The sequence below is a fragment of the Anopheles cruzii genome, chromosome 3, assembly GCF_943734635.1.
Source record: "Anopheles cruzii chromosome 3, idAnoCruzAS_RS32_06, whole genome shotgun sequence".
Lineage (NCBI taxonomy): Eukaryota > Metazoa > Arthropoda > Insecta > Diptera > Culicidae > Anopheles > Anopheles cruzii.
This window is the reverse complement of record NC_069145.1, coordinates 57,972,702-58,044,269: the sequence shown is the minus strand read 5'-3', so window position 1 is coordinate 58,044,269 and position 71,568 is coordinate 57,972,702. Positions and strand designations below refer to the sequence as shown.

At 49.3% G+C, this 71,568-nt stretch overlaps 2 protein-coding genes across 2 annotated transcripts; one reads left to right on the top strand and one right to left on the bottom strand.

Moving 5' to 3' along the window:
• Positions 1-23,917: 23,917 nt before the first annotated feature.
• LOC128274615 (uncharacterized) lies at positions 23,918-56,644 on the top strand. The gene is made up of 27 exons (XM_053012858.1): positions 23,918-24,068; positions 25,859-26,077; positions 30,269-30,657; positions 33,347-33,965; positions 34,032-34,179; positions 37,644-37,750; positions 37,814-38,113; positions 38,182-38,538; positions 38,905-39,456; positions 40,196-40,344; positions 40,422-40,706; positions 40,783-41,070; positions 41,149-41,235; positions 41,308-41,373; positions 41,628-41,672; positions 42,261-42,302; positions 42,369-42,458; positions 42,544-42,623; positions 42,695-47,737; positions 47,908-48,035; positions 48,111-48,223; positions 49,811-49,932; positions 51,404-51,554; positions 51,626-51,819; positions 52,187-53,231; positions 53,306-53,427; positions 53,501-56,644. Exons 1-27 carry the CDS (start codon positions 23,918-23,920, stop codon positions 53,655-53,657), a joined length of 11,049 nt encoding a protein of 3,682 aa, XP_052868818.1. The 3' UTR covers positions 53,658-56,644.
• A 494-nt stretch (positions 56,645-57,138) lies between these two features.
• On the bottom strand, positions 57,139-65,146 carry LOC128270671 (uncharacterized). Its single transcript, XM_053008083.1, has 3 exons — positions 64,966-65,146; positions 59,129-59,647; positions 57,139-58,094 (listed from the first exon to the last, which is right to left on the bottom strand). The coding sequence occupies exons 1-3, from the start codon at positions 65,144-65,146 to the stop codon at positions 57,139-57,141; spliced, it is 1,656 nt and encodes a 551-aa protein (XP_052864043.1).
• Positions 65,147-71,568: the final 6,422 nt, after the last annotated feature.

Genomic DNA, 71,568 nt, shown 5'->3' with positions numbered 1-71,568 from the left:
TCACTTTTCTCGCGCGTGGAAATTACTTCGTCGCCGGTGGAAAAGGGCCGGAAAAAGGGATGGATTCTTGCACACACGGGACGGACGGAAGGACGGAAGGACGAACGGACCGACAATCTCTCGGTGGCTCGGCGTTCGGTTATTGATTGCCATTTGTGTCAGCATTTGCAAAGCATTGCGCGCCCGGACCGGAAGGACCGGCGGTTTGGGCCCGGCCGGATTGGTGCTGCTTGATGAAGGTGAATATAAAAATTACACTCACCATCAAGCAGGCGCCGAGAAGAGAATGGAAGAGAGCGAGAGAGTGAGTGAAAGAGACAGAGATGGAGAGCGAAACTGTTTTGGATCCGAGCGGGGAACAAGAAGAAAACACGTGAACAAGGAAGGAAGGATCCTCAGCAGGATGGAATTAGGTAATGCTGCGCACCCTCCCCGGCAAGCGGGCCGGGAGCGGTTGTGGTGTCAGCGAGGAACGACGGATGAGGTTTTTTTTAATGGTGGAACAGCCGAGGACGACCGAGGGTGCGGTGCAGCGAGGTGTTTTTTTCTCGCTCTCTCTCACTCACACGCACACAAACACACAGACCCAGGGGAAAGGTACAATGGGTCGGCATCCGTATCCGGAAGGAACCAACCGAACGGTTGTTGGGCTGTTGATTGGGAAAAGCGCGTTTGCGGTGCACTGGTGGCGTGGTGGGTCTGGCGGGGGGAGCCTGGATGTAGAGGATCATAAATCCTGACCGTGGTACGTAACGAAGGATATACCATGCCCAACACACACACACACACCCGTACTGTGCCGAGGTGCGAGTGAGAAGGAAAATTGGCAAAGAAATAAAATTAAACGCGACGACGAAGTGTGACGGTGGCGGCGCAGGGTCGGGAGGGGTTCGAGGGTGTCTGGCACACCACTGTGTGTCGTCCTGTGGCCTTACAGAATAATAAAAAAAAGGACGAACGCTAGCAAGTGGCACCGATTAGAGGCCCCGAGCAGGAGCGCACAGCGAGCCACCAGAGAGGCTACCGCTCCGGCGAAGTTAAGGAGCAACAACGTTTTCGCATTGGGCTCTCTCCCTGGTTGGCCGCGAGGTGGAACTGGGCACATTTATGTTTCGATTTTCTTGCAGACAGAGAGAGAGAGAGCGAACGGAAAAGAAAGGAACGGGAGAAATGATAAAACAATTGGATGTCTCATGAAATTATTGGAAAACGAAAATTGGCCCCGGGCTCGGCTCTGCCTCCGCCACCGCCGCCACCGTCATTTCGTCGGTGGTGGTGGTGGTATTTTCTTTGGCGATAGGAAAATGGGAAATTATGCTGAGAATTCTCCAGCGTGGTGTGGAGAGTTAATTGTGTTTTCCGGTGTTATCAAGGACTCGCTCTTGAATTGAACGCAAGCAAAACAGCAACACATAGCAAATGAAATTATTTTTACTTTATGTGTCTGTTTTGTTTGACGGTGTTGTTGTTGTTACTCTACACACGGTTAAGTTACAATAAATAATGAATTGCATTTGACAATAAATGCTTCTTTGGGGATCTCTTTTGTGTGTCAATTTTATAAAAATGTAATTTCAAGCAACATTGTCTGGTTTGCTTGGGAAATATAAGGCTGGCTAAAAAGTAATCCATTATTTTTGGGTTAGATTCAAAACATTATTTAAGATACTTCCAATGGTCCGATTTACGTCAAATATGTACCGTTTTGTTGGAAAATTTGTTGTTTTTTCAAAGATAGGCTTATCATGCCTCTTTTGTAAAAGACTTAGTCGTTATTGGCGAAAAACTGGAGCAATCCATTTTCACAATCCTTTTTCGATCTCAGTTTTTCATCACTCAGGAAATTTTGTAATGCGCAAAAAAGGTGTCAATCGCTTAGTGCAAGGTCCGGACTATACGGTGGATGCATTAAAACATCCCTAACAAACTCCCGGACTTTCTAGTGAGTCACTAAAGACGTGCGTGACATTTAGTTTTCCTGATGGAACACAACACCTCTTCTGTTGGCCGATTCTGGTCGTTTCTGGTCAATTGTTAGCTTCAAACCGTGCAGTTGTTGGTAATAGAGATCTGAATTTATTGTTTAGCCACACGGAAGCGACTCATAATAAATGATTCCTTTCAAGCCCCACCATATACCCAGTAGAACCTTCCTAGCCGTTATTTCTGGTTTGGCCACAGGTTAAGTTGCTTCACCACGCTTAGACCACGACCGATTTCACACAATATTGTCGTAAGTGACCCATTTCTCATCCCCAGTACTCATCCGTTTAAGAAATGGTTCGATTTCATTCCGTGGGGCCAAAACTGTGCAGATGGCCATCATGTTTTTGGTGTAAATTGGGTGGCGCCCAAACATCGAGCTTCTTTGTGTATCCAGCTTTGCGCAAATGGCTTAAAACTGTTTGATGATTGATCTTTAGCTCCTGGACGATGCTCTGACTACTAACATGCCGACCAACTTTGATTAGCTCTGTGATTTTATCGACATTGTTGATGACATGTCTGCCTAGGCTTTAACATCAAAAATAACTGAAACGTGTCAACGAAACCAAAATTTCACTCAGCTAGCTGTTAGAGTATCGGTACCATGAACACCATGCAACATTTTAGTGGCCTAGCTAGAGTTTTCGCCTTTATCGGACAAAAAATGTAAAATGTACCAAATTTTCTCTGCGTTGACCTCCATTGTCATTTGTTGTTAAAGGCATCTACCGAAAAAATAATGGATTACTTTTTAGCCAGCCTGATAATTTCGTATCAGAATAATGTCTTTAATCGCTTCTGGTAATTATATTTCAATTGTGGTTTGTAGCCCTCAAAATTTATCATAATTAGACCAAGTGATATCGGCCATCGCTCTCGATCTTTGCATAATTGCATAAAATTCCTTTTGTGCTATTATCTCCTGGCAGATTTCGTACCAACCAACCAACGCCACTGGTCGCTTATTCATTCGATTGCGTACATAATTGTAACAGGTTCTTGATTGTAATCCGGGTCGCTCAACACACGGTTATTGTTTTGCTCCTTTTCAATAAACCGCGTGTTAGCCCTTTTATTATTTTATATTTGAGCTGATGAGAATGTAATGAAGTGAGGGAGTTCATTTTACCGAGCACAGCCGGCGACTATATGAGGGTGGGGTGCACAGGGATATGTAAATTTTAGGGTGGATTCCGTTGTAAAGGCTTGGTATTCGGGAGAGCAGATTCCATGCCAAAGCCAGGGAAAAACTCCTGCATCACACAGTGCTGTGCAAAATGTCTCAAAACATGTGTTACGTATCCCATTAAATTTTTGGTGATTTATCATTGTGCTTTGACTGTACTAGGTCTATACGTTGAGAATCGGAATTTTAAAAAGATTGCTGTACCTGCCGATTGGGACTTCCCAGTTTTGCGGTTCATTCATCATTACGTTGTTTTGATATCAGGTAAATGAGTTCAGGTTGAAAAATAAACTATTTCGGTGTGCAACCCATCATTTAAAGGGTTAAAGTATGTCAATTTTTGTGCCTGAAAATGACGTTTTGCGGGGATTCTTATTTTTCTGCTCCTCTTGAAGAAAGCTGCTTCGGAATCGCACCAAATGCTTGTCGGGACTTGTGTTTAGAAGATCGCAATGCTTTAAGTGGCTTAAAAAATTCCAAAATGGCGATTTTGACTTAACAAAAAAAAGCGTCCAAAAACTCCAAAAAAAGGACATTCTGATGGGGCAGAAAGGTGTGGTGTTTCACAAGTTCCTAAAACCTGATGAAAACGTTAATTCCGATCGCTACTGACAAATGATCAAATGACAAATGATCAATTTGAACCATGCATTGATCGAAAACGACCAAAAAGCCGTTCCTGTTTTCTGAAATGGAGGCGCCTGGTCACCCGTGGCCTGAGGCTTCCATGTCCCCAAAAAACAAAACTGTTTGAGGATACTATCAAATCACTTGGATGAAGGCTGCTATCCCTCCCCGCGTTATTCACTAGACTTGCCTCTTTCCGAATATCATTCTTTTTCATCGATGGAACACGTATTGGTTGAGCAGCTTTTCGTTTTTTTACGAGGAAGTCGAAATTGGATGACTAATTAGTTTACTTAAAAAGTCGAAGAATTCTTTCGTCTGGGAATCCATGATTTAGCAGAGAGATAGGAGAAATGTATAGCTAGCGATTGCACATACTTCGAATTAAATAGAAAGTTGCATAAAAATTTTATAAACAAATTGTTGTGTGTTAAAAAACTCCGATTCTCAACGTATAGACCTAGTACATGAAACACTTTTTGATCAACTCTTAATTCCTCCTTTTACAGCGAATTGTTGAACTAAGAATCACAATTTTGCCTCTAAGCAGCGGCACTGCCACTATGACAGCTCTTTGCTGAAGACATGTTTACTCATCAGATTCAAATTTTCAAATTATTTACTCATCAGATTTAAAGCCCTTAAAAAAACATGGTTGATGTAGTCTCAAAGACCACCTAAACGGGTCGCTTTCGCACAATGGAGCACTAATTTCTTCGTTCCCACAATGAATCAATGAACAAACTTGCGATCAAAATATTACCAAAAGATTCGGTAGAATTTGGCCGAAGCCGCACAACAAGGAAGAGGAAGGCGATGTTGCGTCTTACCCGAGAGCGCCCCACGATCCTTGCTAATCCCCTGGCAATGGGGAATCCACGGAGTGTAAAGATAAGAGTCCGTCGTCAGCACAAAAAATAAAGCCCCAAAGCCGGGCGACGAAAGTTGAAGTTTTAAAGAGGAAACACATTCAGGAGCCAGGAGTTTTCGAGAGAGGTAGTTTCGGTAACCGGTACGCGATGACCGGGCAGCATCAGCGCAGCAGCGGTGGTGCTGGCGGTGCCGGCGGCGGTTAGGTTCCTCCTCGCGGCGCAAGGCAACCCAATTGACGCGATTTTTTACCGTCGCCCAGTTCCCTCTTTTTTCGTTCCTTTGCCTTTGCGGTGTCGGAGGGGCTATAAATCGGGAATGGACAAGGAAATTAAAAAAGAACATGGCTCTCGGTGGCCCCTGCGTGTCGCGGGTCGGTCACCGGGGGGTGTAGGTGACCGGGAGACGATTGAATCCGCTCGCGGTCAGGCAGCCAGGCAGCTAGGCAGGTGTGCAGGCTGCGGCGGGGAAGCACAGCATTGGGCAGCGTGAAGAAAACCGCATCGTTTGCGCGCACCCACCACACCGCACCTCTCTGGTTTGCTTGTAGGAGGTGATGGGAGAATCAGCGAGGCAGCCCGATTCGGTTCTGTGTTCCTTCGCACTCGCGCACCATTCTGCCCATCTCTTTGCCGCTCGCGCCACATAGAATTGGTTGCTAGGGGCAAACAGCATCAGATCGGAAGGTGGCGGGTGTGCGAGCGGGAGCGAGAGCAAACGAGAGAGAGAAAGAGTGGAACTTTTGTTAGGTGGAATGTATAATAAGGAAAAGGTTGGAAACGGTATTAAAATACAAAAAAGAAAAACAAGTTAGGCACACAACATCTGCACACCGCGCTGACAACTGAGAAGAGCGCGTGAGAAGTGAGCAAGAACAGTGAGACGCCAAAGTGAGGCGACTCTTCTGTGACTCGCTGCTCGATGGTGTTGTGTTGTTGTTGTTGATGCCATTGTTGGATGCCAAACGGGGTTTCGACACCTTTGGTGCCGTTACGGGAAACGACAAAGCAGGATGATGAACCTCTAACCCCTGCCTGGCGCTTATGACGCGAAGAAGTTATGCGTCCGAAACTCGCGTCACGGCGAGTGCGTGTGTGTGCACCGCGACTGTCCCGCTGTCATCCATCGCAAAGCCAAACACCTCAAAACAAAGCGGCTGGCGGCCACGGGATGATTTCATCCTCTGTGGAAAAAGGATAAAATTACGTTCGATTAACGGGAGGACACTGGGTGTGTGCGTGCGTATGTACGTGTGGTAATTGAAATCACTCGCAAATCCATTGCCACACGGAAAGATTATGGCACCAGCAACACGCGCACACACACACACGCCCTCGGGCGAGCCGTGAATAAAAAAGCTCACTGCTGCTCACTGGTGAGCCACAGATGCGCGTTATTGTTTTTCTCCTTCAGCGCGATGGTTTGTTTCACGATCGCTCGCAGTGATCAGTGATGGGCCGCCGGGTCCATTGGATGGCCCTTCCCTACCCCCTACCAGGCGCCACAATCCATTGTTTCGCACGCAAATCGGCCACAGATCGCGGCTCCGTGCAATAGACTCGCAGTTGACAGCTAGCGGCGGTGAGCACATTCCTTCCCACTCGTGAGAGCGAGAGAGTATCCCTTTTCCAATAAGGAGCACGCTCGCTCTCGTTCTGCGCCGCCGGTGATTGCGAGCCAGAGCGAGATGCGAGATCGCTTGAGACGAGATGAGACAGCGGCAGGACCGCTCTCTCAGAGCCGCGGTCGTTGGCTCTTTCGGGACTGCGACCGCTGCTCGGTGAGCAGTGAGCAGTCAGTGAGTAATGAGTGTTGAACGCGTGAAGACGCAAACAGCTCGTCGTCGTCCGTGTTTCGATTATCTCCCTGTGTACGTTTGTTGCTTTGTTGGTTGTAGTGGTGGGGGTGTGTGTGTTGTGGCATATTGTTTCGTACAGCCGGCTCCCCTAGTGTGCCATGATTTGTTTGTTTATATTTGTCCACTGTGACACACGGCGGCGAATGTCACCTCGCTGCTGTCAGATCAACCGTCTCATCGTTATGCTCTTCCGTGCGAGCAAAGAAGGAATCATGAACCCTGCGGGGCCCGGCGATGAAGAGTGAAAGAGGTTGGCGAAATTGTTTCGTTGCTGGTGACGATTGTGCGTGCGTGCGTGCGTGCGTGCGTGCGTGTGTGTGGTGAAACAACGGCTACTGTGTGGCTACGGGGTGAGACGGCGGGGTGCTTAGTGAGCCGCGCGCACAGTAAAGAAGCCCTCGCCGAAGCCCCGAAGCGGGCGCGCGCGCACACAACTCACACACAACACGACGCGTCAGAGAGGGGGGCAGAGTGTGTAAACCCAGGCGGCGGCGGCGGCGGCGATTGCTGGTGAGCGTTTTGTTGTTTTTTTCTTTCCGTTCCCCGTGTGTTCCGTCGTTGCTTTTCGTTAATTATCTCAACCCGCGAACCGCCGCGCCGTCACGCGTCACGCTGCCCGCGCGTCCCCGTCCCATCGTCGATAGTCCCTGCGCGCGCCTGTCCTGCTTTCGCACTCGGTCCGTCCCACTCGCTCTCTCGCTCTCGCGAGCATCGCCTGCTCCGTTGGTTGACGACGGTTTTTTTCTTTCTTTCTTTCTTCGCATCAAATTGTTCTGTTTCGACCGACTCCCCGCACTCGCGGGGTCGGTCTTTGCCGCAGCCGCCATTACTGTTTGTCGTCCGTTGGGTGTTGTTGTTGCTGCTGTTGATGTTGTTGGTGGTGGTGGTGCCTCTCTTCCGTTATTTTCGCTTCGATTCGACGGCGGCGGCTGCTGGAGGTCGGCTCCTTCGACCGCTCCGTGCGCGTGTGTGTGTGTTTGATGGCGATGATTGTCCGGCAAAGCACACGGAAGGCGCACGCACCACCGGAGGGGCTGCTACTCCCTCCCATCTGCGGTGACTCACGTGCGGTGAAAGAAAACGGGGCGACGGTGAACGTGAGAAGTCCACTTCACCATCCTAGTTGGCGACGATCATCGCCGGGGAAAAACCATGCAAAACGTTTGTGATGACGGTGGGAAGGTGGTGGCCGCTGGAAAAGCGGAACACCATCTCCGTTGCCCCGTTCCCATACGGGTGCCGTAGGGATGCATCCGTGCACGCGCGTGTGTGTGCGATCGCTTATGTTGGCAGCATAGAACATCGCACCGCGCGAGGGGCCAAATCAAAATTGGTTTTCATTTCACAACCAACGGAGAAGGAAGCGCCCCTGACCTGCCCGTCGCTGTACCCTGTGCAAAAACGGCAACTGCATTTCTCTTCAATCGAACGCACACACACGCAGCTTTTGATGTATTTTTCGTTTCCTTCAGGAGAAAGGACCCTAAAAGGACCATTTACTTACCAATGAGATCGTCCGCGTCTACCGCGAGGGACAAATGACACCCCGGTGCGTGTGTGTGTGTGTGTGTGTGTTCGACCACCATTCGGGCGTTTGACATTTGTCATCCATCAGCCACTGGCGCGGAACAGCACGGATCCATGTTTTTGGTGCCTTCATCTTTTCCAGCCCCGAGCGGCTAAACCAACGCCTCCTCCGCCCGGGGATATGGCAAATTAATCGGTCGCCGCCGCGGAGTTGAAATGCTCGCGCTTGCGGTGGATTTTGGAAGTCCGCCCCTTTTGGGCTGCAGCTCATTTGCAACACGGCGGCGACGTACTCGGAAGAGACGCGAGCGAGAGGGTCTTCTCATTACAGCTTCACCATCGTCGCCGCCTGAGATCGGGGTGGTTAAGAGCCGCGTGAGATACGGAGCGGCCGTGTGTGGAATGTGCTGACGAACGGAGCAACCGCTGCTGCTGCTGCGGCTGCTGCTGTGCGGATGGAAGGAAGAAGAGTGGGTCGCGGGACCGCGGAACCGCGGGAGGCGAATGTGAGAGCCAGATCTGACATTTTGGATTCGTTTCGTTTTCTTTTCCATCCTTTTTTCTTTTCTCTTCCATCGCCGCCCGCGGAGCGCGCTCTCGCTCACTCGCCCGGCTCGGTCCTTCGCTCTCTGTTCCGCGCGGTAACTATCACCACCACTCCTTTCCCCACGTCGCCTGCTTCGGTGTCGCCCACTCACCATGCGCGCGCGCCTCGCGACCGACCGACCGACCGCCGTTTCCGATCCCGCTCTGACGCGTTCGCCGCCCGATCTCGCCTGCTCTCGTTCTTCGCCTTACCCGCGGCCAGCACCCGCGTCGGTCACTCTCACCTGTGTACCGCCGCGCCACACCTACGGCTCGGTGGCGGCGGCGGCGTCCGGTGTCAGCATCTTTCAACCTTCCGACGAGAGCCGCACCGAGATCGAATCGCTGAATATATCGAATCGAGTGAATCGATCGGTGCGCCTGTTTTTTAGGGGACGCCGACGCGGTACGGCCATTACGGTCAGCACCAAGACCCATTGTAGGAACCGGAGGATAAATATTTGCTGGAGCACTGCACTAGATGCAACGACGAAGATGGCTCTGTGGATGGCTCTAGGAGCTAGGAATATGGAACAGCATCATCAGAAGCGAACGATGCCGATGTTCTAATTTCCTGAAGGATGTAAACCCAATAACGGCCACGACACACAACGATAACTTTGTTGGATTGGATTGGATATGGAGGCTTCATTTCACTTCAAAGTATTACTGCAATTCTAGTTCAAGGGCTTGTCAAGGCAAATGCGTTGTCAATGGATACCGGGAAGTTATGTTCTCATCTGCAGTAGCTCAAAACAAGCGTTTTACTTGCTCTTGAAACCATAACAGGGAGGATGCAACTATTGACAACATTTTCGGGAGTCGGTTTATAGTTCTGAGGCGTCGTAAAATGGACAAGAATAACAAGACCACAACAGCTTGGGTTCAGTTTGCCATACTTGACAAAAGCTTTGACTTTGACTGCACGCGTAGTGCCTGCATGATGAAGAACTTAGATCTACATGATGTGAACTTAGATCTACTACTCGCAAGGACTACTGAGAGTTTCATCGACACTTTCCAGATCGAGATCTGTACGATGTTCGATCAATCAAACCCTTTTTTACATAATCAAATTTTTCAGATCGAGTTCAAGAATTGGTGATAATATACAACGAGGATAATAATTATCTTTTGTGTTTTTTAGGATTGTATTGTATGCAATGTACTCCAAACCTTCTGATGGCTCTTGAAACGCGATGAGATGCGTATCGAAAAAAACGACAATCTATTGACATCTTATTGGATTGGATATTGGTCTAGTTATTTTAACTAAACATGGAATAGAGCGCAGAACAGGACCGCTCGGCGGATGTAGCTGAAGGACATACGATTACCTGCGAACAAGAAGCACCAGAATATCTGCTGTGTTTGATGAGAAAAATGAAAACTTTGTGTGATGAAGTACCAGAAATTCTGCGACCATCCCCATTTATAGAGTCGTTCCCTTCGAGACATCGATTTTCGGTCGATCAACCTTCGATCTACCTACGCGCGTGTGTTGCCCTGCTGCACCGTGATGTCCGTGGCGCTCCGGTTTCCCCTATGAAGCTCGTCACTGCCCTCTTTATCCCGGTGGTGCGCTGCTGCTGCTGCTCCTGCCGATGGTGGTGGTTGGCCGGTCGATATGCTTTTTTATCGTAACGGGATGAACTCTTCTCGTTGCTCCCCAAAATGCCCTGCTCTTTGTCACCAAACTCGTCTCCTCCGCGTGCGCTCTCGCTCGCGCTTTTGCTGGTAACCATTTTCCATACAGTTTTCCCGTCCCGGTTTCTCACCATGCGCCATTACCGGGTGGCTGGTGGTGTTTGCTGTGCGTGGCCGCGCTCTGATGGGGGGCTGCTGCTGCTGCTGGCAATGAGTGCAACCTTTTTTCACCTTTTTCCTTTTTCCCCCTTTCGAGAGAAAATATAATCGACCGAAAGGCCTGCAGGCCGGCGCTCGCGACCCGCGACCCGCGCCACACGAAACTTCGCTTTGCGCCTCTCGCTGCTGTGCGACACAGTGGAAATGGTGTGTGTGTGTGGTGATTATTTTTCTTGGTGAAAATGGAACGCCGCGCGTTCGTTTGGGGGAGAAGAGTTCGCGAGTTGGCGAGCAGATCCGCAAAACCCCGGGAATATCGCATCGTGCCCCTGTGTAGCTTGCACTTTTTTTTAATTACCAGAACAATCGAGAGCACACCCGTCGCAGCAGCACCGCGTCGTTTTATGACATGTCACGGTAGGATGCAGCCGGGGGTTTTTATGCATCCTTCCTGGCGCGCGCGGCATGGACACACCAGGAAGATATTAAAAATTATTAACGACTACGCGAGGCGCGGCACTCCACCGCGCGGCGCGCTGATGATCGGAGAGAATCGAACGAAAATAGGTTTTACTTTCCTTTTCCGTCTCTCTCGGGCGGCCCACTCGCTGTCTCGTTAGCTTGTTTTCCGTTCCCACTTGCGCACCATCACTCCCCAGGCAGATAGACAGCGGAACCTAAATTTGATCGATGATGCGTTTGCTCTCGAAACTTTTTCGTGTGTGTGCGTGCGTTTTTTAAATGTGTTGTCAACAATCTGCGGGAGTTGCATATCGCGAAAAGAAACAAACCGTGAAGATGTCGAATAATCTGCAACATCAGCACCGCGTGCTTGTTGGCGTTCAAAGGACCACGAAGAAAAGAGGAATGCAATGACAGTAGTTGGTTTATTTTGGACCAGAATTAATCCAAGGATGGGTATAAACAGAATAAAGTGTAGTCGATACGTCCCATTCATCCATCCACGGTATACTCGTACAGTATGTTGGCGGATATCGGGTGTTCGGTTAATGTTTACAAGCAGTATGACTGCTTTTGACGTTTGCCAACTCACCTACTGATGCACTGTCAGAGGGTTTTAAACTGACGTCTTTCGCAAAGGCGGCTCAAAGTAGGCCACAAATGATCTGCGGACGTGCTAACGGGCCGCATACGGGTCGTGTGAAAGGTTTCCGACTTCTACATGAAGATAATCACACGAGTAAATGAATCGTTTGAATAAATCTCGTAATCGTTTTAGTGTTTTTGATCAAAGGTTTTGTGAAAATGAACTCAATTGTGTCATTAAATATTTGTTTTTCAAAGACAATACGGTTAAGCAATAAAAGATGAGATGAGTCGTGAGTATGGGGACTCTGTACTATCATTTACCTCTGCAAAATATTGGGCAGCTGAACTTAAACGTGGTCGTTGCGAAATTATTAACGTTCTGGAAGTCCAAAAACTGCAACAGATAGCAGAGGTTGGGTGTCCCGTTTGCTCAGCGGTTGTTGTGGCAAAAATCCGTGAATTACGCTCAAATCAATGGAACTGATTAATCCATTACTCACAAGATTCACAAGAAGATTAAGCTACTTCTTTTTGTACCCTGATCTGAAAATTTCGCTCCGAGGACAGAGATTTTCGTCAAATGAAGAAGCATTCGCCTTCGTGAACAATTATTCGTGTTTGGAATGGTTATGGGAGTATTGGCAGCATCGCTAAGAAAAGTCTGTAGAGCCACACGGTGACTATGAAAAGTAAAACATAAAATTCACAGTGTCTTGCATCTTGGTTGTTAGGTCGGAAACATTTCCCACGATTTTCGTATGGAGACAGTTTGGACAGCTAGCGGTACTTTTGGCAGACTACAAACGCTTTAAGGGGATTACAACGTCCTGGTTAACCGTTTGTTGTGGTTGCTTTAACCTACTCTATTGCTTCCTGTGGAGCGTGTTACTTATTTGTGTAAAGTTTTTGTACTTTTGAGGTCTCGAAAAACGGAGGGATGCGGCGCAGACTATTGCCTCCTGGCCTCGGGCATTCCGAAATTGTTCGCTCTCGCTCGGATCGGCGCAAAGTGTGTAACAACCATGTGACAGTCCCGGTTTCCGGTTTGTCGACCGTATTCACCGCCACCGACGTCGCCGCAACCATAGCGAAGAAGTCACGCATTTCCATTTCTAATCTAATCCACACTCCGCCATCACCACCACACCTTCCCCACTTATCGGTCCACGGCGACGACCGGTAGTTTGTGGGTGGCCGCCTGGTCCGCTGGAACCCTCCCCGCCGGTTTATCAACTCCCTCGCGTCGTTCCTTGCCGATGCTGTCCCGCAATGAGAACTTTGCGTTTCGATTTTGATTTGTGTACCCTGCGCCGTGTTCTCCGACCCTCTCCTACCAGCCAGCCATCCAGCGCCGAGGAGGGATAATTGCAAACTCACTCCGATCCGACTCCGGGTCGACCCCAGGGACCACCCTAAGCCTCGCGAGGGCGGGCGAGTGTGGAGAATGGAAGAGGAGGCAGTCACCTGAGTCCGCGGCTCTTCTACCCGATGGGTCGGTCGGCGCGGTGGTGGGCGCTCTGCTCCGCTTTGTTCCCGTTTTGACACTACTGGGCGCAGGAGAAGGGCCCGCGGGAGGGTCAAATCCGCCGCTATGTGTGCTCTGTTGATTATACGGTGCGCTTGAGGCCGAGAGAGAGAGAGAGAGAGCGAGAGAACCCGGGGAGGGTGGCAGCGGACGTGAGACCATCAGCAAATCGATCCGTACGCCAGATACACACCGAAAACGACGACGACGACGACGACGACGGTGGCGACGATTCCCCAACGCGCGTCCGTTGGGTGGCCGCCGCTGGGAGATGTGCTCCCGGTCCTCCCCCGGTTCCGCTCCATTCCCGCATAACCCTCCCCGCGAAGCCCTTCTCGAGGCTGTCTCTCGCTCGCACTCCGGTCTCTTCGCTTCGTTTCGAAAGGAGGTTCCGGGCCGTGCCTTCACGAGCGTCGCCCGGTGCCAGTGGTTGTGTGTATAGCGTTGCGTGCCTGCATGTGTGTGTGTGTGTGTGGCCAGTCGGTCGGTCGTTCGCGCTGCTCCGGACCTGGACCACCACCGTGCTCTCCTCCCAGCAACTCCTCATCGAATTTTAACCTCACCCAAGAACGGCACACGACTGGCGCACGATGGTGCGCGAACTACATGAGCTAATAAGCCGTGGGTCTCAGCGATTACTGTACCGTCTCAACAAGTGCCAGTGTGCCATGGCCACTGGCTTAAAAGAAAAATAATAAATAAACTTAAGAAACGAACTTCTTTCAATGCTTACAAGTACAGGGTGCGCCATAGTGACAGGACCAATTTCAATGTCGTATACCTCCGCCATTTTGCAGTCGATTCTTGAAAATCCGCCAGATTCTGGAACGTTAGTCTATGCCGTTTTAGTCATAGATCGATTTACGCAAAAAGCGGACTGAAATTGTAGCGCCGTACATTGAAAATAATTGATCAACTGTGAAAACGATGCATGCCTATCGTTGCCGAATTTCTTCTGACTTCTTTCGAGCCAGCCAACCGAAGACCTTTGAAGAACTGAAAGCTAAAAGGTATAACACTTGAAAATGGAAATTGTGAACTGAGTGGTCTATTGGTCAATTTCGGTTTCCTCATTCAGCTGTTTTTGGCAACATTTCATTGTTTTGACATCAGGCAAAGGATTTCAGGTCGAAAAAACAATTAATTTAGTTTGCAACCGATCTTTGAAAGGATTAGACCATGTCGACTTTTGTGCCTGAAAAAAGCGTTTTGCGGGGATCCTTGGCTTTCTGCTACCTGTTGAAGAAAACTGCTACAGAATCGCATGAAATGATTGTCGAAACTTGTTTTTGGAACATCGCAGTGCTTTGAGTGGTTAAAAAAATTTAAAACGGCGAATTTGACTTAAGAAGCAAAACGCGTCGGAGGACTCCAAAAAAGGACTTTCTGAGGGGACAGAAAGGTGTGATGCATCACAAGCTTCTGAAACCTGGTGAAACCGTTAATTCATTGCATCGCTACTGACAACAAAGGATCAATTTGAACCATGCATTGATCGAAAATCAACCAGAATGCGTGTCTTCTGATCCGCCATGGCACATACTTTGAATACTTTGAATAAAATAGAATTTTTCGTTTTAATGTAATAAACATGTGATTCATTTGAAAAAAGTTGCATTTTCATGTTTTAGACCTGGTGAATTGCTGCTATTACGTTGTCTATTACCGAAATGTTGTGCAATACATTGCAAACTGCTCAGAAAAGGACCGCTTTTTGTGTGTCTAATGGAAGCGGTCATCAATAAACGGCATTTTATACCCTAAAAAGAACTTGTTCGTTTGTCAAAGTCGACTAAAAAATAGCGACGTTATTTAACATTTCAATAGATCCTGTCATGATTACGCACCCTGTAAGTCCAACTCGTATAAAGCAAGAACCTAGCTAGTCCGACACTTCTCGCACCACGTAGTATGCAGAAAAGGAAGCAAATGATGGGGAGACCACGCTGTTCTGTGTCGCTCGTGCTGCGCTCGCTCCGCCAATCGATGGCATAATCATTTTTTGTCCCGCCCCGACCCAACCACAACACCCACGCTGCTGCTGGGCCTGGGCTGGGCTGGCCTGGCCGTTAGCGGAACATGGCTCCACGACGGTTGCATGGCCTACTGTGCGAAGGCCGCGCTCCTCCACACACACTGCTGCTCCCCCCGATTCGCGTGGAGCAATTTAGTGATCGTCGTCGAACGCGCGCACTGGACTCTGTTGGGGATGGCAGGGACCACCCGGCGGCGGCGGGGGGTCAGATGGTCGGGACTGATGGCGGCGGCGGGTGGCTCACACCCAACAAGGATCCGGGGCTTCCAGCAAGAGAGAGAGTGCCAATGCGTGTGCGCCTTCCTTCGAGTGGTCCGGGGCTCGGGTTAGGTTCCTTTTTTATTCATTTCTTCGTGTGGCGGCATCGAAGAGTTTGCTGAAGTGCAGCAGCTTTTTTGGACATCCGGCGCGCGGATCTCTCCGCTGTGGCTCCCTCATTCTCGCCCTCGCCCTCGCCGTCACACTCGTCACTTGCATCTGTCAAATCCGAGCAACGCCCGCGGAGGAGCCAATCAAAGCGAAAGGTGCCAGCCCGTGGATGAAGGAGGAGATCGGGTGGTGGCACAGAGGGGGGATGAATTGTGCCCCCTGAGTAGCTTACTTTCCGCGTCCCCTGCCAAGATCCATGCCGCGGCCATGGTGGGTGGTGCTGCACTTTTTCTGTTGCGGTCTGCGGTGTTTCTCCTCCTTTTGCGAACGTTTCTTTTCCTTCTTCTCGTCGCTGCTGCGTCCGATTCGCGCTCACACACAGACAGACACGACGCGCTGACCAGCACATAATTTCCCCGGGGGAAAATCGTGAACTGGGAGCGCAATGGCGGCGCGATGGCGCTCTTTAGCTCTGCCGCGTACCGCACCGCACCGCGCCGCCTTCGGTGGCCATAATTACTCCACTTTTTTCGCTGTGGTGCAACGCCAATCAGCCGCCACCGCCACCCGCCACGGTAAGCGCGCTTTATCGCGCGGCGGACCCTTACCCTTAGTGTGTGACCCTTATCTCCGGGTTTGGTCGCCATCGGTTATTACGGTGGAATTGCTTGCCGCGCGTTTGGTGACCAATTGAACACTTTTGTAGAGACAGAGGCGCGCATTTAAATGCAGTGTGTGCTTCAATTTCTTAAATTAAGTTTCTTCATCGTTGAGCCTTTGTACTTTACGATTTTTACGTTTATTTCGCTACAGTAACTATCCGCAGCACAAAGTTGCCTTCACTCTAACGTACTGTGTTAGGTAACCGGAAGCCCGAAGTCGTCCCGGGCTTCACCTTTCTGGGGTTAAAGGTTGGCAGTAATATCGGCATCATTGAAGAAACTATTTCGCTGACATCTCGTTCCAGAGACGGTTGAAGCCTTAGAGAACCGGTATAATCCTAATGCGCATATGAGACTGAGTGTGACACTGGACGATGCCGTGTCGAAGATGGATTGCGGATGTGAAGCCCAAAGTTTAAGCTTGTGACCAAAGACCAAGACCAGACCAACGAGAAACTACAGAGTGGGCCACGTAAAATTCATCTTTTCATTTGGTTATAAAGAAAAAACGGCTGATTATTTTTTGATGGTTGAACTTATATTTGAAAGGTTCATTTATTCCATTTATGTATAAACTACAATTTCAGGTTGCAGAAAATTGGGAAATATGAAAAACTTATTTCCAAAGACGTAGGGCTTCAACTCGATGTTATGATATTTGAAAAGCACATTTCACTTAAGCTCTTTTTTACTTCGGTGGTTATGGTAATAAGCAGAATTGTCGTTTTTGTTGTTTGGAAAACCCACACGTCGTGCAAGAGAAGCCAATGCACCCCAAACGAGTGACTGTTTGGTGCGGATTTTGGTCTGGGGACCCATCATTGGCCCATTTTCTTCGAAAATGAAGAAGGAGCCGCCGTAACCGTTGACAGCGTACGCTACCGAGACGAAATTGAAGCCTGGACAACATTTGGTTTCAACAGGACGGTGCTACGTGCCATACAGTGACAGCCACAATCGATGTTCTGCGTCCCATCTTCGGACAGCGAATAATCTGCAGAAATGGTGTTGTGAATTGGCCTCCAAGAAGTTGGGTTTTGACACCATTGGACTCTTACTTTGACACCATAATCTTTGGGCTGTGTTGCAAGATAAATGTTGCGCAAACAAACCAGCAACTATTGACGACCTCAAGACCGAAATTGCCACTGTCGAGATAGGACCAGAGACAGTCGAAGGTGTGGTGGACATTTGATACCATGAATCAACCATTCTAATAAAGCTTCAAGCATCGAAAAATATTTAGTCGTTTTTTCTATAACCACATGAAAACATGTATTTTACGTGGCTCATCCTGTATGTTGTCCAACGCCCCAACACAGCGACCCGGAAGCCTCATTTGGATGCTCTTGTGCATCCCGCTAATAGTCCAGACTTGACGCCAAATGTTCATGACGTTCCTTGTCCCCTAGCTCAACGTCTTTTGGGAGGCAAATCCAGCAGACGCGTTATGGCCAGAATCGAATGTTAATTCGGCCCTAGGCATTTGAAACATTTTCATATTTGACCTACATCAGGTCATGCTAAGTCTGTCGGTGGAATATCCAAGTGAATAAAACTGAATGTAGCCCAGACCGTCGACTCAAATACACTTGATCCTGTACCCGGTCTGCTGTTACATAAGACACACCGGACGGCCATCCAGAGGGATGACTCTTCTACCTTTTGCGATGAGCTGTGTGTGTCGCGCCAACATCCAGAGGCCCGGCAATAATCCCCGGACCTCAAATTCCAACTAATGACGCGGGGGGGTGCCGTCGCCTGGTTTTGGCCAGGTTTTTGCACACTACTCACCCGGGGTGGATGAAGTTATTTTCGCACGTTTTTACTACTACTGTGGCCTCTGCCGGTGGCCTCCCCTCCGCTCTTCTGATGGGCGCGCGCGGTCCGCGGTTCCAGATGCGCGGTCCGAAAGTACGTGCCGCGAATGGCCGATGTTTCGATACGGTTTCTCTCGCTCGCTCGCTCGCTCTTTTTCATGTTGCCGCAGCGGGGACGACGACACACATCTGCGCCTGCTGCTGCACGGCTCTCTTATGTGTGTGAACGTCTCGCGTCCCAAAACGCGAAACAACACACGGCCACGGACACGGACGGACGGGGTGCACGCAAACGCACACGGCGGCGGCGGCACTGGGTTTTCTTTTCCTTCTTTTCACCCCGGACCCCGAAGAGTGTTTTCCCTGCTGATTCCTGGTCTTCTTCCAGCTCACGGCTGGCGCGCGCGCGCGCGCTCGCGCTCGTGGCCCATCGCAAGAGCATTAATAATAGTCTTTTTATTCGAAACCCCGAGAAGGGAGGCGGCGTACGGCCGGCCATCGTGTTGCTCGCGCGAATTTGCATTCGCGCGCAGAGGCCGAGCTCTCAAGCCCAGCAGAAGGTGATGGTGCGCACCAGACGGCGGCGGCGGGAAAGATTTCCCTCAATCCCGTCCCGGGTCGGGCGGGCGCCATCTTTTGCCGTGCTCTCCGGCGCTACACGCGTCCCATCAGCCACAGCTGCCTCTGGCTGCTGCCTGCCTGCTGCAGCGCACCATCTTCTTCCGCTGCATTCGGGGAATGCATTTTGACAGATCGGCTGGTGGTGGGTTCTGGTTTTGCATCGTTTATTTTTTTCCGTAAGCTCGTTTTGCTTTTTGTGACATCCCGTCCGAGGTGGTGGTATCCCGTGGGTTCGTTACGAGGGCTAAATAATTTTTTTGATCACATTTTGCATTTTTGCTGCACTTCAAACAAGGCTCTCAAAGCTTCACTAATTATGTCTATCTCCGTTCGTGTGAAGTAGACCCACAGTGCGGCTGTTATGTTCCGAGACTTTAGCTCAACTCACTTCGTGTGATGCAACGTGGAATCATTATTTTGGTGTCGCAATGTTGCCCTAATGTCGTCAAAAATGGACCTAATCTTCTTCATTAATCGACTTCAACCTCGATCGTACCTTCATTAGAGTCACCATGGTTACAGATAATGACGTGCAATGAACATCGAACGAGAAGGAACGAGCTTCGTCGATATCCACGAAACTGAAAATCGACGAAGATCTGCGCCGATAATTAAATATTCTGAAGGCAAATGAAGTAAATGGGCAACTCGTGCCTCTTCATGGGATTCATACCGCATCCTTATTAAAATGTACTTGATCGATTTAACGTACAGTGTTTATTCGGGGCCAATTATCCTTTTAAGCATTTAAGATTTTAATAAGAGGAGAAGATTTAGTAACAAATTGACAGAATGAGGTTACTGACGAAAATGTGTAAAAATGGAAAGAAGTCAGGCGAGGTGTGTATGAGTATGTTCGCATCACATCCCAAGCTGCAAAAGCTAATTTGTTAGGTGCGATACACGAGGTGTGTTCAAAAAGGAATTACAATTTTGTATTTACGCCGACTAAGTATATTCGATTTTGGATTTTTGACTCACTTTTGGTGACAAGTTGGGGCATTTTGAGTAATCAGTCCGATTTTGACAGCTGTTTTGCTTGGACAAGATTTGGCTCATCGCCGATTTTGTCTCTTCCAAAAACAGGATGGCAAAGAATCTTTATCCAATTTTGTGTGAAAACGAAATAAGGAGCGCGCGCGGACGCATTCGAAATGTTGACTGTGGCTTAAGGTGAATCTATTAGGATCCAAAGTAGCACTTATCGGTGGTTCAAATTTTTTTCAGAGGACCGAGAAGATTTGAACGTCGTAAAGCCATGTTTGGTATGAACAATTTTGCACACAGTTTTCTTCGATTGCAGGGTCGTGGTGTATCATGAGTTGTTGCCAAGGGATAGAAAAGTCAATTACGAATATTTCCTGCAAGTTATGCGCGATTCGCCCGAAGCATTCCGTCACAAACCCCCGGTTTTGTGGGAAACCAAAAATTGGCTGTAATGCTCCTGCTAACACATCATGGTTTCTGCGCGAATTTTTGGCGAAAACAACAAACTAATGGTGCCAAAGATACCGTATTCTCCAGATCTGGCCCCCTGTGACTTCGAAGACGTATCGAAGAAGGATATAAAGAAGTCCACAAATATACTTTTTTAAGTGCTTTGAAAGTTAGAAAAACGCTGGCACAAGCGTATAATATCTGTTGGGAACTACTTTAAAAGGAACAAAATAAATGAAACTGTAAATTCTTTTTGAAAGAACACAAAATTATCATTATTTTTCGAACACACCTCGTAGCTTCGATGACGGAATATTCTTGTCGCACTGTCAGAGATAGTTCGGTCGTAGTGTTGGACAGTATTTATGGACGTTGATTAAGATGATTAAGAATGTTTTTCTAGAATTAGGTTTTGGATTTCCCTGGTTCGGAAAATGAAATCTGATGACTCTGCCCTCCAGTGGCGTAGTATGATGATGATGATGATGATGATGGGGTAGACAGTATAGTTCTTGTCGGTATGGATTGCTGGTTGTCACCACACATTAATGAGTCCGTGCGCGCGAGCACACGGCGGCGGCGGCGGGACCAATGCGCAGTGTGTTTGCCGTTTTTTTTCCTTCCTGATAATCTAGCGCGCGCCGCGGTGACGGGGACGGCGGGCCCTTCGCTGGTGCGATGTTTATGAGCATGAGCTGCTGCTGCTGCTGCTGTTGTTGATGATGGTGAACGACAACTCGCGCGCGCACCACCCATCACACACCATCAGCAGCAGCAGCAGCGGAGCGCGCCTACGATGGCACCTTTAATTTGCGTAATCTCTCGCACTCTTTCACTCGCACACCATCACCCTGGCCCTGTTTCGATTATCGTTTTCGTGCGCCGCATGGTGCGCGGCGGGGGCCGTGGGCAGGATGAGAGCGCCACCCCGCGTCACCCTGCACGGCGTTGCTGCTGCTCCGTTTACAAACTCGGTGACCAGAAGTTTGTGCGGCGCCGTGTGGGGGGTGCGTCATGATGGCTGCCATCCACCGCCCATCGCACCGCCCATCGCACCGCGCGTTGCTTCCGGGTTGTGGTGGTGGGTGGTGGGTGGCAGAGGAGCACACACCGCGCGTCACCCGCGCTGTATGTGCTTCTCGGCGGTCGCCTCCGTCATGGACCACCGCGCCCCGGTGACCATCACCGAGCTTCAGTTCGATTGGAAATGAATTTCATATACGACCGACCGCCTCTGACCGCTTTTGCGTGGAAGAGGTGGTCCGTTTGGGGGTGGTTGAAGAGCGCCATCGCTCGTGTGGCGCAGTGAATTACCTTCCTCATGGTGGTGGGCCCTCCCTGGGAACCCCCTTGTCTTTCGGGATGGCGGCGGCGGCCGCGAAGAAGCAGCGCGTGCGTTTTTATGTGCACCAAACACAGCGCAGAGAGTGCCCCTTGGCGGCGGCAGTGGTCAGGATTAAAACTCGGGGCCTCCTGTGAAGTGTACGGCTCCTTTGAGCGTTCCCCGTTCGCCATTTAGGGGGCCCCAGCGCTTCTGCGAAAACGTTTACAATCTCGTTAGAAAAACGTCCGCTTCATATCAGCCCTTTCTCTCCTCGTCTCTCTTCTGTTCGTTGCTGTTGGGTTTTGTTTTTTTGTTGCTGCCCTTTTTATGCCTCGTTGATTTTCTCACGATCAAAACATCCTTATCCATCCGTTTCCATTTTCCAGTTCATTTCTCGCTATCGCGATTGTTGATTGCCTGCCGCGCGGCGTCGTCCGTCTTTTACCGACCGCGCCACACGCATACGAGTTTATTAATCGCTTACCATAACTCTCTGTTCCCTTCTCTCCACAGCTCCACAGCACCCGGGAGATGACCGAGATGATGATGATGATGGTGTGGCAATGCTGAAGACGACGATGATGAAGATCATTGGAACGTGTGCGAATCGCGCGCCGCGCACTCAAACGTGTTCGCCCCGCGCGGATGTTGGCGGCAATTACATACAAACACACACACGCACAGAGCCAGAGGGAGGCACACGTAAAAACTCGAGGCAACCGATCGAATCCGAATTTGGTGCGAAAAGTAGACGGCGACGACGACGACTACGTAGTTCGTCGCGGTCGCCGGCCATTGGCCAGAGCCAGCAGCGGGGTGATCCGAGAGACGGACGGAGAACGGCGGCTTCCTGTGGCACACAGTGCAGTGATCACAGCGGGACACCGCCCGTCGGTCGTACGAAATGGCGCCTCCTAGAGTGCACCATGGTCGACATGTTCCCGTCTCTCTTTTGCGCTCTCGAATGCCTTAGAAGTGCAGCAGATGCGACCGTGCACTGGGACACGATTTTCGTGAGACGTTCGATCGATCACCCCCGGGGCGCGGGGAAGTACGAGGGGAGAACACTCGTTATCTCGCCCGAGTGCTTACGGAAGGTTATGTGGTGACAAGTTGTGGTGCTTCCACGAATTGTTCCCACTATCTGTTTGATACCTCCGACGGCGGGGTTCATCCGACGCATCGATCCGATATCGAATGGGATATTTTTGCATGTTAATAGTTCGTGGAAATTTACCACTCGATGAGGGTCCGATTAAGAATTGTAATCGTGCACGATTAATGGACGGTTCTTTCGATTTCGGATTGAAAAGATTTAACCGTGCGTGTCGGGCGGTTTAGCTCGAATTTTTGCGTTCGCTCGATCTGCTCGAAAAATTTTGAGGCTCTCCAGCGTGAGATCTAATCAAAGCAATCACTGGAACACCATTTTGAAATCGCTTTTCGATATTCTTAAACGCCGCTTTTGGTGTGCTTTCCACACGGATCCCTCTAATAATCTTCGTTTTTCTTCGATGCAGCACGCGCGGGGTGCGCGCGCACAGTATTTATTGTAGGAAAATGCACGGAAAACAGCGGCAGCAGTAGCAGAACGAGCGAGCGCGTGTTGTGACTTAAACAATAACAGAAAAAATAGAAAATCATCTCAATCAAAGCAGGCGCGAGAGGAGGCCGATGAGTGAAAAGTGATCTGCGCCGACGACGACTCATCTCAAGTGGTGAATGTGAGCAGCTTATCTCGTCGCGCCCATGAGTTGCGAGCAGCGAGCAGAATGAGGATGAAAATGGAGCAGCAACGGTTGTGGTTGTTGTTGTCCTGCAACTGCGGCACCGCCACCACCGTGTGCCGTGTAGCAAAAGCAGCAGTGTGTGTGTAATGTATGTGTGCGATTGTGTAGTGTGGCCCCGAAAATGCGCCTGTGAGAAGAGTAGTTTAAGAATTTCACTTCACTTGCGAGATGGTGTCACCGCCGCCCACGGGTTGATTCTGTGTGACCCCCCCCCGCCCCCCCCTGCGTGCGTGTTGGGAACTCTGTGAAGTGCGCCGCGGATAAGAGAGAAAAGATAATAATTGTATGAATCATCACCCCCCCCCCCCCCCCGGCATTGTTCGGCCATATTTCGGTGTGTCGGTCATCGTCACGTGAAGTGTCAAGTGAATCGCCAATTGTGAGCAACCCGCAACCCGAGAAGCAATCAACCGCAGTGCGCTACGAACACGTCTCACGCGGGCGCTTCTTCATCTCAGCGCACACTTCGGTCGGATACAAAAAGCTCTGTAACAAGCAATCGGAGGAGGTGGTGGTGAGCAGAATTAGTGTGTTTCTATTGTGCAAAATCGTGCCACAAGCAGAAAGGGTGCGAAGCGCAGTGTGCGGGGCGGAGTGAGAAAGATAAGAAGTAGTGAGTGAGTGAGTGAAGTGAGAACGGCCTGTCACGGTCGTGACGCCAACAACAACAACAACAACAACAACAACAACAACAACAACAACAACTGTGCACGATCGGCAATCGGAATCGCTCGGCCTCGTCCCGCCGCCGCACCACCACCACCACCACCGCTACCGTCCCTCCCGGCGGATCCCTTTCGGCGCCAACCGTCACCGAGCCAGCCGTCAAAATTGGCAGAATGGATAAAGATGGTGACAAGAAGGGCGGCGGGGAGAAGAAGGGCGGCGGAGGTGGCGGCGGGGGCGGTGGGCAGTCGGGGGGAACCGGTTTGGGTGGCGCAGCCGGTGTCAACGATCCGGCCGCCCTCCTAGACGCCGCCTCGCTCTTCGGTAAGTGCCCATGTGTTGTGAACGTCGGGAGTGTGTGTGTGTGTGTCTGAGCGCCTCACGATCGGGTTTGTGTGCCCAAATTGTGTTATGGATCGGCATCTCTCCCGGAAGGGGGCGTAATTTAGTTTGAGTTTAGTTTGTTTTACATTTACAACAAATAGTTAAATAGATTTAGTCGCATTAGTTTGAGGAATCTTCGGGACCGTCATGGACAGTCCGCCATTGTTGATGTGATAAATGGCATTCCTTGGGGTGGTGCAGTGTTTGATCTTCAACCGCCGGAGTTGACGTCCGACTCACGTAGACTTGTTGGACTGCATGAATTCCAACCGTTTTTTTGTGAACAAATATTTGCCGCTGTTTATCACTTACACACGATGAGAGTGTACTGCAATAGGAGACCACTGAGCAGCAAACGGTCACATTTTGGAGCAGAATCCATTGCATGGTGATAAAGAAGTTAAGAGCGCCATAGTGACAGGACCTATTTAAATGTCAAATAACTCCGCCATTTTTGAGTCGTTTTTGAAAAATGAATATGATTTATTTAGGGTATATGTTGCGTAAAAAATAGATATCATGGTACGTCCTATCAGCACCAGCGCACCTGGCGGATTTATTAGAAACTATAGCTAGAACGACGCACGCACATCTAGTATCCTTAGAGAAGATGAAAAAGCGAGAAACGAGCAGTTCGCGACAGACAGTGGAGAAAGAAAGATTTATAATTTTTGAGCTCCTCCTCCTGATTATCAGATTTCAGTGAATAAAGAGGTTCTACAAAAAAGGTTTTTCAGTTTGTCGCGTTGAGTGTTACTCGAGAGTGAATGAATTTAACAGTATAGAATGTCGTTTATTGACAATTTAGTCTCCTGACTTAAACCATATTGGAAACTTGTGGAATACCTTGAAGCAAAAGTTAGCTGGACAATATTTTTCAAACAAAGATGAATTGTGGCAAAAAGTGTAGCAGGACTGGTATTACTGGTCCAGTAAAAATGTGTCAGGATTTGGTCGATTCGCTGCCCAGTAGAGTGCATGAAGTGCTCCAAAACAACGGCGGATTCACGGGATACTGACTAATTTTGAAACAAAATATTGACTTTTGAGATTAGCAAAAGTGTAAACCGTGTAAATTAATTAAAATTTGCCCTATACACAGATTTACTTATTTTATTGGCCAGGTACTTTTCCTTGTATAAGCGTATAAGCTTTCTATTGTAATAAGCGAATTCCTAGAATTTTTCACCTCGTTTAGATCATCTTTATCTTATTTTTAGTACTACTATCTTGTGCTATCATTGTAATACCTGTGAATTCAATAGGTTTTGAAAAATAATAAAAGAATGCAGCTTACATACATTTACCAGCTATACATTGACTAGTTGTGTGTATGAGATTGAAATTGGTCCTGTCACTATGGAGCACCCTTGGATTTTAGATAGCGATTTTCTGACAAACTGTGGAAATACCTTTGACACTGCGAAGAACACAGGGCTAAGGCTACCAATGGATTATTGCTTTGGAAATTAGTTTCTGAGTGTCTAACTAAAAGACTAGAGGAGCCTAACTATCAGTGAGAATTAGGAGACCATCTTGAGACTCTTTTCGAAAGTTGTGAACCGAACCGAACGGTGAATCCAAATTTTTCCTACGATCGTTGACCCGCGTTGAGCCAGCGTTGTGTGTGTGTGCATATATTTGATATTTATCGTGTGTGTATCATTCCACTTGCTTTTCACGCCCAGTTAATTTTCTTCAATTCTTCTCCCGTTCCTCCCTTCGTCCAGCATACTGGGGACGTGATCCGTCAGCCATGGCAGCGGCGGCCGCCTCGAACCCGCTGTTCGGTTCCCAGTTCGCGATGCCCGGCGGGCTCGGTGGTCTGATGCCGAATGCCGGGTCCGGTTCCGGCAGCGGTAACGACCGCTTCTCGATGTCCCACCAGCACCAGAACACGATGGCCGTGGCCGCCTCGCAGGCAGCCTCGCTGGCCGGTTTGCACAACAGTAAGTACTGTACCGCGATTTTCCTACCATTTGTGATGCTATTGATGTGATTGTGTTACTGTCCTTTTCTGCACTTAAATTCTTGTTAAAACTTTATTAAATCAATCCAATTGGTGTTGTTTGAGCATTCAAATCAACGCTTATTTCGCTTCCTTTGTATTTGAATTATTTTTGTTTACTTTCGATTACGATGTTACGATGTCATGCTTTGATGTTTCTGAAACGAACGTCGCCCAATATTTGGTGAATTTCATCTGGAGCTGACGAGAATAATGGGTGTACAGAACTAAAAAGATTTGCAATTACAATTACATGCTTAGTCAAAATTCCATTAGTAAAAAATATTTACACATTATGCAGATGCCGCCGCTGCTGTTCATGCTTTTGTGGCTGCAACAGGTACACATTAGTGTTTGCTAAAAATGGATATCAAATCGAAGGGGGTAATGCATGAAATGACCATGATGCTTACCCCACCGGCCGTCAAATTAATCACACTTTATTAGCCAATAGCAATGCTGGGCAGTGTGGTGTCACGTCAAACAATTGTGGGCGCACATCGAACTCAATTGGGTGGAAAATTGCAACGGAATTCAAACCCAGCCAGCCTCAAACGGGCAAACATTTCACTGTCGTTATCAATTGCGTTTCGTCGATGTATTTTGATCGCTCTCTGATATTGAAAGTAAAACCCTACGGCACTGAGCGAGGAGGGACAGAGAGGCCACTGGTACGCGCGCATTGGTGCGATAGAGACAGAGTCCGCACGGCGAAGGGCATCAGCTTAAAGAGTCACTCACCGATTTTGTGCTACTTTAAAGCCCTTTTAGGTCAGGCGCGTTTATGTTTAATGTGCAGCAGCAGTGCCGCCAACGGACAAATAGTGGAGTCAAATTTGATCCTGCTTTAAAGTTGCCCTTCATTTTTGGGTCAACATTTGGGGACTGTGGAATGAGCTGTGAGCGTGGTGCTGCGGGAGTTGTTTAAACCCCGGTGCAAATCCCGGTGCTGTGGAATCATTTCCATTCAAACTAATAGTTGTAGAGGGAGCAGCAAACTGTTTAAAGGCGCCGAAACCGAAATATTGATTGGTCTACATTCGGTGGTGAACATGCTCCAGTCGGAACTTAAAGCTGCGTCGGTTTTGGTGCCCACTTGTTGTTGGAACATTAAAGTGGTATCGCCTATTGCCAGATTATGCACTGATGTTTAGCGAAAAAACGAGCCAACCAATCTCCGAGAGCGAGATTCGTTCACGACCCCGAACCGCGAATCATCAGTTTCGATTTAATGTCTGCCATATATGGCTATAAAAATATTAATCGTGTAGCAGAGCGCCATAATCGTAAACGGGGCTCGCCTGAAACCATCCGAGGAGCCGAGTGGGCGAATTTTATTGGCAAGCTCAGAGCCTCTGCTTTGGTGACTTATTTGGTGAAATCGCACCGGAAAATGATATGGGTTAAATCCTCGAAAACGAGCAAAATGTTAACACCCCACGGGGAATTACGGGAAAAGGATGTTTTTTATCCTACGCCGGCGCTAGCTGGTTCACTTAATCCCTTAATTCAACAATTATATTATGACGCGCCCTAATCAGTTCATCTTTTGATTGATAATGGATTTTGCGATTAGCATAATCGTATGACTGCAGCGCATAAATGCCGTGTGTTTATGCTCCCTTCTCTCTCTCTCGCTCTCGATGCTGCAGTGGGTTGTATTATGCTTCACCACCCAGCATATCATCGACGACCGAAAGCGAAAGTGAGCATATAATGGCGAGTGTGTGAATGATTAACGCCAGGACTCCAGGAATGTCCGATACACACGCGGAACATTCTTGCGTCACATGACGTCACAATCCATTCACCGTCTCCGTTCCGTTCCTTTGTGTGCTGCAGAAATCGGCAAACTGAACTGACTTTAAGTTTACATACCCGCTGCTCCTCCAGTCCGCCCGCCCGCAAGTCAGCTGACTTCGAGTGGTGCCGAGATCAAGTTCAAGGTCACGACGCCGTACAAGAAGTGCAAACGTGGCCAACTGGTTCTGTATGTGTGTGTACGGTGTGCATGGTGCGTTGCGGCGATATGCGATGTGTTTAGCCAAAGGTTAAACACTCAGCCAGCCGACCGACATACAAACGAAGCTTCGAAGGCCAAAAGGCAGGCTTTTCACGAGCGCACGAGGGCGAGTTTTTCTTTTTCGCACTTCTTTCCGTTGCTCCCGGTTCCAGAGTTTCTTCTTGCATTGATGTTTGGTCCCTCTGACTGCTTAACTCTACAATAAGAATTTGACTTCCTTTTGATCCGTTTTTTAGGGGAATTTCTAGATTTTTCTCAAGTTTTCCCGCGTTTAAAACATACAATGATTCATTGTATGTTTAAATGTGTGAATGAATTCACACACAATGAGGTCCCAATCTAATGGGATGTGGAAATCCGCTCTCAGAGGGCATTCATTTTCTCCTACGTGTTTCCATCATCCTGTCCATCGATCGCGGGGAGTCGGCCGAATCGCACTCGTAGCCAATGGTTGCTGTGGCCAACTCCCCGAGTCCGCGTTGTCCCATTCTCCGTGTTTTCCATTCTTTGCTGGCCAACAATCAAAAGTGGGTCATTCCTGAGTTGCTGTGAAATTACGGATGATTCTTTATTCCGCCTGGAAATTGTGCTGCTCCGCAACGCCAATCCGAGTCGGAAAAGAGAAAATGTCGGACGCGGTGGGCCGCTGCTCCGATAAAGGTCCTGCTGCTGCTGCTTACCCGATACACACACACAAATTGTTGCCGTTCTTTGCTGCTGCTGTCCTTATTTCATCCCCTAGACATGGAAGCGCGATGGCGCTGGCTGGCGGCCGGCTACCGTTGGGTACCTCCCAACGGCAACCGGGGCGAAACCCGTTTATAGCGACCAGCGAGGGGAGAACCGCGCCCGACGTCGTTGGAGGTGTGTAGCCGAAAAAACGCGCAGGGGAACTCGAATGAACAAAGAACGCGCCCCGTTCCGCGGGATCTGTTCTGCGTTTTTTGCCCAGATTATGACACGCGGCGCGACGCGACGCGAGGGGTTGGATTATATGGTGGACCACCACCGTCCGTCCCGGTGGCTTCTGGTGGCTTTTAGTTTGCCTCTTATTTGCGCCCATGTCCCATCGGCATCACCAGCAGCAGCAGCTGGTGAATGTTCGGGACGAGCACACGAACACAGTGACAAACTGCGGTCCCCGATGCTGCCGCCGCCGCCTGCCGTCGCGTCGATGCTTGTGTCTGGTCAGGTTTTATGCTGCGGCCGTCCGCGGGAGTGTGCGTGCGACCATCCCATATCCGGGCGACCAAGAGCGGTCCGATTGTCGCACAACCACCAACAGCCAAGCTGTCGCGCCTGTTACCTGTGGACCGAGCGCGGACCGGCGCGTAAGGATGGGCATTTTTTTCGACCCCTACGGACCTCTACGGTCCTTCTGGGAAGTGAGAACGTGAGTGCGAGAGAGAGAGAGAAAGAGTTTAGGAGCGATCTGGGGGCGACCGAAAATTAATGATAAGAGATTTCTTTTTTCGGATGATACTTCCGAGAACGGTCATACTGAGAAGCCGAGCCGCCGTTCTCACACGTGAGAAGAGCGGGCAGTGAGATTGAGTGTTGCTGGTTCTCACCGCTCTCCGAATGTTTTGCCACGCTCTCCTCTCCCGTAGCGCTCTCCCACAGCTCACGAGAGAGTTCACCGTGAGCGGGCGCACGCACACCACTGTACCTGCGGCGACACGCACACAGCTTGACGCTCCTTTTGGCACGAGACTTCAAACGCTGTGTCGGGCGGTCTCGTGTTCCGCGGCGACGGCGGCGGCGCCGTTCATTGACGGACGGTTGTGCGTGAAATGGGAGCATGATGCGTGGCCAGCGTTTATGTTGCTGCGGATCGCGGCGATGCTGCGATGCTGTGCGATGATTGGAGATTGTGTTTGCTCACTTTAATGTAATTATGCTGATTATCTAATGGCGATTGTAAGCGGGAGACAGGATTTAACGTGGGGGGAATCCTGGGCGATCAACAATTTTGCGATTGTCACCTGGTTGTTGACCTTCAAATAGCTTCTTATTTGATTTCTTATGCTTGTGCTTGGTGTGTTGTTTAGTTTTGTTTACTTTTTCACTAAAATAATGTTCTGCAATTTTCTCACTTTCTCCCCGCAGGTTGGTGGTCGATGGCGCAGCTGGCAGCTCAGGATTACTTCGCCCGCCTGCAGGCCTCCGGGATGTCGCAGCTGCCGTTCTCGCACGACCTGGCCGGCGCCTTTCCGGCGGGCCTCGGGCTGGGTGCGATGGGTGCTGCGGCCGCGGCAGCGGCAGCCGCCGCTGGCGGAGGCAGTGGCTCGTCACCGGGTGGTGCCGGTGGTTCAGGTGGCGGTTCCGGTGGCAACACCGGCGGCGGTAAAGGCTCGGGAGGCGGTGGCAAGGGCAAGAAGCGCGACCGCAGCAGCAACAGCAACAGCAGCAACGCCAGTTCCTCCGGCATGGGTGGGGGCGTCGGCGGTATGGTCGGCAATCCGGGTGGGAGCGGCGGTGGCAACTCCTCCTATAAGGTGGGTTTCTGAAACGAAGCTGTGTAGTATACTGTCCCGTTATGTTTTTTAGACTTACGTCAGACTGGGCGCCCGAATTTTTGGATGAAACTATCGACCCTCAGAACTCAGTTTTTCAACTGGGATGACAAAACTGAAATGTAATGGTGCAAAAAAGATCGGATTTGTGGATTCTTGGTTGTTGCATCTCGGAGAAGTGTTGGCAATTTGTTGATCAATTTGTGATGCACTCGACTCGACTCGACCCAGATCGTTCTGCTTATTTGTCTGACTAAGCACCATGTGAGTTTTGGCTATTCGCTAAACTCAAGAGACCGATTCGAGGACACCTTTTACAGTCAATAATTGAGATGGGAGCCGTAACGAAGAATGTGTTGAATGCTATTCCCAAAAAGAACTTTTCGGAACGTTTCAAAAATGTGATTAATGGTACACATACGAGGTCTGTTCAAAAGTTTTCACGATTTTTGGATTAAAAAAAAGTTACTATCTATTTTGTATCTATTTTGTCCCATTTTGTCTCATCTTTGAAGTAATACTCATCAGATGTTATACACTTGTGCTAATGTTTTTTTCTAATCCTTGAAGCACTTCCAAAAATAATTTTTTGTGATCTTGTCCAGCTCCTTCGTCGATGCCGTCTTTATCTCCTAAATCGTAGCATAGTGTCGTCCTTTCATACATCCCTTCAGTTTCCGGGATAAGAAAAAGTCACAGGGGACCAGATCTGGAGAATACAGTGGCTTTGGCATCATGAGTGTGTTGTTTTGGCCAAAAATTCGGGCAGAAACAACGATGTTTGAGCAGGGGTGCAAAAGACAATTTTTGTTTTCCCACAAATCGGGGCGTTTGTGGCGGATTGCTTCGCGCAAATTGCGCAAAACTTGTAGGAAATATTCTTTATTGACAGTTCTATCCTTTGGCAACAACTCATGATGCACCACGCCCCAGCAATCGAAGAAAACTGTAAGCAAAACTGTTCACATTCGATCAAAGTTGGCTTTTCGACGTTCACATCTTCTCAGCCCTCTAAGAATATTTTGAACCACCGATAAGCGCTGCTTTTAGTCTTAAAAGCTTCACCTTAAGCCACAGTTAACATTTCAAATGCGTCCGCGCTTTTATTTTCATTTTTCACACACAATTTGATAAACATTCTTTGCCATCCATATTTTGGAAGAGACAAAAATCGAAGATGAGCCAAAACACGTCCAAGCAAAACAGCTGTCAAAAATTGACTGATTACTCAAAATGGTCGAACTTCTCACCATAAGTTAGTGACATGAAAATCGAACATACATAGCCCGCGATAATGCAAAATTACCAGAACTTTTTGAACACACCTCGTACCTGTATTTTGTTGGAGGTGACACAGATTTAGAAGAACAAAGAAAGATTTTTCGAGTTATAAGCGAATTCCCGTTAATTTTTGGCCTCACAGTACTAAATGACTTCGCTTCATTGGGGTCAAAATTAATTTTTGGCCGTTTCGCTCTTGAAGGTGGCCCAAGGGACGATAAACAATTTCCCTTTCCAGGGCCTAAACATGGCAGCGTAGATTAAGGCGCCACAGATACGTGGCGGCGTGGCCCTCTCAAGTGTGTTCCGTCTTTTTGTCTCGACATTGACGTACAACGAACGGTTTGTGATGAATTTCGCGATTTTCGGCGAAGGCCGCATAGGATGGATTCATGTGCTGTGAATGCCATTGAAACCGGGACATGTTTGTCCCCATCCTTTCTAGTTCCTTGCGATGGTTTCCAAGTTTTCATAAAGGTAAGGTACGGAACATACGCGGCGAATATAAATTGCTACACACACACACACACACACACAGACACTCCCCGTTCTCGATACACGCGAGTTTCCGAAGGATCCGGTACCTCCGTCGGGACTATTTTGTTGGCAGCGTCGTGTCCCCCCGGGTGGTTTTATTATCATAAACGCACGGAAGACTCATTTGATGTTGTCGCATCGTTCTTAGCCACCGGAAACCCGGATCCTTTCCACACCCCTTGGTGGAGCGTGTGTTTGTGCCGCTGGAAAGGACGCACCTTTCGGGGGTAACGGGATCGTGATTAACCTTCCCCGCCCCGCCCCGCCCCGCACACCCTTCTGGGGGCTGGCTCCGGGGACGTGAAAAAGGGTTTTTGGGACGGTCGGAGTTTGTCTAACGTCGCGTTCTCGTGCTTCCCGTTCACTTGCGGCAAAACTCGTGGCGCTCCCGAGATTTATTTCATTTCGCTCCATGGGGTCGGAAGCGAGACACGCTCCCCGACCCGACCCCCAGACCCGGGTTGCCGAACCTTATTGCAATTTGTCTTCCGGTGGAAGTAGTGTGTTTCTCGGGGACAAGAATGGGACCAGGTCGACGAGGTTGCTTCGGGCCACACGACGGCACCTTTGGGCTCGCTTCGAGCTCTGGCCAGCCTTTTTTGTGATAAATTTTTGACGAGTTTTTACACTCCTTCTTCGACTTCCTTCGCCTCTCGTCCTTTGGCAGGGTTTAACCAAATTTGATTGCCACCCGTGCTTCTTTCGCGGGATGAATTTACAGTTTGCAGCAAAACAGATGTGTCTTGTGTCTCAAGCCGTAACTATTTCCTGTTTTAATAAAGCTTTATGAACATCGGAGGTTGTTGGAGGTTGATCGATTTTAATACAATTTGTGGCTCTTTGTTTTTCGTAGAACTCATCGTCACCATCCGTGTCGCAAGCCGCCGCAGCCGCAGCCTACAAGCAATCACTCTACAGTCAGGCGACGTTGCACAAGGAACTGATGGCCATCACCGCGGCGGCCGCCGCCGCTCAGAATCAACAGCAACCGACCAGCAACCAGCAGCAGCAGCAGCACCAGCAACAGCAACAGCACCAACAACAACAGCAGCAACAGCTGCAGCAAGCTCAACAACAGCATCAGCTCGCCAGCCTGGGGATGCTGGCCGGACTCGGTGGCGGTGGCATGAACTCACTCGGCGGTGGCGGTTCCTCGTCGAAGCAAAAGTCCTCGTCCTCCGGCGGTGGGCCCTCCTCGTCCGGAGGTTCGTCCGGGTCGCCTCACGGTGCCAGCCGGTTGATTGGCAACGATTCCATTTCGATCACGCGCGGTTCGAGCTCACCGTCGGTGAGCGCCAGCAAGCAGCAACCGACGCCCAGCGTTACCATCAGTGCCAGCCACGGAAGTCCGGCCCACCAGCAGAACCACCTGCAGAACCTGTCCTCGTCCTCGTCGTCGTCCCGCCTGTCCAAGGACTCGGGCAAGGGTGGCGGCAATAGCCAGGGCTGTGGCCCAAGTGCGGCCGATTTAGGTACTGCGTTTATTGCGCCGTGATGCCGTGGACACTGATACTGATTCTTGACGTTGCAATCCGCAGGTCTGAGTGCGTCGATGAACGCCCTGAGCACACTGTCGCAGTTCAACAACCTCGACCTGACCACCCAGCAGAACGTGACGGCCACGATGAATGCTCTGGCCGCCAGCCAGGCCAAGGCGAAGGACTACATCTCGTCCGGAATACTGAGGTGAGCGTCAAGGGCCGTGTCGTCGTCGACGACGACAGTCTCCCAAAGAGGCTGCAAGTGTGCGTAGTGCGCGTCAACGCAACGCAAGGATAGGTCAATCAAAGAACCCCTCGAGGGGGATGTTCCAAATATTTCATTTAAGGCCAGGGAAGCTGGTAAACGTCCTGGGCGCCGTCCTTTTCGTTGGGCTATCGGTGTAATTTGCTCATTGTCGTCACCCTATGCCCAGGCCACATCTAGAAAAGGATTTTTGGTCGATCACCGAACACCGAACTTGTACCGTCCCGGGACCTTCCAGAACACAGCAATGTTTTTTCCTTCTAAACGGCCCCAAAACGGCAGCCAAGTTCCGTGTATCCGTGCAATCCATTCGCTCTTCTCCTTTCTGCGACATAAATCTTCGCGAGAAGGAATGCACCACGACCACCACCAGCAGCACCGAATGCAGCCGAGAGGCAGAGTGCAGTCCGTAAATTTGTGCTGATTGTGCCTTTCGGGAAAACCCGGTGTCCACGGGTGGTGCGCCGTTCCTGGGATGACAGTCACACAGTGTTTGTGTGGGCTTTTTTCTCTCTCATTCAGATAGAATTTATTGTTCTCCTCTGTCATTGCAGTAGAGGTTGTCGGGAATGGACAGATGGGCGTCGGTGTCGGTGGGCAGCAGAAACGGAAGCGAGCGAGATAAGCCACCACCGGGCCAGGGTAGGAAGTGGAACACAGGAACACTCTGAAGTTGGAAGCAATTTCGGGCAGCAAGTCAGAGAAAAGGGAAGAAAGGTCAAAAATAGGAAGTGGACGAAAAAGGGAGTCCTCCGGAGGAGGCCAGTGAGAGCCATCGATGGGAGAGAGAGAGTATGTTGTGTTTTTGTTGTAATTTTGGAGGAACATAGTTTTTTGCCCTGTTGGCGCTAAGAAGACGAAGAGATGGGAGCCTTGGGTCGCACACCACCGGAGGTCTACCGGCAACGAGGCAGCAGCGAGATGTGTTCGTTCCCCTCCGCATTCCACGGAGCAAAAGTCCTTCGAAAACGGTCGGCCTGTGGTTTTGCATGATACACGGTGGCCAAACAAAGGCTACCACGCAACATAAACGGAGCCCCCGGAATGGGACTGTAAGCGAATAAATTATTCCATCCGCACCCGACGCCGACACGACGTGGTCGTCCTACACCGACCGAGAGGGGGTTCGGTCGGTCCACAATGCCGGTCGCAATGCTCGCTGGAAATTTAGTCCTAAGCTCTCTCCGGCCGCTCCGCCTGATCGCCGGGGCCGGGTCTGGATGGATGTGGGTTTACGGTTTCCATCATTCGGCTAAACGAGAACGTCGGGCTCTCCTCTCGGCGGGGACACGCGGGACGTGACACCAAACGACGGGGCGTTTTGTGCGAACATATACAGACAGCCAGCCGACGGTGTGTGGAAGTCAATATAAACTATATACATTTTTCGGGAGATTTTTGCTCCTTTTCTAGTGCTTTTTTGCGGAACTTTGCGCATCCAACTAAGCAATAGGACCCCTCCGGGACCGGCGGGAGGGCTGGCGGAAGATGCACTCTTTTTTGGTCCCGCTCCCCGTGACTCCTCGGTTGGTGGTTTGGTGGTCCTTTCGATGGCTTCTGGTGGCGGTTGGAAAGTTTTCCTAGGCTACGGCGCGTTTGCGTTCACATGCGGTGGTCCCGGTTCCAGGCCCCGTCCCAGGTTTGTCGCGCATGTGTTCGCATTTCCTGCCGAGTGCCATTTCCCAAGGATGATGCTAATGAGGGCAGAGGGCGCAACGCAAGGGATAAAACGGAGGGCACCGTTAGGCGATGGTTTATTTTCGTTTCCCTGCCGACCCTCGTCGCGAAGAGGCCACTACTGTCGTCCTTGCTTTGCTCTTTGAATGTGTGCTCGACAAGGCTACCCGTGATGTGGCTCTCGGGTGATCGAGAAAGCTAAAGCTCTCACCTCCATCGTTTGGCACCCGGGCACAGGCTGCGTGCCGACCGTTGCTAATGAATGTTGAACTTTCGCTGAACTTCGTGGCATGATCTCTTTCGAGCGAGAGGCGTTCGTCACACACACGACGGAGACCAATTTTTTGTCGCACAGGCCACTTCCGAAGGCTTGGCCGACCTTCGAAGGGAGTTTTGTGTGTTTGTTACGGCGAGTCCTTCCGCGCACACCATCGGAATTGGCAACAAACTGGGTCCTCTTCCTGTGTAATGACCAGCCAAGCCGAGTTCCCTCTGTCTGTGATGGTTGAAAAAAGGACACCGTTCCAGATCCTGCTGTCCGGGCACAATAATAATCGTGCAGCACTTACTTGCGTGTGTTTGTGTCGATTGCCGGGGCACTTTTAGAGCGCACAGAAATGGTTTTAATCGATCGAACAGCTTCAATGACCATCATACAGGAGCTGTTCCACCATGTTAGTTGGGTTGACGAAGAAAAGTTCAGGGAATAAGACATTCTAAGGCGAGGAAGTATCGAGCAGAACGAACCACCACGTCACTCAAGGAGTAAGATTGAAAAATAATCTATTCTCTTCGAGTGATACATCCTGCTACCAATTAAATATTCACAGTCTGTCAAATCACAACGTAGGAAAAACATGTGCCTCTTAAGTGACGACCAAACCAGGACTCACGTGGAGTGACGTGGCCAAACCAGGACTCACGGCTAGCAAGGTTCTACTTGGTATATGGTGGGACTTGAAAGGAATCGTTTATCATGAGTAGCTTCCAAGTAGCTCAACACTAAATTCAGATCTCTACTGTCAATTACTGCACCGTTCGAAGCTAACAATTGACCAGAAACGACCAGAATCGGCCAACGAAAGAGGTTTTGTGTTCCACCAGGACAATGAAATGTTACGCACGTCTTTAGTGACTTGCCAGAAAGTTCAGGACGTTGGTTGGGAAGTTTTAGTGCATCCGCCGTATAGTCCGGACCTTGCACTAAGCGATTGACACCTTTTTCGCGCATTACAAAATTTCCTGAGTGATGAAAACCTAAGATCAAAAAAGGATTGTGAATATGGATTGCTCGAGTTTTTCGCCAATAACGACTAAGCCTTTACCAAGAGATGCATTATGAAGGTATTTTTATAAAGGCAATACATTTTCTAACAAAATGAAGCATATTTGATGCAAATCGGACTATTAAAAGTATCTCAAATAATAATTTGAAGTTTGATCAGAAATCAGTTTGGTCGAAAGACTTTTTCGACCGCCCAAAATTATTAGGCGAATCATCGGATTATCATCACATTAGAATTGAGCCTTGTTTTTGTGATTTTATTTTATTCTGGTCTGTTCTGGTCTATTATTCTGGTCATGTGACTTAGAGGTTTTTTCTTTATTTGATCACATCACTCACAAATGTTCTTTAATATGTTTTAAACTCTTTCTTGCTCTTGCGAAACCCACATCACACTCCGCTTGGCGATTTGAAACGATTTACCTGGGCCGTCTCCTCGTAGTGATCCATCGTCGCTGCTCGGCGTACGTCTGCCGCCGGACACGGAGATCATCAAGTACACCTCGTCCATCGTGGGACCCAAGACACCGGGCACGACCGGCCGCGGACGTAAGAAAACCATTTCGCTCGAAGAGAATTCCAATTTTGCTCAAGTACCTGGTTTAAGTGCAGCCAAGCGTCAGCGACTGGAGCCGAACGAGTACGGCAGCAATAGCGGAAGTGGCGGCAGCGGGTCCTCCCATCTGACCGGTTCCTCTTCCGGCGGCAGCATGTCGCTCGGATCTTCCGGTGGCGGGCTGCTTCCGCCCGGTCTTTCTGCCCACCATCATCACCAGCTCGGCAGCAACGGTGGCATCGGAGGCCTCGGGCCCGGCTCAACGGGTGGTGGTGGTGCTTCGAACGATCGAATAGAGGTCATCAAACTGCCACCAACGATCACATCCAACGGAGTTTACAGTGCCAGCAAGGGTGGTAAGTTGTCGAGTGGTCGCCAAGATTCGCTTCACGTCATAATTCGGCCTCTCTGCCTCTGTTTTCAGGAAAAGACTCGATGGCCGATCATGTCAACGAGTGGGCTGGTTTGAATCTCAGCGCCAAGGGTGGCTCCGGTGGAGGTTCTTCGTCAGCGGCCGCCTCGATCGTGTCCTCACTGACGGCGGCTGCCAACCTAGGCAGCGGTGGTGGTGGTAACAATTCTGCCGGAATCTGCGAACAGGACGATGCGCCACTCAATCTATCGATGAAACCCTCGAAATCCTCTTCTGGCGGAGGATCGGTCGATCTGTCTGGCAATAGCTCGACCTCTTCGTCCGCCATGGGACCCGCCAACAGCTTGCAGAGTCTCAGCACAATTACGGCGGCCCTCGGTGGCAGTGGAGGCAACGATTCGTCACGATGTAAGCATATTGTGCACATAGAGGAAGAGGATCATACGTTGATAGGAGAACCTCTTGACGAGAGGAAGAGGAGGGAACAGTGGACAGGCCGCTAGGCCAGAAGATGTGACTGTTTTTCGTTTCCGGTTCCGTTGTCGATTCCATTTCACGCGTCAAACGTTTGAATGATCCTTTGAGTGTTTTGGCTCTATTTGCTCTCTTTTCTTTTTCTTTCTATGTATCTTCCCGTTTCTTTTCTTCTCTTTCGCCACATTCCATTTGTTTTACGTTTTGGAAATTCGAATCCCACTTCTCTGAAACTTTGTGAATTGGACAAAATTTTTAAAATATGTTTCCACCTAAAAAACTCCTAACCTTACAATATAGCCCGCCGTAAGACCGACAACAAAAATCGTCGCAATGCGGCGTCGGCGGCGGCTGCAGCGGCAGCGGCGGCGGCGGCCTCGACGCTGATGTCCACCACGTCGCCCAGTGGTGCAGCAGCGCTCGGCGGTAACCCCCTGGACGGGCACGTCAACATAAGCCTCGCATCGGCTGCAGCCGCCTATGCGGCCGTTTCTCCGGTTTCCTCGTCCGGAAACGCTTCCGCTTCCGCTGGCGGTGGTGGTTCCGGTGGGTGCGGCGGTAGCAACCTTTCCGGCACCAACACCACCACCAGCAGCGGCAGCAACCAGCAGGGCGGCACCAGCAGCACGCTCAACTCCCTGCTGATGGCGTCGGTCGGTGGTTTGACCAATCCGGTCAACACCTTGAGCAACAGTTCCGCCACTGGTAGCAACACTTCCAGCGCCAGTGCCAGTGCCAGTGCCTGCACCAACCAGCAGCTGATGGCGGCTCAGCTCGGCTTCAACAGCTCGCTGTCGGAGCTTTTGAAAATCTCCAATTACGAGGAGTACGATTACGCATCGCTCGCCGGTTGTTAGTATTCGGTTTTACTTGTGATTTCCTTTTTCCCTGTTCGATTTTTGTTTGTTTTCTTTTATTTTCGCTCATAGTCTCGTAGCAACTCTTCCCAAGCGTAATCTCATTACTACTGCTCTTCCCGAGCACCCAGAACTAATAATCGCGTGGCAGCCACACATTTCTTCTAACAATGTACTAGGTGTACTCCTTAGTATGAGCTTGTTTGCTTTCTTGTAACTGCGCGCTCCGCGTACTTTAAACAAATGTCCTTCTGGCCTTGACCATAACTGCAGTCTTATCCTTATTGTGAAGGCATTAAAGACATGAATAATAAATACATGATGCATGACTTGCATGAGGCAATAATCAAAGAATTAAACACTTTATCAACGTTTGGTTTAAAATAAGGAGATCTTGTTTTAACTTACAAAGGGGAGTAAAAAGCTTGCATCGCTGCGATGTCGGCTTGGTCGTAAATTTCAATCAATAAAACAGTACGAGCCGCCTGATTTGCTTTCCATAGTAGAACCATGTTGTGTTTTGCAAACGCTTGAAGTCTCGAAGCCTCGAAGTTTAGCTGCTAATTCTTCGGGAAATCAAATTCACTTGAAAAAGCACAATGCCAATGCTTGAACACGGAATGTGCTGTCTGCTTTTTTAAAATCTGCCCAATCAAAAACTTATCATCCAAGAATGTTCCAAAAGTAGCTGCTTTAAAATCAATCGTTTTGTCACTTTTCATGAATCCTTGCAGCTCAATTTAAGGAAGGACGTCCACGTAACCTAGGCCGAGGTGTTTCGAAGCCAAAAAAGAACACCGTCGCATCGCTGTTGGCCCAGAGCCGTGCCGTCGGGTCCAAACCACTGACTGCCCAGCAACTGTTGACGCAAGAAGCCGAAATGGTATGTAGATCCGCCCATTGGCGCATGAAAGAATCAAAACAAATCTCAAATATCAACTCTACTCATTACCGCAACAGGAAAAACTTCGTCAAGCAATGATCGAAGCGAATCGAAACCAGCCCCTCGACAACAGCACTTCCAATACGAACACCGACACGGAGAGCATTTCCGAGAGCGGGATGTCCGAGTCGGAGGGCGAGGAACACATCAACGTGAGCGATCTACGGGTACCGCTGGAGAAGGGCTGGCGAAGGGAGACCGTCATCCGGGGCCTGACGAAGAGTGGTCACATTAAGGGCGAGGTGTTCTACTATCCGCCGCAGAGTGTGAATAAAATGAAGGGCATGAATCAGATACAGTTGGTAAGAGTTGCAAAGCAAAAGCTTCGCGTTTGTTGGGTCGGCTCTTAACCGTTTGCCGTGCGCTGTTCCGTTACAGTACTTGGATCAGTTCAAACCACGCGATCTCGGTAGGGATAACTTTAGCTTTTCGGCGAAGGCGATCGTCGGCACGTTCCTGCAACCGGCTCCGCCACCGTACGCCACCGACGGCGAGTACATCAAGATGACCGACGTCGAAGTGAGCCGGCGGCTGGAGGAGCTGAAAGTGTTCACACGCCACGCGGCGCTCGGCGTTGAGCAGCGTATCGAGATCGCCAAGCAGCAGCAGCTCATGCGCGATGCCAAGAAACAGGCCAAGGACGAGATGAATAAAAATAAAGAAAAGGTACTACTTTCTAGTAACAACATCATTCAAATGTTAATATCCAAATTCATTATCACTTCGTTTCATTCCTCGTTGTAGGCTCGCCAGGTCAAGGAAGCTGAGCGCAATGAACGGCTTGAACAGCAGCGCAAGGAACGGGAACTTAAGAATCAGCAAGCGCTAGAGGTAAATACCAGCTAATGACCGGTTGCTAATGAGTTGATAAAAATGATTTTAATAACATTTGATCGTTTGCAGGCCAAGAAAAAGCGCGAAGAAGAAATCGCCCGGCAGAAGGCCGAGGAAGCGGCACGTAAGGCACAGGTACGTACTAAAGGCGCGCTCAGCTTGCGCTCGGTGCTGATCGATAACTTGAAGGACAATTTTTAATTTGGTTTCTTCGTTCGTTTTTTACACTTTTGATTTTATTACTATTCGGAACGCTCTCGGAATCTCGCGGTAACCGATTTTCTTGTACTTCGTGAACGTGAATGAACCTCGAAAAAAACGAACCACTAAATTAACTTTGGCAACGGGCACGTTGACAAAACTAAAACACACAACTAATCACACTGCAGGAAAAAGAACAGAAGCGCCAACAGGCACAGTTGCAAAAGGAACAGGTACAGAATAGATTGCATTGCAGGACGCGTGTTGGTTGTATCTTGTGTCTCGGTTTTTGGTTTGTTTGTGTGTGCTCTGTTGTGTCCGGTCATCGTTTCCCTACTCCTCTAGAGCTGTACCTCTCACCGATGCCACATAGAAAGTGTCCAATTTAGTCTAGAGTTTGTGCCATCGTATCCTTTTCGTTCTCCTCGATGCTTATCAGTTCTCCTCACATGCGCCATTATGTGTATCTGTATTCCTGTGCCTTACGTATCTTACTGTAGTCAGTTCTATTCCGTTGATACTTTGTGTTCCATTTTTTCCGTAACGTATATCATTTGTGTATGTCCTATTGCAATTTATCAATTTCGGCCCCTGTCTTCAAACCTGCGTGCAGTTTAAATCGAAAGCGATCCCTTTCATAGTAATAAAAGCATAGCTCTCTCCCGTTTTGTACATCTGCCCAGCACCATGCTTTAGCTCCGTATCTGTTTTGTTGTATGTTATGTTGGATTATTGAATGCGATGAAAATAGTTTTATTACATCGGAAATGAGAGCTTTTTTTAACAGACGGTTTCGTTTTCGTTATCCGCTTCATTCGCAGGAACTTGCCAAACAAAAGGAACTTATGTACGCTATGGAAATGGTATGTAACATGGACAGTGTGTCAATCGTTTCTCTGGTTAATATTTATTTCCATTCCATCCGCCAGGAACGTGAAAGGAGACGGCAGCATATGGCGCTTATCAAGCAACTAGAGTTGCGTCGCAAGTTTGAAGAAAAGGAGAAGAAAAAGCATCAGGTGAGCGAATCGATCGAAGCGAGTTAACGTCGTTCGAATTCAAACGAATCAATAATCGAACTGTTTTGCGCCCTTGTAATTATAGGTGATTCTGGACAAACTGATCCAGCGCGAAAAGAAGCTGGTGATGCGCAAGCGTGACACGAACATCCTGTCAGAGTTGAGGCAAGTTAATGTTCAAAAAACCTGTTTCCAATCCATCTAAAACACTTGATCCTCGCTTGTTACCATTGCAGGAAACCGCAAGAGGACTCGGAGATCATCGATCAAACGGAACTGCCGACGTTCTCCCGCATCCCGGGTTTGAAACTGACCGGCACCGGTTACGCCGATCTGCTGATGGTGTTTGAGTTTTTGCACAACTTTGGAGAAACGCTGGGTTTCGGTGAGTACGAAACAAAAGTTTTGTTTGTTTCGCCAACCTGCAGATCACATGTTAATTCTGTTGTTGGATGTTTTGCAGACATGGAATCACTGCCTTCGTTGCAATCGCTGCATCAAGCGCTAACGTCCGAGAACGCGATCGATGCCGAGGAAGAGCTGCTCTCGGTGATGACCCACCTGTTGGTGTGCGCCATCGAAGACCCAGGAATTCCGAACCCGGGGCGCCACACTACGCTGCTTGGCCAGACGCTGCGCCAGGCCGACATTACGCACACAAACGTGTCGGAAATACTGCGTATCTATCTGTACGCCGTAGCGACGGGTGAAGTGCGGCTGCAGTCGGGTATAAATCTCGAGCGCGATCGTGACGCGCCGTCCAAGCACCATTTGGTGAACGACGAAGACTTCAAGATGTGCAGCACAAAAAATTCCCAGTTCTACGAGCTGCTGGCTGAGAATGCGCGCTACAAGCTGTCGGAGCTGCTGAAGGATAAACCGTTCGTTGCGCTCAACCCAACGACGAAGACGGAAATTCTCGCGATGCTGTGCAACGATCTGCTCATGAACAAGGCGGTCTGTAAGCAGATTGACAGTAGCCTGGAAGCGCAGGCGCAACTCAAAAAGGAGCGCTATCTGTTGGACAACAAGATCCGGAAGTACAAGATGCTGGTCGCCCGCAAGCAGCGGCTGGAGCAGTACGAGAAGGCGCAACAGGCGGCACTCGAGAAGTCACTCTCGATGAAGGCGGCAGAGGAAGCGAAACGGGTCGCCGAAGAGGCGGCAGCCCTAGCGGCGGCCGCGGTTGCCGCTACCGCCGTCAACACGGACGCGGCGGCGGCCGGAGGTGCCGGTGAAGGTTGCGAAGAGAGCGCGATGAAAGTGTATTCGGGTGAAGGTGTAACTGGTGCTGATGGCGTCAACAGTTCGCTGGAGAACGGTGGCCCTACTGAGGGAGTTAAAGCGTCGGAAGAGGCGTCGGAAGGTGTTAAAACGGATGGACCACCGATGCTGCTGGGAGATGCATCGGCGGCCGACGAAGCGACGTGTCTTGAGGAAGGCGAAATATTCAACAAAAACGATCACAGCCAGAGGAACGGAGGGGACGAGGAACACAAAACGGTCGAGCACAACAATGACGCCGCCGCCGGGGTTGAGGGTGAGGATGACGAAGACGATGATGATGATGATGACGATGACGATAATGATGTGGTGGAAATCGTACCGATGCCGGTCACCTGCACGGTGACGGAAGAATCCTGCCCCAACACGATCGCACCGTCACCGGAGGATGGCGAAAATGGTGAACAGTCGAAAAGTGAACCTGTCTCCGAGGGAGGAGATGCCATCGGCAGTGCCGCTGTTTCGGGGTTAGAAACTGGCAGTGATGTTGGGAAATTGGCCATCGAAAGGGATGCATTCGCAGGGGACTCGGACGAACCGGAAGCAACAGTCAATGGCATCGAGATGGGTGATGCGAAAGAGAAGGACGTGAACGGGGATGGCAGTGTCGCGCAAGAAAACCACAGTCCCTCAATCGGTGGCCCTAGGGTGGTCGAAGAATCGGGTCCGCTGGCTCACACCTCCACACCATCTCTGCCGCTCGTTCCGACGATGCACCACAAACCCCTGCTTCAGCTCGAACCGGGAGAGATTCCTCCTCCGGGGATGGATCTGTCGGCCTATAGCCAAGCACCGCTCGACATCATCCCTACCATTTCCGTGCCGTCCACGCCGGAGGAAAGTCCGATAAAGATTGGTGATAATGGGGTTACGATGATCGGCTCTGCCCTGCCAAATGGAGGGCTGATTAAACCGCTAACGGATGACCATCACCACCATCACCATCACCAGGGCCAGGGCCATCATGCATCGAACAGCTCGGCTACCGAGCTCGATCTGCTTTCGAAATCGATGATTGGCACTGGCGGCGCCGGTGGTGTTGGTGTCGGCGGAAGCACGTCGTGTGTTGGCGAGCGTGTCGACGACGACAACAGTGACCTGGAGAGCGAAGGTACGCAGCTGGAGGAGGACGAAGACGCCCACCTGACCGCGGAAGAAGCGCAACGGAAGTACGATAAAATACTGGAAACCTCGTTCCAAAACAAACAACAACTCGAGAACGCCCTCAACCAGCTGCGGGTGAAGTGTTTCGGCCAGGATCGGTTCTGGCGCCGCTACTGGAACCTGGGCAAGTGCGGCGGCATCTACGTGGAGGCGATGGAATCGACGCAACCGGAGATGTACCGCTACGAGAACGCCCTGGAGGAGCTGCAGGCCCGCCCGGATTACGTGCCAAAGTATGCGCCTGCTCCGGTGGCGGCTGATCATGGGGTGAAGATCACGAAGCGTGATCCTTCCGGCAGTGAGCCAGCCCCTGGTGGTGCCGCCGATGGTGATTGTAAAAAAGAGGAGCTGGAACTGGAGAACGGCGGCGACGGAACGCACAAAGTGGAACCACTTTCTTCGGTAGATGAAGCTGCAAGCGGCGGCAGTGGCAACAAGCGCAAAAGATGCTCTTCGGTGTCGTTGAAGAAGCTGAAGAAAAAGAAAAAGAAACCACGAACCACCTCCGAGGGTGGTGCGTCCTTCGGGGGCGGCGGTGGACAGACGGAGGCTTCGGCTGCCGCAGCCGATGACGGTGACGATGAGGATGAAGATGAGGACGACGAAGGTGACGAAGATGACGAAGCGGCGGACAGTGACCGAGGGGAGCATGAAGCGACGAATGATGATGGGCGCTGCTCGCGGACGAGTGTCAGCAATGGACCCGCACTGGAAGACGGCCGCACCGGTGATTCACAGTCTGACGATTGTAAGATCATCGATGAGCCGGAAGTGGTCCTCACGGAAGGCGCCGCTAGCGCCGTTACTGATGTGGCCCACACGGACGAGGAAGCGAAGGAGAAGAACAGCAACGTGGAGCAGCCACAACGGGCAACTGGTGGCGTCGATCAGTTGTCGCCGGATGCTTCTTCTGTACATCCCAATTCACAACCGGAAACTACATCGGTTTCTGCGGCGCTCGGCACTACCAATACCGGCGGTGGCATCACTGGCCCAGCTGGGCGGACGAAAAAACCCGACGATCAGCTGATGGACATCGAGGACTCGATCCCAACGGCGATCCTCGTGCAAAAGGGTAACGATCACGACGAAACGAAAACGGTCGAAGTGAACAGTCAGATCGGAGGGGTGAACGTCGTTGGGTCGAACCCATTGACCCAGCAGCAGCAGCTCCAGCAGGAGGAAGACGACGACGTGACGATGGTGCAGGAAGAAACACCGACCATCACCATCCCGGACGATGACACGGAGAGCGGCGATCGGTCGACCGATCAGAGGACACAGCAGCAGCCGATCGACGAGAAGGGATCACAACAGCTGACCGGCGGTGGGGAAAGTGGTGGCGTTGTTGGTATGATGAACTGTGATATGAAGCCAAAACTGGTGGAGAACGGCGGAACTGGAGGGAGCGGCGAGGATGGGCTGCGTGATCCGGGTGAGCTGGTCGAGTGTCAGCTGCGCGAGGTGGACGATGAGGAATCGGCGGGTGAGCAGAAGCGAGACGCAGACTTCAAAGGCACCCAGAAGACCGTGAGCGCCACGGGCAAGCCCCAGGTTACGACGACCACAACGAATGCCAACACGAAGACGACCACTTCGATCATCTCGTACGGCAGCGATGTGGAGATGATCGAGGTGAAGGAAGAGGAGGACGAAGGATGCACGAACAACAGCAGCAGTCTGCGCGGTGGTGCATCGACGATCATCGGACCGGCCCGTTACCTGTATCTGCGCGACGTCGAGACGAAGCAGGAGAAAGAGTTCAGCGATCAGCTGCTAAACCGCTGGTTCTCGATCGTCGATAAGGAGCTGCCCCTGGCGAGCACCGAGTGCCCTCTGCCGACGATCAACGGCCACACTCCGGCCTCGATGGCACGGCAGATTTTCACCAACATTACGTGCCGCGAAATCTGCCAACTGCAGGGCAACCGGTGGGACATCGGGAACAACATCCAGTTCTTTAGCGTGCCGCTCGAGAAGGGCGTCGAGATACACTTCCCGAACGAGTCGATCCTGTCGCTGTCGGGCCTGGACGATGACGAGATCGGCGATGTGATTGGCCGGAAAAGCAAACCCGAACCGCTGCAGCTGTCCGACATGAAGCCCGCGTTCAAGCGGGAAACGATCGACTACATCTACAGCCAGCACCATCCGAACAACCTGAAGGCGGAGGTGAAAGACGAAGCGGGCGGCGATCCGGAAGAGTACGGGAACTTTTCGCTCCCGGCGTACATGACACTGACGCTCTCGAATCTGACCGCGTACGTGCAGTGCGATCAGTTTCAACCGCTGCAGATGACGGCGGAAGAGGAGAAGCAGCTGGAGGACATCAAGCTGCACGGTGCACCCCGCAAAACCGAACCGACGGTCGTTCCGCGGGAGTTTCGCTACGGCTGGTGGAAGATCAACGACATCGAGGAGCTGAACGAACTGATCAAGCGCCTGAACCCTCGGGGCGTACGGGAGCGGTTGCTGCGGCAGAGCTTGCTGGAATCGCTGGCCGAAAGTGTCAATCTGAGTACCCCGCACCATGTGGCGCACCCGCGTGCACCGCCCCCCGCGTGCGGTTACATCGAGCCGGAAGCCTGGAACGCGTGGAATCCGACGATCGCGCGGCGCGTCGAGATTGCGCTGCTCGATCAGATCGAAGCGATGGAGGACAAGGTGGCGAGCGCCTCGATGCAGGTGAAGGGCTGGCAGATGCCGCAGCGCGAAGGGGACAGCGAGAACGGGGTCGTGGAGGACGTGACGATCGAAATGCTGCGCGAGCGGATCCTCGGCATGGAGGCGGCCATCGAGCGGCGCTACCTGAAGCCACCGCTGGGAATCAAGTGAGTATGATCTAAAGGGTTGGCGGGGCGCGGGACAGAAGTGGGTGCGAAGCAACCTTGCGGGAGGGGCCAACGGACTGCTGCTGGGTCCGCCCTTCCGCCCTCGATTTCGATGGCACATGCTGATGGTAACGCTCCGGCAAACCACACTTTGGGTCTCCCATCCACAGCACCACCGAGGCACAGATGGCGGTGATTGTGCAACAGGAAGCAAGTCACCACAACCAGAACAATTCGAACGTGTCGAACATCTCGAACTGCTCCAACAGCTCGGCCGAGGACGAGAACTTGCCTAAAGGTACGAAGCGAACTCGAGATACGAACGGCGGGCTCCCATTCTTAACGATCCGCGGTCTTGCTCTGTTTGCTGTAGGTTTGCTATCATGGCGCGATGCAGTGGAACGCTCCGTCACTACCGCCCAGCTGTCGATGGCACTGTACGTGCTGGAATCGTGCGTTGCCTGGGACAAGAGCATCATGAAAGCGGTAAGTCGCGGCCCTCACGTACATCATACACCACCACCGTCCACACGTTTCCACGCCAACCGACTACTGCGTGGTGCGGAAACTCTCCACGTAGAACGTCTCTATGACTACGTGACTGTGTGTGTGTGTGTGTGTGTGCGCCTTTATTTTTGTATCATGTTTTGTGTGTGTAATATTGTTTCGTAAAAAGAAAAGTATCGACAAACAAAAAGCACCACAACAGCTGGTAATACCACCAACTGGTGCTTCGTAGAAGCAGACGCGTACTTTATTATTTTAACATTTCAAACAGTAATATTTTATGAATTCTATCTATCTACCGTAAACCGTGAACCGCCAAACACCGTCCAAACCGTCGTCGCCTCAGTCAGTCACTGCATACCCCCATCGATCGCAGGCTCCTGCGATCAGGATCTGGCCCATCACCATAGTGTAGTGTGTACACACGTGTAACAAGTCGTATACCCTCGCCCCCCAATCCCTTCACCAACATCTTATCTATGTGTTCGTTCGTTTGTGTGTGTGCTTGTGTGTGTTGCATGACTTTAATACCCGTTTTTTCGTTGCCTACCACCATCCCTCATCATTAGTTCGCTGCAATGATGATGATTTTCATCACTTACTTGATTATAGTTCCATATAGAGAGTAGCAGCACAGTTTTCACGGCTCACATATAGTTTGTGTGTGTTTCGTTATTATTGTGTTCCGTGCTTTGTTTAGTAACAGCCGCTGTCGTTAGTTTTTGGTCCACATGTTTTTGTTCACATCCTCGTCCTTCCCCCCCAATTTTGTGGTTGTCCTTTTTGCTGCTGCCTAATGCTGCTCAGCGCGTGTCCAAATACTGATTGTTGTTTCTTTCTTTCTTTATCATTTTCTTTCTTTTATCCTTATATATTCGAATCAATATCATTGGCATATGCTGCTGTAAAATGCATTTTTTACTCGTTCGAAATCTCGTTTTTGTCGTGGTATCGTTGCATATGATTTAAACTTTGATTTTCAACTGCGAACCTCTCAACCTTCCCCTTACGAAATTACCGCCCAATTTTGGGCGATTCTATTGGTCCGCGCACTTGTTTCCTCACTCACCCACCACCAACACCACCCGGGATGCAATCGAATGCCCGTTTTGGTTTTCGCTGCTGCGCGCCCGTGTGAGGACAATCTAACGACTTTAAACGAAATACTCCTTGGTGGATGTTGCGCCATTGTTTCTTTAGCTACGCTCGAATGAGAAGGTGAAAAAGAACGGTGGTAGCCAAAGGCCAAGGGCGGCGGCTGCAGGAGGAGGAGGAGGCAGCAAAGGAAGCAAAAAGAAAAATGCCGCTAACCAAGCACCGCCGCCGGCATTGGGTGGTGGCGCCCAAGCGAGCAAGAAAAGCACTGCTACTACTAATAATCATGCTACCAACGCTACTAACAACTCGGAATCTGGTGGAACGGCGGCGGCGGCGGCGTTGACGGCGACGGCGGGAACTGCGGTGACTGCGACGGCGGCGACGACGGCGACGATGGCGACGATGGCCAACGGCAAAGCGAAGAAGAAAGTCACCTCGAAATCCAAACTGTCTTCCCTTCTATTGCAGAATTGTCAGTTCTGTCAATCGGGAGAGTCCGAGGACAAGCTGCTGCTGTGTGATGGTTGTGATCGCGGCTATCACACCTACTGCTTCAAGCCTCGCATGGACAAGATACCGGACGGGGACTGGTGAGTGCCTAGGGCGGTGTGATACGGGGCCAGGAGCTTCGGTAGCAATAAGAACTAGCATTCTGCATGATGATTATGATCATGATTTTAGAACAATAACTGAATCGCGAAGGTAGACAAAGTAGAAACACGATAACTAAGCTATACTAAGTTGTTCATTATATTCGGAGCCTCGATAACATGGAGCGCTGCTACGAGTCTAATTTTTTTGGATTGGTACACTCTTCAAATGAACGTATGTGATTTCAATCGATCATTTACTTGTTTTTTTCACAAGCCATTTAGTATCGACATGTCACAGTATGTTTTACAGCTAGTTTGACGTCATCATTTGATGTAAAACGCTTTCCGCGCACAGTTTGTTTTGGTCTGAAAACAGATGGAAGTCGCTATGGGCCAAATCTGGTGAATAGGGTGGATACTCAAACAATTCGAACTTTATTTCATGGATTTTTGCCATTTTCGAAATGCTCTTCTGACAGGGTGCGTTGCCCTGATGAAAGACGATGTCTTTCTTCTGCAAAGCGGATCTTTTTTCACGAACTTTCGCTTTCAGTTGCTCTAAAATGTTACAAAAATAATCAAAATTTATTGTTTTATCAATTTGCAAGTAATCCGCTAGCAAAATTCCATTCACGTCCCACAAAACTGATGCTAACATCTTTTTAAAGCAATTTCTGGACGAACTCGTTTCGGAGCTGAAGAAAAAGGTTCATACCACTCCTTAACCTCTTGTTTTGATTCAGGATCATGGTGATAGACCTAAGTCTCATCCATAGTGATGATTTAACGCACAAAATCCACTTCATCCTATCGAAAACGCTTAAAATGTTGTAAAGAAAGAAATGCCTTTTTAGCGAATGCGGCACCCATTTTGCAAACAGCTTTCTCGAACTCAAAACTTCAGTCAAAATATTGGTTATACTGCTCAATGAGTTGGCTAGGTTGTACTTAATTTCTATCAGTGATTGGACGATTTTCGAAAACGATATCCTGTATTGTTTTACGATTTCCGATGTTGTGTCTGTTTTTTGACGTTTTTGACATGGATTGTCTTGAAGGCTACTACGACCACGTTTAAACTCAGAATACCCTTTTCATTGAAGGTGAAGAGTACTTTTATCCTTTCAACATTGATTCATTCCCAATTTCCTTTGCTTTTAAACCATTCAAAAATAAAAATTTAATCACTGCACGATACTTGGTTTTTTCCATTGTGAAAAATACTGTGACATGTCAATACTAAAAGGCTTGTAAAAAAAAACTAAGTGACCGATTGACATGAAACTTTCCATACGTTCATTTGAAGAGTGTACAAACATAACAAAAAAAATTAGGTTCGTTAAATTAGGAGTCTTGTTATCGAGGCTCCGAATATAATGAACAACCTAGTATTGCGCAAGTAAAGAGAATTTTTTAACGCATTTTAAGTTATCTTCAAATCATGACAACTTTCAAACACATTCTTTAGGTACTGCTTCGAGTGTAAGAACAAGGCCACCGGAGAGCGGAAGTGTATTGTGTGCGGAGGACTGCGGCCACCGCCGCTCGGCAAGATGGTGTACTGTGAGCTCTGCCCCCGGGCTTATCACCAGGATTGCTACATACCGCCGATGCTGAAGGTGCGGATGATTGTAATTCCCAAGACGCGCGCAAATGTTTCAATTCCAATCTTTTGCTCTCCACCCCACAGTATCCACGGGGTAAATGGTACTGCCAGAACTGTGTTTCGAAGGCACCGCCCAAGAAGAAACCGCAGCGTAAACCGAAGGAACGCACCACCAACAACAGCTCGCAGAACCACTCGATGCTCAGCACGTCGCTAAACAGCTCGCAAAATCAGTCGTTGAACTCGTCGCACGAAGACATTGCAACGACCCCGTTAAGGTAGCTATTGTTGTGGTGCTTTTGCAGAACGTCACTTACGCCACACATTGCTTACAAAATTACATTTCACTCGATACCGACACCACCATCCACACTTATTCTCATTTCTTACCTACTCACCGGCTGTCTGGTGTCTGTGTTTCATTTCTCATCATTCTCTTCACGAACTTACCATCACCATCATATTTTATGTTTTCCGTTCGGCTCTGGGCTTTGGTTGGTCAATTATTAACACTCACACCCCAATTTGCGCCACTTTTAACACTTGCTTTGTTGCGCCCGCCATATGGGTACATAATCGTTGAAGATCGTTGTTGTAAAGATGAGAACAATTTAGAAGATATTAAAGAGAACCCAATTAATACAGTCCAGCACATTCAATAGCGTCCACGAGTCATGAAGAGTCGTCGGCGCCACAGCATCTACAGCAGCATCCGGTCGTCGTCGGTGGCAGCAGCAGCAGCTCTCTGCAAGCGACGGTACCGATCGGGGCACCAACCTCGTCCTATCATCACCTTCACCAGCAGTATCCACAGCTCCAACACCACCATCACCATCCCCAGTACAGTGCCCATAGTGGCAGCGCCGCCGTTCCGGTTGATGCTGGCAACTATGCCGCTTGCCATCCGCCGGTGCCCCTGGAGCATCAACAGTTGTCCTACCAGCAACAGCAACAATACTACCAACAGTATTATCAAACGCAACCACAAGCATCACTACCGCTCCCGCTGGCACCACCGCCACCGACAGCCACACAGCAGCAGTACTACCCACCTTCGGCCGCTGATTACAATGCCCTTTATCAGCAGCAACAGTCTGCTCAAGCGCATGTCACTGAAGGACAGCCCCATTTCGGTGGTGCTGATGGAGGTGCTTCGACTTGCGAGCCTCCCGCTCCGGTGGTAGTTGCAGAGGCCGGTCACGCAACCGACTACGAGAGTAACATCAATCGGGACACAACGACGGTTGGTCTACCGCAGGGAACCGAAGTTAATGACTCTTCGCAGACGGTTACACAATCCGCGGATCAGCAACACACAACGCAACGTGAAGGTGCGTCATCCTCTCCATCGACGGCTGGTAGTAGTAGTAGTAGTGGCAGCAGCGAGGAGCAGTATTACGTCCCGCCGTCGGGACAGACGACGACGGTGGCGGCTTGCACTTCCGGCTACTCGGACATTGAACAGCAGCACAGTGTGGGCGATGCTGGTGATGGTGGCGGCAGCTGCGGAGGCGATTCGTCCGAGGAGTACGCATCGCGGCCTTCCCCGATGAAGGACTCGTCGGAACCGCGCAAGGAACGTTCACGCGAGCGGGACGAGGCGAAGGAACGGGCAAAGCAAGAGAAGAAGGCCACCAAGAAGCTACTGAAGGAGCTGGCCGTCTGCAAGACCATTCTGGAGGAAATGGAGGTATGTCCCCTTTGGCGCTCCCCTATTATGTCGTCCGTGTTCTTAATTTATTTTCTTGCCCTTTTTTCGTACAGCTTCACGAAGACTCGTGGCCATTTTTGCTGCCGGTAAACACGAAGCAATTTCCAACCTATCGCAAGATCATCAAAGTTCCGATGGATCTTTCGACGATCAAAAAGCGCCTCCAGGAGCTGACGTAAGTGTATCTGTTTGGGCTCGGCCGTTGAAGCTTCTATTCATTTCGTAATGTTTTCCTACCCTCGATCCAGATACAAATCACGCGACGACTTTATCGTAGACGTGCGCCAGATATTCGACAACTGTGAAGTCTTCAATGAGGATGACTCACCCGTCGGTATCGCTGGCCACGGTATGCGAAAGTTTTTCGAGCAGCGGTGGACCGATCTGACGGACAAGCACTCCTGATACCATGCACCGCAAGCGTCCCAAGTACCTGTTCCCGGTTCGAACGCGCCGGCGGGCTCGTCGTTTTCCACTCCGGTGGAAGCGGAATCGCCGACGGATGGGACCACCACATCTCCGATGGCGGTCGTTTCGGTCGCTTCACAAATGTTGCCACCTCCACCACCACCCTTAATGGCCGCTGGCACATCATCGCTGGTACTGCAACAGTATCCGAGGGAACTGAATGTTTGCCCTGCCGCAGACAACAGGACGATCGTGAGACGGGATGAAGCGGGCGAGAAGAACATATCGTCAGCCGAATGGGGCAGCGCGTAAAGAGAGTTGCGCGCGGGATGAGCCTGACGCAACTACTAGTACTGTGTGAAACTTAAGCTAACCAACAACCAACAGAGAGACAAGACTGCGCTTAACACACGGGGTCCGTGGTCTGACAGCAGTTCGCAGTTCTTCGTAGGGCACCGAACACACGAGCATATGTCGCCCAGATACCGTGCAATTGAACATAGAACGAGTGCTCCATCGATCGTGGCCAGTGTGTGAGGGTAAAGCGAGTCAAAAAGAAAAAAAATTGTAAATATCTAGAACAATAGCAAGGTTTTGAGAAGTTTGTTTTTTTTTACGACGTTAGCCATTACGACGGAAGGCAATTACAGTTCGATTTGTAGTTTGTGCAGTAAATGATCCAAACGAGAACCGAACCGAACGATTTCCCCACTGGGGATGGTAAAAATGGATGCAACAATCGTTGAAAATGAACCGGGAAGAATGAAGGTAGCCATTTTAAATTAAAACCCTGCCGAAAACGGCTGCACAAGGGGAGACAACCAGCAAGAGTAACCGGTCGCGAAAAGTATTATACAACAGTGGCGAAACGGCGCACACAACAATAATTACAGCTTTTTCTGTTGAACAATAGGAAAACGAACAATTACAGCAAATGTAGACCGAGAAAGATTGTGAGTTCAGAGAGAGAGAAAGTTAAGCAAACACGTTGATAACTGCAATGAGACTGACCGGTCTCGCCTCTCGTTTGCCGTAGTTTAGTCCGTGAAGAAGTGTACTATGCGTAAGAATTCGTCCCTCCGTGCAGTGACTGGCTAGTGTTTAAGAAGAAAACCGTTAGAAACCGGGGTTTGTGGTGTGGTGTCGTCAGGCTGACGTCAGGCGGCGGTAGAAGCAAGATTTTACGAAGCGAAACACAAATATCTCATTCATTAGCTAGTAGCGTGTTCCGCCTGCGACCGCTGCACCACCCCGTGAGAACTCCATCCTTTCCCTTGTTCCGACATCAAGCGAACTCGTTCTCGACCCCGAGAGGCAATGATATACTATTTATTGTAATAAAAGTGAACGACCGAGAAGAGAGAGAGTATATGTGCCGAGAATCACTCAATTATGTTGTATAAATGACTGAGATAGAGAAAACGGTGAGCACCGGAAGCGCGTGTTACGGCGAGAATCGGATAATACTAACCTTAAGCGCGCAAAACAACTGTGGCCCTCTAGCTCAACCCCTGCCCTGTAGTGATGTTTTGGGGGGCTCTGCTACACAACATTCGCCGATGGTCTCAAGAAACACTGTGGTGCTCTGCAGAAAAGAACCATGAAGATGGAGTATTCTTTGCAGGCACCGCGACATACCCTATAATACAAACATACACACATGGTTACGTATAATTTCTTTAAACGACAACTAGGTTTAGCAATATATTTGTACATTTGGAAGCTTGATTTTCTTAGAACTTTCTTTCGTGGAAAACTTCTTCGTTCTCAAGTAAAAGCATCAAGCAGAGAGGAGGAATGGAAAAGGATGTTGTATTTGTTTGTTGTCCCGTATGTGCCACCTGTGAGCGTCGTGTTCTTGTCACGTTCTCGGTCACTCCTTCGGCAACAACACTTTTCATTGGTCCCACTTGAATGAAAAAGAGCTACGAGCGCGATGAAAACGATTCAGACAAATCAAAGCTCTGCGCGTGGAGTAGTTTTGAGTTACATTTCAATTCCCTGAGCCAGTAACGATGGCCAGTTCTGAGCTGCGACCGGTGAATGCATTTAGCGAACGCGAACAGATGTAATAATAATTGTAATGAAGAATGCGCGCGCAAATCAGCAAACACGTGAGAAACACATGAGACGAAATGAATATAACGAAAGATTGGCAACGACAGAGCCGGATGGAGCAAACGTAAAATGCTTATAAATGTGCAAGCAAATGTAATAATGAGCACATCCGACGGCAATTTTATATGACAGAGACAGAGAAGCTCATAGAAGCGAGACACACGTACACCGTATGGGTGATGAGGACGCGAAACAAAATCTCCCAAAAAACATTGCATTGTTGAGGAGAGTGTAAATATGATTTTAATTTCCCACGCGCGCACCAAATTGGTATCTTCATTACGTTCACCATCTCTCCCACCGTGTAACTGCGTGTGGTGCACACACCGAATGGCCACCCCGGCGAATGGTATTTTCGGAGCGCACAGCAACGTAAAACGATTTCATTGTTGTGTGTGTCTGCCTGAATAGAGAGAACAATCCTGGGTTTTGTGCTGACGGAACGGACAATTGTTTTACTTCCTAGTTTAATGTAACATAATCATTATAACTGTGTCTCGCCGCACGCAGATGACTTACACACACTCCTCCGACTTCTTCTGAGGGCGACTTTTCTGGTGCGCGAAATGTGTCATCGTAGCAACGCGCGCAATGCGTTGTTGCACCAACTGGAGGGCAAGGAACAAGAGGCACAGAACCGCGGGTACTATTCGCACTCTTCGCAGCCTGTTATACATATTTGTACATATAGGACTCTCACAAACACATTTACAAACTGACTACCGAATTAATTAGGTCCAGAGACCGCGCGCGGGAACGGCGTCGGTGGAGAATAAACGCGCGGGAAAGGCGACACAATAAAATTATACTTTCCGACGGAAACGACGATATGAGCGTGTAGCATGAGTAAGGTTTATGATATTGAAATATAATAATGATAATTAGTGAAACAGTGATAAAATTTAACGCCGGCGGTTGCTTGTTCTTGTTCTGACTGACATCCGAAGTATCATCATCAGCAGTGGAAGGGAGGATGGAAGCTCCAATCTTACCTTCTTACGTTCGTCCGATATCTGCCGGACGATGTGAAGGACGATAATCAAACACGGCCGAGTAATCCTTATTCAAATTATCGTCTATTTGTCCCTTTTTGCTGGATTAAATGTATACTTAACGCTTAGTCTATGTACAGATGTTGTCCTTTTGGTTCCAAGGATTTGGTGAAGCTCCAGGACGCCAGCACTGAAACCTACTCCGCGCTCCTCTCACCCATTGCGACACAGAAACGCGACGGTGACGGAGGACAATCGTAACTATGGTGCTTGCTTGTTGTTGTTAAAACTCTGTGTCTCTGTGTTGTTTCCTTTTTTCCTCTATTGGTTTGCGTCTTTGCGTGTGTTATGGCTTATCGGCTTACGGATTAATTGCGCGCGTGACGTCGCGTTTTGCTGTCCCGAGCGTTTCCCGTGCCCGACCCGTCCAGGGCGTTGTTGCCCGGCGACCCCTCCAGCATCTCGCCGAACGAGGCACTGTCGAGCAGGGTGAGCAGCGTATCAACGGCGACGCCTTGCTCATCGGACGGAACCGGTGGCCGGGCGTCGAGTGGACCGCCCGTAGTCCGGTAAACCGGTGGCATACGAGTGGTGACGACCGCCATCGCTGCCCCGGTGTTCGGATCGTGATTCACGACGTGCCGTACGATCGGATCCCGGGTGCTGGCCACCGGCACCATGCGTGGCAGCTGCATCAGTGTGTCGTTGGTGTTGAGTCCGTAAGTTTTCACCTTCGAGTGACCTTCGATAATCAAGTAAAGAGGTCCCCGCTCCATCGGTGCCGATGTGGCCGGTTGTTTGTAGTGCGAGAAGATCCTTTCGGTTGAGGTTAGAATCGGTGAAGCGGTTGTGGTGGTTGTCGTGGCCGGTCGCACCGTTATGGGCGGCGAGCCGGTAGTGGCGAACGGGCCCATCGGAGTGACAAAGGGTGTGCGAATTTCGGTGTTCAACGGGGCCTTCGATGGCTGAACGTATTCCGTCGTCTGCGGTGGATGGAACACCGTCTGGGCCATGGCGTTAATGTTCTGCGGATCGTAAAAGCTCGACGTGTACTCGGTGACCGTGCTGGTCATGGCGGTCTTGGTGAACGGATACGAGTGTTCGTTTTGGAGGATGGTCTTCAGCAGCGGGCGCTTGATGATCGAGGCCGTGTCACCGGCCGGGGTCGTTAGCCGGATCGTCGTAAGGTATGGTTGGGGTTGCTGTTGGCGGTTGCTGCTAAACCCGGCGGCCGCTGGTTGTTGTTGTTGGGGTCCTTCGCGATGATGGTGCAGGAACTGTGCGGTGATGCCTCTTTGGGGCGCTGTTTCTGGCAATTTTTGACCTGTGAAAAAACAAGAATCATAAGATGGCACATAAGTGGCACTTCATTTTCACACATCACACAACCCCTTTGGGTGGCCTATTTCTTCATCGTCCAAATTGCATCTTTTAAGCCGTTTCTGATTTCGTTCGTCGATCAATACATTTTCCTCCGTAAATTTCAAAAATAAATCGATGTGCCTCGATCGTCGATTTGTTTTAGTTAAACGCAGAAGCATCATTGACCGCAAGTTGTTGCTCGTTTGGTACGAATGGAGCGCATTTCTAGGTTCTCTTTTGTTCCATTCCAAGATTCCAAGATTGTTCCGATCTTCCTGTTCTGGTTGGTTCCTCTTGAAAATCCTCGCCATTTTCACATATGTTAAATTACGTTTTCGTCACTTCAAAATAAAGGCAACTACATTCGAACAGTATCCTGATTTTTCGACACGGACTCTTGGTTCTATTCTAATATTGTGTTAATAGCTTAGACTCGTTTAGATGCCAACTAGTTGATGGTAGGGTTAGTTTATTTATAACCCCGTACGCGGGGTATTACCCTCTAAAGCCTATTTTTAGCTTCGAATTGCTTTATCAGCCTACAGGGTGCATCATCATGACACAGCGGAAATTGTTGCTATTCCGTTGTCTATTACCGAAATGTCTAATGAAGCGGTCATTTGATCGATATTGTATTCTGAGTAAATTGTTAATAAACGACATTCTATACTCTAAATAAATCTTGTTTATTTGTCAAAATCGACTGAAAAATGGCAGAGTTATTTAACATTTCAAAAGGTCTTGTCATGATTACGCATCCTGTATTAATACACTTTTAAAGAAAAAGTCAAGTGGATCCTTTAATGAAGCTATTTCGCATACGCATCAGGTGACACAGATCTGGAGCAAGAATCCAGGAATAGATTGAATTAAATTACAAAGTGATATCGAAGAAAAACGACAGCGATAAACAGTATTGATCCTGATCGATAATGATCAAGCATATTACGCACTGTTTTGCTAATCAACGAAGCTTTCCCACGGCTTGGAACGTACCTGCATGCGGCGGTGGAAAAGGCGCTCCCGGACGGTACTTGAAGTCATCGTTCGGTTGACTGTCCACTCGCTGCGAAGCCAACGCCGGGGCGCCCCAGAAGCCGGTTCCATCCTGGGACAATCCCAGCAGGAACGGGGCGTTCAGCGGCGGTGGCATCAGGATAGTCGGCAGTTCGCGGGTATTGAGCGCCCCAGAGCCGCCGGCACCGTGGTGCAGCACGCCCGGGGAATAGTAGTGGCGGCGCTGCTGCGACACTCCGTTGCTCCACTGTGGCCCTGCGTCCTTGTGCTGGTGCAGGCTGCTGACGCTGGCCTTGTTCTTCGAGGGCACACCGAGCAGCAGGATATCGTTGCCCTGCGGCTTGTCCTTGTTGGCCGTCCCGTCGGACCAGTAGCGCACTCGGTCCAGCACCGGTGGACTGTAGTCGTACGTTGGGTCGTTCTTTAGCGGGTCACCTCGGCCCACCGGCAACCATTCGTTGTATTCCAACCGTGGGGAGTGAAAGTTCCGCGCCAATTCTAGAGACGGGGAAGGAAGAAGAACTGAATGTAGAGGGTTTTATTTTGCCTTCGTCCGATGTTCCTGCTCATTGGAGCTTCTGGCTTCGAGCTCAAGATGAGCTCCACCCTGTTCCGTCGTGTCATTAAACACACAAATAGAAACTAGAGGACGCGAAGAGTGCTAGGCGGTTGCGTAGAAAGCATCGCTCAACCTCACGCGGTACGCGGTACACGCGGTGGGAACATTGCTTCAGGAGTCCCTGGGCCTTTTTCAATTTCCCTCCCAATAGCGCCCGGCAGCGGACGGTACCGCACGCCGCCCGTTGATCACCGGTTTATCGCACCGGCAGACCGGTTCCGTTGCCGCCACGCGCGGCGACGGTGCGGTGGTTGTCGGCGACATAAACGCACGCCACCACCCATTCACCTAATCTCGCGCCGAGGCCCGGCGGCGGGAAGCGAGCATTACACCCTTTCCCAGCGGGCAGACACCAGGCCCAGCTCAGTGTCTTCTTCTGGCGATTGAATGAATTTCGTGCGCCAAAGGAAAGTGGTGACTGCCACTGCCGCGATGAAGACAACAATGGCCAATAAAAACGTGCCGGTCGGTCGGTCGGGCCGGTGCAATTGCACCCAGCAGCCGATCCGCGTCCGTTAACGACCTTACCTTCACCTCGCGAGGCTCGGCTGGCCTAGAGGGGAGCCAGCTGTGCTGCGGGGAGATTGCCCCTGGTCTTAGCTGGTGGGCTATTGACTTCGTCAAGTTGTCGTCTATGCTTACAGTGCCGTCCGGCCGGCCGAGGATACCATAGAAACAATTCGCCACGGTCATTTAAAATGTCAAAAATAGGAGTAGAACATACAGGAAAAAAATAAGACTACTTTGGTTTGGTGTTTAAACTCAAAGCAGTTGACCAGAGTTTTGAAGTATCGCAGACAATTGTACCGCACTGTACACTACCGGATCTCTGGCCAAGCGTTCTTCCAGTGCTTCTGTAGGTCAGTAGCAATGGTGTCACCCATTACCCATTTACCCTCCATGGTTTTGGCCGTCATTGTCCCAACCACTCGCAGTCACAGCGAAGCATTAACATCGGCTGACCGGCCACTGGTTTCTGCCACTCTGTCACTGGAACTTGTCGTCGCTTTCCTTGAACTTGCCTCCATGAACTTGTCTCTTGCTGGCGGTACGAGTTCGTTGAAAACGACTTTGGGAAATGGCCAAACCCTTCCACAGACCCCTTCCGCATTTTGCCTCATTACTATCGTGGCCGCCGAGCCGAGCCGAGCCGAAAGTGTCTCTCGATCGGTACGAAACGGTTACCTAATTGGCGCCGGAAACACCGGAAGAGTACACCGGAACGGTTTTCAACCGACTCGACGATGACAAAAAAGCAGAAAACAATCGATCATCGAACCGACCGCGACCGCCGCCGCCGCCGCCACCGCCGAGTAATGAACCGACCCGATTGGTGCTGCTAAGTGATAGTTGACTGATAAATCTTCCCGCGCGGAAGTCGCTGACGACAACGATCACGGCGGCGGCGGTGGTTAGAAAGTGAAGCCCGTACTGTTTTCCGTCGTTGCGCTGCACCGCGTGCGCTTTGTGGTCGATCGCGGAGAAAGATGAGTCGCGGATGGCGAAATGCAACCGGTAATTTAGACATTTACCGTCGGCCACGGGGTGATAAATAGCCTTGGCAATGAGCGTTGGCTTGATGACAAATTTATGTCCACAAATTGATTTGCTTGGGACGATGGGAAGATGGGCCGCGAACCGCGAAAGTGAAACCGTTGCCCGGTTGCTATTTTGAGCCACGGTCTTATCAGTTTCCATTATGCCATCATTAAATAGAAGGGAGTCGTTGGCGTGGAGCGTGTGGTTGGAGTTAGACTGTCTCTTGTCAATTCCGGGTCAGGCAAAGGGCCCGCACCCGCGCGGTGTTCGGACGAAATTCGACGAACGAAAGGTTCGTCGCTTACCGCGGCGCGCAAGTCTTTCGTACGGGATTGACCCTGATCGACGGGTTTTTACAGCCGTTTGCCCAGTTTAGACAAAATAGAAAACGCAGTAAAAGCAGAATTCGCACCGCGAGATAAGATCCATGTTTAATTTACGCTCTTTTTCGCCCATTCGCCCCAAACCTTGCGCGCGCCGAGAAACCTTCTTTTGCCTTTGTTTTTGTTGATTAGTTCGGAGTCGCGTTGGCGCGTCGCACAGTGCTGCTAGACTCCATTCATGTTCCGAGCAGCCATTGAGAGTTGCTCGCACGTCCGCTCGCTCCCCGTCGAATGTGCGGCGCGGTGTGAATGAAGTACAAACAGAAAATACATAAATGGTTAAATAGCATAAACAAGTCCAGGACGCTGGGCCGCTGTTTGTCTTCGGGGGCCGGCGGTTCGTTCACTCGGGGCGCGGACCCCCAGGAGAAAAGCAATGGGACCGTTGTGTGACCGTTTTTGTTGTTGTGGTGGCCGTGGGCTGCGAGCGCCGGTCTTAAAACGCCGGTGTTGGTAGTTTCACTAATGAAATCAATAAAATATTTTAGTTGATTATCGCGACACCCGTGGCCCCGCTCGGGTAGCGCTTGGCAGCGCGCCTGGGAACGCAGGCCGGTACCTGCGCGCGTCCGTAGGGCTTGCGGCGGGGCTAGTATTGTCCGCAAGCGGCTGGCGTCGGGCGGTCCCGGCACCAGTCCCAAAATGGTTCTGCCCGATTGCGGCCTGCCCCTTATGATCGCGCGCAGATGACCGTGGCCCTGGCAGTGAATGTTCCCGACCATCCGCGCAGCATTTCTCTCACCGCACCGAGGATCCTCGAGTTGATCGCATCGGTTGCGGTTGCGGCACCGCGGGCGATGACGATGATGGCCACAAACAAACCCACCCCAAAGCGTAAGAGACTGGCGGTGGCTTGGGGCTTGGGGCAAGCAACGGTCTCGGGTCGGTTTCACCTAACTGCTGCTGCCGACGAGGTCAGGAGCCAGCGCAGTCGTTTCGCAACAAAGTATGGCATACTCGATCGTGACACGATCGGGCTCGGGCTTGAGGCGACCTCAAAGCGCATGCACCAAATTTAACCTACAAATATTTTTTATTTAGTTCCCCACATAGTCACCGTTGAGGATTGTCCTTTTCTCTCAACGTGTTACAAGTGTTTTCATTCCGTACTTTAAAAAATTCTTCTGACTGTTGCCGGACTCGTTGGCTGCCTTCACCTCATTGATGGAGCTTTTACGGTTTCCCAATGAACAATAACACATCGTTCAATAAGTCGCGAGACTACCATAGAAATGGCGCTAATAATGCCATTCATATACCAGGGTTCGAAAGTACCAACCTTCAGATGAGGTGTGTAAAAATTTGATGTAATTCGAAGCATAACCAAGAAAGCTATAGTGGTTAAAGTGACGCTACTTTTGCAATCCTGAAAAAATGGACCAAAGCGAGTTTCGTGTGTTGACAAAACATTGTTTTCTAATGGGAAAAAAACACTGTTCAAGCTCAGCAATGGCTTGAAAAACGTTATCCGGACTCTACTCCGTCGAAACCAACCATTTTTCGGAGGTATGCTGACTTCTATGCGGTCGTGCTGATAAAAATGATGCGGAACGTTCGGGGCGGCCAAATGAGGCAGTAACTCCCGAAAACATCAAGCAAGTATTGAAAATCGTGATGGGAGACCGCAAAATGAAAGTGCACGAGATAGCTGAGATGATGAACAATCAACTGGTAGTGCATTTACTATTTTGCACCAAAAATTGGATATGAAAAAGGTTTTTTTCAAATGGGTGCCGCGTTTGCGCACATTGGAACAAAAGTCACCATGGCACAATTCAATCAAAACCATGACCAAATTCAACGAATTAGGCTTCCAACTGCTTCCTCATCCTCCGTACTCGCCGGATCTGGCCCCCAGCGACTACTGGCTCTTTACGGATCTCAAAAAGATGCTCCAGGGAAAAAGATATGGCTCGAATGAGGAGGTGATCCCTGCTACTGAGGCTCATTTTGAGACAAAAAACAAATCGTGCTACAAACATGGAATTGAAAAAATAGAGAAGTGTGGAATGGTTGTATTACACTTTAAGAAGAGTATGTTGATGAATAATAAAGAATTTTGCCGATAAAATGTTGTTTTCATAGTTAGTCTCGGGACTTATTGAACGATGTGTTACGGTTAAACAATGAAGCCAACACAGTGAAACAGTGAAGGCTTTTCCATGTTGGCAATCACGAAATTTTATTACCCATCGATTTACCACGATAAGTCGATTAATCGATCGATTTACTCGATAGGGGACAGCGACGTCACAATAAACAGCCTGTAAACGACGATGAATCTAATTAGGATTCATTTTCTAAATAAATCTAGTTTAAAATCCGATAATGCAGGCTTGTAGAGGAGAAATAGTATTTTCATATGCCACCAGATTAGGGAATACCGAAGTCATATAGTCAGTTACTTAAATAAAAGGTACTATCATGATGGTGATCATGATTAATTTACGTTCTAAATAGCTTTTTCCATTACTAAACTACAGCAGCGGTTTTTCTGTTTTTCTGCTGCCTTTCATTCAGTTCATTTGGCACACATTTCCAATCTTCTGGATCTTCCAGGTCCTTCAAACGTAGGGATATGACGTATTAGGACGTATTTAGCTGATCCGTCATTTTCGTCCAAAAGTTCTGGTATTTCAGCGTCCCCGAACTTTTTTGGAGTCCTTCGACTGTTACATCAAAATACCCATGTTAAATTTTTTTAAACCGCTTAAAGTACTGCAGTATTCCAAGAGCATGATCACCGTAAGCTTCGACAATCATTTGATGCGATTTCTTAGCAGTTTTCATCAGCAGACAACGGAAAAATAATGATCCCCGCAAAACGTCATTTTCAGGCACTAAAGATGACATGGCCTTTAAAAATAAGTTGCAAACTGAATTTTTTTTTCGACCTGAAATCATTTGCCTGATGCCAAAACAAGGTAATGTTGACAAAAAAGTGTAACTATGAAGATCAAATTGACGGGTAACGCGATCTGTTTAACAATCCACTTTTATAGTTTTGGACTTGGTAACAGTAAAACTGTGTTGCCTGCCAAAGTAGTAAGAAAATAGACGACTGTTCAACTTGATAGCTACAGATAGCTACGCTGCTCCTAATCGATATCGTTTAGAGGTTTTGAAAAATGCACATCTAAAGAACTCATCGATCGTTACAGTTTTTAAACTAAACCATAAGTTGTGAAGTCTTCTGCTACTTTTTGGAACCTATGGAAAAGCTAGAAAACGGGTGCAAATTGTGTTCTGCATATTTAGTCTTAACCTATACCTACCATTGTTAAAACTAATATCGGCCGCTCCATCGCTGGCAAGGATCGAGATGTCGTGGGATTCGCTGCTACCGCTGCCAAGAGCAAAACCGTGCGCATCGCTGCTGTCCGTCGTACTGCCCAAGACCAGCAGCACCCAGAACACGAGCAGCAGCCTGTGGGGTGGTCTGCTATGGCTCCTCATCATCTTCGCTAACGGATCGGTGGCAGGTGGAGTGTCTACGTTGGTCCTGTTCCCCAAAAGACATAAAGAAATAAAAAACGGAAAGTTTATGGGCGATCAGCGCAAGGTGATTTACGCCGCCGAATGACGGCCATTTTTCGCCATTTTTTCGCTGGTTTTTTATCGCTTCGTCGAATTTCCGTCCGACCACAATATATCTACAATATCTGGTGCAAACGATGTGTGCGGGGGTTTTTTATTGGCCCTGGCCTGGTGTTGGAGGCGTTGTTGTGTCAGTGTGATGTCATTACACAATGGTATCACTTTTCCCGCCGTCGCTTCTTTCAAAACGCTCGCTGATTGATCTTTCGACTCGCCGTTCGCGCCTCGGTTAAATAGCAATCCATCGGACGGCCGCCTCCACTATTAACTCGATCTCGCGATGCATTCGATAATGCTCACCGTAATGGGCGCGCACCGCGCCCGACATTGTTGTGAAATCGGTAATGATGCCGATGCCGGGTATCAGCGACCGATCGACACCAAACAATGGCAACGTGCCAGCGGTAGTTCCTATCCGGACTGGGCGGTTGGTGATAACAAAGAGCACAAGAGAAGCCACACGCGGTCTAAACGGTCTATCAATCAATATTACATAAAAACAGGGGCCACCGCATGATTTTAGTTATGCTACGGGAGCTCACCACGGCACTACTAGGCCCGGAAACTGGAACCATTGAAGAACCTCCGGTGGTGTGGAGTGCCATCAACAATCCCATCTCGATACAGGAAGTGGCCGTGCACTGGCGTCTTGTTACCAATAATTGATTGAAAGTAAAAGTTTTCCACCTGGCGCACGTGCGAGGATCCCTTTTCGAGGGTGGCCGATAGTGAAACTTTCCGCCCCATAATGCATCGAGCGGTGAACTCACAGGTGGAGTCTGTGAAAAGTGGCCCCACTCCTCGTGCTGCTCAGCTGAAGGGTCCACGGTAGGGTCCGGAGTGCCGGAACTGTGACTCTGCGCGATGATTAATCGAGGTTTGGGTAGCTGATGGTTTCGGACACGCCGAAACACACAAAAACACATTCAGCTCAGCTCAGCGGAAGACTCGGAGGGGTAGCGTTATCCGTAATATGTTTCGCAAGCACCTCTCACGAGGCTCTGAAGCCTTTCAGCCTGAAGAGAGCTGTACGGTGTACGGTGGGCTAGTTAGGCCAGCAAGCGTCGGCCGCTGCTAATGAGCAGCTTACGCTGCGCTGACTTAACACACGGCCCCTCACGGTGGTTCGAGATGAGTAGAGATGGTCAATGGTCATTTATGGTAGCCGAGGCCGATGCCGAGCCAATGCATGCCGGAAGAAGCGCCAGTGATCATGCGGCGTATTAGTAATGTGATTTCTTATTTCATTACTTCATTACTTTTGACTGATTCACTTTGTTCGCTTCGTTCATCAATTTTCAATCAATCATTTTTTTTTTTAGTTTTCTTTACACTGGTTGATACTTTATTATTAAACACCGTAAGCGAATGAAGAATTTGATTTAATTTGAAATTTATTTAAATGAAAATCTATCGTTTGTTTCATGAAGCTAACTAATATTAGGTTTGCCAAAAAAAAACCCATTATTTGTGGGTGAAATTCAAAACTTTTCTGGAAGATGTTTCCAACGGTCAGATTTTCGTCGAATGTGTACCGTTTTGTTGGAAAATTTGTAGCCATTTTAAAGGCAGGTCATTATTCCTCTCTTGTAGAAGTCTTAGTCGCTTCAATAAAATCGGTGATAATTAAAACTAGTTGTTACAGCATCGGCACCATAAACATCATTCACAAAATTCAGTGGCCAAGCTTGAATTTTCGCCATTATTAAAGAAAAGCTGTAAGATGTACCGAATTTTATCTCTGGTGACTTCCATTGTTAACACCTTACCTATAACTCACAAACGAATGGGAAAAACACAAAAAAGGGTCAGCTTTAAAACGAGTATAAACTTGAAGCTGTACTACCGATACTTCACGAGATATCGATCACTGAAGATATCGATCACCATCTACCGAGAAAATAACGGATTTCTTCTTAGCCAACCTAATATATAGCAACAAATCTTCGAACTGTACAACACGTTTAGAGATGGGTTGCGTTAAGAGTGATTAATGAAATACACTTTGAATTAATGGAACTCAACATACTGTGAGTTCAAACACTATTCCTTCCGATTGCTGCCTGGCATACCTTGACGTTATTGCGCTCAAAAATGCTCCACGAAGTTTCAATTCTTAATTAATGTGCATACTAAAGATGATGTGACTGATTCAAAGTTACATTTTGATTATTTATTTTGATTGCATTAGCTTAATCTTTTTATTGATCTATTTTGACCCCGTTTCTTACCAATTCTGAGAAAAAACAATATTTCCAATCGAGCCAAGTTCTTCCGGCTCAGAAAACGTTAACCCCCGGGAACCTGGAGCCCTTCCTTGACGGGAAGCTGGCTTAAAGTTGAGCTTAAAGTTTCGTTCACTTCACTATTAGCTGCGATCGCTGCGCAGCATAGCGTGGCGTGGTAGATCGTCACATTGACACACTGGCCGACTGGGCTAGGCCGAAGTCACGAAGTTCAAAATGGACCAAAGGGGTGTCGGAGGGATGAGAAAAACGAAAGACACAATGAGCGACACACGCGAGAGGCGAACAAAAACGGCAAGACATGTGCCGTGTTAAGCCCTATTTAGGGGATTTATGCGACAACGCCGAAAGGACGCCGAGCCCGGGAAAGAACAAGGACAGTAGTGCCCGGACAGGACAGACAGACAGAGAGAGAGAGAGAGACGGAGAGCGACCTAAAACAAACCGAAAAACACGACTATCGCTTCATTAAAAACCGCTTTGAACTTGACCGAAATCAATATTTTCCCAAGACCACTTTCGACGTTTCCGACCGACCGACGAATTGTAGATCGTTTCTGACACATCGTCAGCGCGGACCGCCGCCGCCGGTACCGGTTGCGCCAAAAGAGCAAGGGCGGAATAAATAAACGCGACAACAGAGGGCAACATTTATGCTCCACCACACACACACGCACACGGACACACACGGACACACACGTTTATGGGCACACACGGTAAACGCATGTATCCGCGCGGGAAGTACACGACCATTACGCACGATTTCCGTGGCCTGGCGAACGCTCTGGGAAGAGCCCTCCGAGGAGTCTTCCTCCGTTGTGTTCGCTCTTTTCCTGGTTTTTGTGGTCGGTTCACCCTTTCATCCACCCACTTTTGCACTTATTATAATTCACTTACACGTTGGGCTTCACTGTCCAGTTCTTCGATCGCCTTAACTACATATTTTCACTCATTTCTTCATCTCTCTGTCTCAATGGCACGCCTTTTACGCTTTGTTTTGTATCTTTCCTCTGCGCAACATCCATCATACATCTCGCACGTATCCTTTGCGTTGTTCTTTTCACTTTCTTCGTTTTGTTTCCACTTTGCAACATCTTTATGATCGATTAAACTTATACATCCCGCGATGCGTTATTTTTTGCTTCTTTCTGTTTTTCCCCTTCCTCCGGGTGAATGTTTTCGTGAACGGTCACTGCGGTGCGAACCATCGTAACAAGATCATCGAAAACGCTCGAATGCAATTAACACATCAATCCGCGATCAATCTTTCCGTCGTTGGCACCTTCCATTTTGCGGCCATTTACTTTGTCGGCAGATTTTTTGTGATAACCGCAACACCGGAGAACGACGGCCCTGCCGAGCGCCCGGAGTCCCGGGCTCCTGGGCGTGGATTGAAGGCCTCCAGGACTCGGGGATCTGAGCTCCTTCTGAAGGAAACTCCACTCTCCACTCCGCCCGACAGTGGCCGTATTTAAGTTGTTGTGCTGATGATGATTTTGAAATCATTTAGATTCGCGCCCCGCGTACACACCATTTTCACCGAATTGTAGCCAATTTTGCATATTATTCGAACGCATGGTCACAGCAAGCCATGCGCGAGATGCGACATTTTGAAAGAGTTTATAAAATATTCCTAATATTTTGGTAAAATTATTTTTTCACGAACGTGGCACACATTTCCCAAGCAGAAATAAATCCCTTTTCACGACACTCGCATCACTCCCAGAATAAACACCACCGACTATTCGAAAACTACTTGAACTAACCACAAAAAACTAACCTTAGGGTTTGAAAATATGCCTGCTTCGAATGCAAATTTGCGAAATAGTAATAAAAATTCACACTCACACAACACACACTGATCACGATCCACACAGGACACCGAAGAAAGTCGCAGGCGATTCCGCAGCCGTGCCCCGTGCCGTTGTTTTTCGCAGAGCGCGCGCCAACGGAAAGCAAAACGGTTCGCTTGCGTATTGTTATGCCGTTGCTGATCGACTGATCGCTTGATTTGAAAATGAATTAAATTTTAAATCATGATCATCATCGCCGCCCGTCGATCGGGCGTCGGTTCGCGGTTTGTGCGCCTTCGGGTGTGTGTGTGTGTGTGTGTGCGCGCGTTTTCGTTTTCCTTCCCCGCGTTCGTCGTCTGGTCCTGCTCTGCGCCACACACTTTCTCTCTTTCACTCTGGGAGGCTTCCTCAAGATCACACACCCAGCCACCCGGCCACCCGGCCGTGGGGCTCTCTGTTGGTTCTACGCAGTTTTCATTTTCGTGCACCGCAGCGCATTGATAGGTTCCTTGAACGAGTCCTGGGAGAAGATGAACCCACACGGTTCAAAACAAGTATTTCCAAACCAATAACGCCGTTTTGTGTTAAAGGCATGGACGATAAACTAACACTCCATACGCCATGCCGCAAATATAGACTGATATATAATATAATTGATATATAAGGCTGGCTAAAAAGTAATCCATTATTTTTGGGTGAGATTCAAAACATTATTTAAGATACTTCCAATGGTCCGATTTACGTCAAATATGTACCGTTTTGTTGGAAAATTTGTTGTCTTTTCAAAGATAGACTTATCATGCCTCTTTTGTAAAAGACTTAGTCGTTATTGGCGAAAAACTGGAGCAATCCATTTTCACAATCCTGTTTTGATCTCAGTTTTTCATCACTCAGGAAATTTTGTAATGCGCAAAAAAGGTGTCAATCGCTTAGTGCAAGGTCCGGACTATACGGTGGATGCATTAAAACATCCCAAACAAACTCCCGGACTTTCTGGTGAGACACTAAAGACGTGCGTGACCTGATTTAGTTTTCCTGATGGAACACAACACCTCTTCTGTTGGCCGATTCTGGTCGTTTCTGATCAATTGTTAGCTTCAAACCGTGCAGTTGTTGGTAGTAGAGAACTGAATTTATTGTTAAGCCACACGGAAGCGACTCATAATAAACGATTCCTTTCAAGTCCCACCATATACCCAGTAGAACCTTCCTAGCCGTTATTTGTGGTTTGGTAACAGGTTAAGTTGCTTCACCACGCTTAGACCACGACTGATTTCACACAATATTGTCGTAAGTGACCCATTTCTCATCCCCAATACCAATCCGTTTAAGAAATGGTTCGATTTCATTCCGTGGGGCCAAAACTGTGCAGATGGCCATCATGTTTTTTGGTGTAAATTGGGTGGCGCCCAAATATCGAGCTTCTTTGTGTATCCAGCTTTGCGCAAATGGCTTAAAACTGTTTGTTGGTTAATCTTTAGCTCCTCGCCGATGCTCTGACTACTAACATGCCGATCTACTTTGATTATTTCAGTGATTTTATCGACATTTTCGATGACGTGTCTGCCTAGGCTTTAACATAAAAAATAACTGAAACGGATCAACGAAACCAAAATTTCACCCAGCTAGCTGTAAGAGTATCGGTACCATGAACACCATGCAAAATTTCAGTGGCCTAGCTTGAGTTTTCGCCTTTATCGGACAAAAAATGTAAAATGTACCGAGTTTTCTCTGCGTTGACCTCCATTGTTAATACCCTGTAACTCACAAACGAATAGAACAAAAAAAAAATGAAGGCATTTTTTGAAGTGTAAAGAATCAGCTTTAAAACGAGCCTAAACTTGAAACTGTACGATCGATACTTCACGAGATATCGATCACTAAAGGCATCTACCGAAAAAATAATGGATTACTTTTTAGCCAGCCTGATATAATTGCGTATATAGACCTTTGAATTTTGTACACTGATTAGACGGACGCACAGGGACTGAAATATGCACAAGGTTTCTTTTTACCGAAACCTCAAACTCCTGCTAACATCCATGGAGCTATACCTAGCTGCTCCTGTCAGTTTCCTCGCCATTTCTTCAAACAACATCAAATACGACAAACTGAGTTTAAAATAGTGATATTGAGGTAAGCTAGTGTGACATGTTATTGCTTCTCATCGTTTGTTTGCTTATTCTGTTATCAGAAGCCTGTTCCGAATACATATTGGTAGCTTGTTTTTGTTCAATAAGTT

Bases quoted from the DNA above. Each gene is read 5' to 3' on its own strand.
- LOC128274615 (XM_053012858.1), top strand. From the start codon at position 23,918: ATGGATAAAGATGGTGACAAGAAGGGCGGCGGGGAGAAGAAGGGCGGC. The intron at 38,114-38,181 runs GTAAGTTGTCGA...CTCTGTTTTCAG, and splicing joins TTACAGTGCCAGCAAGGGTG to GAAAAGACTCGATGGCCGAT. The intron at 51,555-51,625 runs GTGCGGATGATT...TCCACCCCACAG, and splicing joins ACATACCGCCGATGCTGAAG to TATCCACGGGGTAAATGGTA.
- LOC128270671 (XM_053008083.1), bottom strand. From the start codon at position 65,146: ATGAGGAGCCATAGCAGACCACCCCACAGGCTGCTGCTCGTGTTCTGG. The intron at 59,648-64,965 runs GTAGGTATAGGT...CCCCGTCTCTAG, and splicing joins CGATATTAGTTTTAACAATG to AATTGGCGCGGAACTTTCAC. The intron at 58,095-59,128 runs GTACGTTCCAAG...GTTTTTTCACAG, and splicing joins TTTTCCACCGCCGCATGCAG to GTCAAAAATTGCCAGAAACA.